The sequence below is a fragment of the Quercus lobata genome, chromosome 4, assembly GCF_001633185.2.
Source record: "Quercus lobata isolate SW786 chromosome 4, ValleyOak3.0 Primary Assembly, whole genome shotgun sequence".
NCBI classification, from domain to species: Eukaryota; Viridiplantae; Streptophyta; class Magnoliopsida; order Fagales; family Fagaceae; genus Quercus; species Quercus lobata.
In genome coordinates this window covers 83,647,335-83,708,282 of record NC_044907.1, presented here as the reverse complement: position 1 = coordinate 83,708,282, position 60,948 = coordinate 83,647,335, and the positions used below count along the sequence as shown (strand labels likewise).

At 35.9% G+C, this 60,948-nt stretch overlaps 2 protein-coding genes and 2 long non-coding RNA genes across 9 annotated transcripts; 2 read left to right on the top strand and 2 right to left on the bottom strand.

The window, feature by feature from the left end:
• The first annotated feature begins 3,037 nt into the window (after positions 1–3,037).
• On the top strand, positions 3,038–11,455 carry LOC115983305 (wall-associated receptor kinase-like 10). The gene is made up of 3 exons (XM_031105952.1): positions 3,038–3,925; positions 7,869–8,012; positions 10,178–11,455. Exons 1-3 carry the CDS (start codon positions 3,049–3,051, stop codon positions 11,377–11,379), a joined length of 2,223 nt encoding a protein of 740 aa, XP_030961812.1. The 5' UTR covers positions 3,038–3,048; the 3' UTR covers positions 11,380–11,455.
• On the bottom strand, positions 10,953–15,055 carry LOC115983307. Of its 3 annotated transcripts, none has more exons than XR_004090006.1 (6): positions 14,525–15,055; positions 13,745–14,431; positions 13,414–13,651; positions 13,239–13,313; positions 12,464–12,511; positions 10,953–11,013 (listed from the first exon to the last, which is right to left on the bottom strand). It is a non-coding gene; the product is annotated as an uncharacterized LOC115983307 (long non-coding RNA). The 3 variants fall into 3 exon arrangements; XR_004090007.1 differs by having other exon boundaries at positions 10,962–11,002; XR_004090005.1 differs by lacking the exons at positions 10,953–11,013; positions 12,464–12,511 and having other exon boundaries at positions 12,599–13,313.
• A 2,027-nt stretch (positions 15,056–17,082) lies between these two features.
• LOC115983306 lies at positions 17,083–20,330 on the bottom strand. 4 transcript variants are annotated; one of them, XR_004090001.1, is made up of 3 exons: positions 20,117–20,330; positions 18,944–19,082; positions 17,083–17,496 (listed from the first exon to the last, which is right to left on the bottom strand). It is a non-coding gene; the product is annotated as an uncharacterized LOC115983306 (long non-coding RNA). The 4 variants fall into 4 exon arrangements; XR_004090002.1 differs by having other exon boundaries at positions 18,944–19,044; XR_004090004.1 differs by having other exon boundaries at positions 18,944–19,035.
• Positions 20,331–41,188: 20,858 nt separating this feature from the next.
• On the top strand, positions 41,189–44,784 carry LOC115985966 (putative disease resistance protein At3g14460). Its single transcript, XM_031108847.1, has 2 exons — positions 41,189–42,187; positions 42,469–44,784. Exons 1-2 carry the CDS (start codon positions 41,189–41,191, stop codon positions 44,782–44,784), a joined length of 3,315 nt encoding a protein of 1,104 aa, XP_030964707.1.
• The last annotated feature ends 16,164 nt before the right edge of the window (positions 44,785–60,948 follow it).

The window sequence follows — 60,948 nt, the reverse complement described above, 5'->3', positions numbered from 1 at the left end:
TATGGACTGGTGCATGTCTAGCTGTGCACTTCAAAAAATTCCTCCACCGGGGTTCTAGCTCTTCTTCTGATTCCAGCAATGGCAATGTGGCAAGGACGGACCCAAGTGGGGGCCCAAGGGGGCCCGAGCCCCCTCGAGTTAAAAAAAAAAATTTAGCAAGTTAATTTTCAAAAAATAAGATAAATTTTTTGACTTGGGCCCCCCTTACTTTGTATCTTGGGCCCCTTACTTTGTTGAGCCCTTGTAAACCATAACCCAGCGGATATCCCATGTGAATCTTTTTAAAAAAAAAGAAAAAAAGAAAAAAAAGGGAGAGTGCGAGACAGAGAAAGTGAGAGGCGAGAGACACTTAGAGAGTAGAGAGTAGTTGAGACTCGAGATAGAGAGAAATTGAGAGGCGAGAGAGACCCATCTTGCCGCTGCCCACACGAGACCATCTCACTACCCATGCCGCCACCATGAGACCCATCTCACAGACGCAGACCCAAACAGTCACTGGCCACAACGCAACAAGACCCATCTGCATTTTGCTGCCAGTTGCTTGATTTGCCCAACCCAGTTTCGTTGCTCCAACCTTCACAGTTCACAGTTCACACTCAAGTATCTAATCTATCTTTCAAAACCTAATATAGTGTTTGTGAGTCTCAGAATCTGTTCTTGTGGTGTTTGTGTTTTTAGTTTTTACTGATGAGTGATGATGATGATTGTGGATTGAATATATGAATTTGTGCTTGTGGTGTTTTTTTTTGGCTTTTTGGCTTTGTGACTCTCTGTTTTTGTGAGTTGTGAGTCTTATGACTCTCTGTGTTTGTGGTTCTCTCTCTTATATTATATAGAAAAGATCATAAGAGAGAGTAGAGTCTATAGAAATTAGAAAATATATTAGTGTTTGACTGTTTGTTGCCTGGTAGTTGGGCAATAAAATTGGGACAAGTGACAGAAATAGGAATAGACTGAACAGTGATTCATCTTTCAAGGAATAAAAATGGTAAAGTTAGAAAAAGTGTTTGTTGGTAGTGCATAATAAATTCATAGCGTCCGTAGTGGGACTGAGTGAGTAACAGAAAAAAGAGATAAAGACAAAGCCAAATCATATAATATACTAAATTGTCACACAAATTCAAGAAGATAACAGTAATTCACTTGTGCCTATTGTTAACTCATAATACTATAACTAGTAATTTGAAATTAGATAAATTTATAAAAGAGCATTGAGTTCCATTTTTATAGACAATGTATTATGAAACAATAGTATTTTGTGTCTTTTGTTTTTCTTAGTAGGTGATTGTATCCTAAAATATTAAAAAACAATGATTTTTGTGTATTTGTCTTGGTTGATAGTTTGTTAATATTATATGGATGCGTATTTGAATTTTTTTGAAAATTTTTTTTCACTGCTTATCTCCGACTCCCCTAGCTTGAAATCCTGGGTTTGTCGGCACGTGGTCTGATGCTCCCTTAATCGATTTCGCCTTTGCCATAAACTTCAAGCAATGGTTGAGAACCATGCGATATGGAAAACAGACCTCTACGTCAGCACACCTTCAAACAGGTCCATGAAGGTTCGGTGTTACTTCTGATACAAACCCGCGAAACTTCTCTCTGATTTCCACACGACTTGGGCCTGCTCGCAATACCAAAGGCTATAATTTGTAGAGGTAAAGTGTCATTTCCTCTAACTTATAACTATAGTTAAATGTTAATGTATAAAATTGGAAATAACACACATATTTCTTTTTTTTTTTTTTTTTTTTTTTTTTGTTTAAGAAATAACTCACATATTGAAAACATGTAAAGAGATATTATTATTGTAGGGACACGATTTTTAACGGCCCAAGGATGACGTTGGGCTCGTATGTAAAGGGCCCGAACAATATGATTTGAAGAGAATGGGGTAGAAAGGCTGGACCTTGGTTGTTGGGCAACGGTTTAGTCAGGATTTTCATGGAAGCCTATACGAAGGTGGATTTGGCCTGTATTGCTAAGCCTTACACAGATGTGGTTTGAAAGGTCTGACTCCTCGGAATTAATCCGAGGAGCATTATCTTCTCACCATTCTTCCTCCTTTTTCTCCTCCTTTTTCTGGGGCCTCCCCCCCTTTCCTTTTAGCTCTCTTTTCCCTTTTATACTAGTATTCACTTCCCCTTCTTCATCTACGTGTCAGTTTCTCCTTATTTGGGGTAATTACTCGTCCTATCAATCCATACGTCAGAGTGGTTGGGGAAAGCTGGATAGCATGGTATGGAGTATGGGCTTGTCAGGCGCTGGGCTCCACATTATGGTGTTGGCAGCCTTCTCGTTTGTACTGCTCTTGTACTGAGTTTGTCCTTTTCTTCAGGCGTTTTGTGAGGTGTTGAATGTGAGGTCGTCCTCGGCCACATTCTTGGGCCGTTGAGGGGCTTTCGTCATACGTCCTCGGCAGTAGGCTCCTCAGCTTGGGCTTTGGGTCCTTAATGTGAAGTGGGCTGAGATTTCAAATCTCGGGCCTCACAATTATTATTTATTTAAACTCCAATTTTAGCAAAGAAACTGATTTTGCCATCAAAGATAAAAATAACAAAAAATCCTATTTCATCAATTTTTTTTTTGAGAAGATATTTCATCAATTCACTTAAGTAGACATTTAAACAATATTTAAAATAAATTATCACACTTTACAAAAATACTCCAACAGTAATTGGGGCACGGGTATGTTAAAAGACACGAAGAATGTTAAAAAAGACACGAAGAGGAGAGACTATTTCAAAGGGAGCCTCAGTTTAACAAAATCTTAGAATATATTGTCCCTGCTTTACATTTTTTTGTTTTTACTTTTTTGGCTAATCTTGTCTCTGCTATTATTCATCCCATTGTCTGTGTCAACGGAATAAATTTCCAACTAATTGTCATAGCCTCGGTCAATAATGGCTGCTAGACTTTTTCAGACATCGATATTGACTTTGTCCTCTATGAAATTTCTATAGAAGTAGATATTTTTTCCTTTATCATAACTAGTGAGGGCTTCTGGGCTTAGCCTTACTACATTGGTAATCAGAGAGAGAGAGAGATATGGCGGAGGCGATGCTGGTGTTTCAAATAATTGTTTTATTGGGGTCAATGAATGCATTTGTAAAAGCAGTGGGTTTGGTAAACAGTTCATGTAGTCAATCATGTGGGAACGTTAGCATTCCATTCCCTTTTGGGATTGAACCTGATTGCTACATTTCCGATTCGTATAAGATAAATTGCAATCACAGTTTCAGTCCTCCCAAACCTACGTTTTCTACCTTGACCGAGATGGAAGTGCTGGACATTTCATTAGACGGCACACTTCGCGTCAACTATCCAAGGTTTTTAAGTTGTTCTAATGGTACAAAGACCAAACCATTTGACAGTTTAGCAGCAAGAAGTCTTGTCTTCTCCCAATCCAGAAACAGATTCATTGCCATTGGTTGCGACAATTTTGCGTCATTGAACGATGCAGAAGATGTCGTTATTTGTGGGTGCATGTCCGTTTGTGATAACAAAGCCATAAATAGCAGCAATGGTTGCAATGGCATCAACTGCTGCCAAACCACCATCCCTTCAGGTCTCCAGGACTTTTCTTTATCTCTAAAGCCAATAGACCCTAATCACCCAACTTCATCTTGCAAGTATGCATTCATAGTAGAGCAGAAGTGGTTCGAGACCAATTTAACAAACGCCTTTGAAATCGTTAATATGTCCCACGCTCCTGTGGTATTGGAATGGTTCGTCGATCCAACATTATCTTCTCTTGTAACGGGAAATAACCTCTCATATAAATATGATGATAACTCAACCTATCTTTGTGCTAATCGTTCTTCATCAGTGAGTTATCTGAACTCAACTTTAACATGTTCTTGCAAACCAGGCTTTGAAGGAAATCCCTATTTTCCTGATCCTCAAGTACCTGAACGATGTACAGGTAAACTACCTCTCTCACTCGCCTCATCTGTCGTCTATTGATTTTATTATTTAAAACAAAATTAAATATGCATCACATGCTTTCTTAGACAATTTTCATGTGCCCAACAACAGTGTGGCCGTGTGGGTAACAGGGGAGAAAAATACAATTAAATTTGTTTTTGTTTTTGTTTTGTTTTTTTTTTTTGGAGAAGATTGTAATTTATTAAGAAGATAAATACAGTACATCATGAGTAATAACCGACTCAATTAACAATGGATTTTCCTCTATCCAGGTTGAAAAACTATTAGAATTGTCTACTTCTTTGACATATTTTGATCTCTCATAAAAATTAATCTAGGGGTTGTTGGCTTTCCCACTTATAGTATTCTTTTGAGTCCTAAATTTCTTCTTGAATTTTCAACTTGATTAATTTTCTCCCTAAAACTTTATCAAACTTTGTCTATTCTTTATAGTATTCCGTCTGTCAATTACTCCTTTTGAGAATCAGTCAATAATTACTTCTTAAAATCTAAGTGAAGGGATGTATATGTAATACTTAGGAGAGATACGGAATGGTGCACTTTGACTACTACAAGAAAATTAAATTGTTAAATACTACCAAATCAATATATGAATTTTATTCTTTCTCAAAAAAAAAAAAATATATATATATATATATATGAATTTTATTCTTGACACTAAAATGTTAAAACTTTTATGAATTTTATTCTTGACACTAAAATGTTAAAACTTTCAAAGGATTGTCAAGATTGGAAGTGTGAAAGCTCCGATGGTAATGAACTTTCAATCATCAATTAGATATTTTAAAATTATTCATCTTAATAATTTGGAAAATGACCTCTCTCATAAGGGTACGTTCAATCTAAGGGGTCTTTTCATTCATGTTATCATATTTTTGGAATCTTTATCTATAGAATTATATTTTAAGTTTTTAACAATATAAGATTACATTGTTTGAGTCATTAGTCACATTCTCATCATATTTCAAGGATTTAACATTCCTATATTTGGTTCATAACATTTTCATGAATAATTTCAATTTTTAAGAGTAGTTTAGTCATTTAGAAATTTTGTGATTTTTTTTTTTTGTTTGTCATTCTAGCACTTTAGGGATATTTTTGTTATATTGGACGTTCTATTGCAAGTATTTTGAACATTTGGAGTGTAGTTTGGTCATTTGGGTAGCTTCAATGGTAGTTTGATTATTTTAGAGGTTTTTGGTTATTTTGGTCATTCCATGAGTAACAAGTATAACATATTCATCATCTAGTAAAACTATTTATTACAATGATATATATAATTCATATTACTATAATATTGTTGTAATGTTTGTCACATTATAGTGTATCAAACACCCCCTAATGTTATCATGAGCTTGGGGCTGGACTACCATATATATATATATATATATATAGGCAAAGCTTATAAAAAAATTCAATTAGATTCTACAATTGAAGTCTAATTTTGCATCGTGTGTCTGAAATTTTTTTTTTAAAAATAGACAATTTACATTTTCTACTTAATAATATTTTTACAAGACTTTTTAAAGAATTAAACAAAATATAAGAATGACTATCAATAATATTTAAATTATATACGTAAGAATATACAATGCATCTTAATGTATATACTCCCTCCGTCCCACTTTTTTTTTCCTGTTTGAAAAGTCAAACTTTTTAAGGGAACGTCGTTTATTGTCTTGTCTACCTTTTAAAAATGTATAAGTTTCCAAAACTACCTTTAAAAAAATTTATCAAAAAATTGAATTAGTAAATTAATAGGGGTATAATAGGAACATTAGTAAATTAATGACTTTTATTTTTAGAAACAGGAAAATATTTTAGGATATCTCAAAATGGAATAGAGGACAAAAAAAGTGGGACGGAGGGAGTATCTTTTAAGTATATCCATACATATGCATGAAGTTATAAGCTAGTCTATATATCTATATATATAATAATAGGCAAAACTTAGAGAAAGTTCAATTAGAATTTCAAATTAGAGTCCAATTTTGGGCCATATGTCCTAAATTGCTCCCTCCGTCCCAATTTATTTTATCCTGTTTGAAAAGTTAAACGTTTTAAAGGAATACTATTTATTGTCTTGTCTACCTCATTAAAATGTATAAATTAACAAAACTACCCATAAATAAATTTATCAACTTTTTTTAAAAGAGTCATTCTTATTGAGGCAACTAAAAAGGTGCTCCAATTAGATTGATTTTTAAAATATTTGTTAGTTTTCTTTTAAAATAGTTTTGAAAATAAAATAGGGGTATAATAGGAACATTAGTAAATTAATGATTTTTATTTTTAGAAACAAGACAATATTTTGGGACATCCAAAAATGGAATAGAGGACAAACAAACTGGGACGGAGGAATATTTATTTTTAGAGAGAGTTTTATTTGTTAATTTTAAAATCAGATGTGGGATCACATTATAAATATTTATTCAAGTGAGTTATTAAGTACAAAAACCTAAAAGTTTAGAATAAATGAATCGTAAAAAAAAAAATGCTTCACAATAACAAAAATTAAGAAGTACTAAAAAAAAAATATATATATATATATATGGACAATTTATATTTTATACATAATAATATTCTTACATGACTAAAGTTTTTAATCTCTGTACCAAATGTAAGAAAATAAATATTCTTACATTTGAGCCATGTGTGTGTCCACTTTAGTTTTTTTAATCTTTGTGCCAAGTAAGTTAATAAGTGTAAAATACTAAAAATCTAATATTAATGAATTATAAATTTTTTTTTTTAAATCCAATTACATATACTCAATAAAAATCATCACATAACAAAAATCACCACACATTCTATCTTATTAAAAATGGAAAAAAAAAAAATGACCATATGTAGTATTAAATTTAGATAAGAATTTTATTATGTGATTAATTACGTTCACTCTTAAAAAAATAATTTGATTAATTATTTTTATTTTTATGATAAAAATTGTGTTAAATTTTAAATGTATATATACACATGCGTTAATGCATATATTACATGCTTTTTTTTTATTATTTATAATTTAACTAATTATTTATATTTTTATAATAAAAATTATGTTTAATTTTAAATATATTTATGCATTTGTTACATACTAATTATATAATTAGCCGATTCTTGTTTCACATTCCTAAATATAAATGTTTACACAATATCCTTACTTAATTTCATACCAAGTATCCACGTTTTACATATAATGTGAAAGAGTCCAATACTATTATTTCTTTGATAGAGGAGTGCCGATGCTATTAGTTTCTCTGCACAACGTTGAAAGAGACAGAGACAGAGAGAGAGATAAATCTGTTGTTGATCCGTTCTCAATGTCGTATGTTCTTCAATCTTCACGCAACAAAAAGAGAGATGTAGAGCATCTGTTTAGATCTGATCTATGTAGGGAAAAGAGAAGATAATGAGAGAAGGAGTAGAGGACCAAATGAAAGGGGAAAGAGACTGGAGGCTGGTGGGGGTTGTTGAGAATTAAATGAAGATCAGCATAAAGGGTGGAGGAGACCGTGTCACGTGTTTTTTCTCTAGTAAATAAAGCCTTACGTTTCAACTTTCTATTTGATGGTCAAAAATCCAAATAGTAGTTTTCATTAGAGTTATTTCCACTAGCAGGCTAATAAAAAACTACATATACTTATATAATATGGATTTTTTTTTTAATGAAATATACCGTATAGATTAAAAAAAAAGAAAAGAAAAGGGATTTGGCTATTGTTTTTTTTTTTTTTTTAAAGACTTTACCCTTTTATTAAATATATTAATCTAAATATATAATATATAATGCGGTAACTTCGAAACGGTACATTGATATTAACCGATATTGAAATATTTCGTTCCATAAATGTAGCTTTGAGTTTTGTTCCTCAATGTTCTAAATTCTAATGCTATGTTTCATGTTTGTCATTACATGCCAGATATTGACGAATGCATACATAGACCATGTTTGGATTCGAGCTTCCGCTGCGTAAATACCATAGGTTCATACTATTGTTTACCAGTTAATGATGTTAATCCAATCATCGAGCCTTCGACGACAAAGACCTATGCAATCACAATAGGTATGTCTTTTTACGCTCAGAAATCTACAATATTGGTACAAGTTTTTTTCCTTTCTCTCTTTTTTTTCCTTTTTTTTTTTTTTTTTTTTTTTTTTTTTTTTTACCTTTCTAAAATAATTTAAACGTGACTCACTGCTTCATTTTTACCATTCTGGACTACTTCTTAATGGATTTTTTTTTTTCTTGAGAGGATTCATGTCTTTAATTAGGGGAACTTTATCAAGTTTCACTTGATAAACAAATAAGCACAATTCTAAAAATTAAAAAAATTAAAAAAAAAGATAATGAAATAATTACTATTTTCCAATCAGTGCAATGGGAATCCATGACTGTCCTCAATTGTACTACCAACGAATAATAAAGAGACAACTACTGAATAACTCTAATGTCACGTTATGCCCACTCTAAATCCTATCATTTATTTCATGTTTGGGAGATTATAAAAGAATGAAATGAAAAGTAATAGAGAGAATGAGAGATCATAAAATAAAATTTTAGTGTATTTGAGAGTTTATAAAAGAAGAAATAAAATAGAAAATTTTTTTTTTTAATTTTATTAGTATATTATTTACGATATATTTGCCATTTCTTTTAAATAGGTATAAAATTAGTAGTTCATCTCTGTTCATTAAAAGAATGAGTATTATTTACACTTTTGGGAGGAATAGCCTCCCTTCTAACCATTTCAAGTAAGGGAATATATATATATATATACACACACACACACACACACATGAAGTTTCTTTCAATTAGATTCATTTCCATTCCTTTTGATCCTTCCAAAAGAAACATTAAAAGATCAACTAAGTTTTTCTATAATCTTTTGGAAAAATTGCACTTTATTTCCTTAAACTATACCTCATTTTACACTTACCCTCTTAAACTATGAAACTATATACTCACCCCCTAAACTAGTATATGTGTAATACTTTGCACCCTATTACATGGGTAATAATTTAAGAGGTTTAAGTGTAAAAGGGGTATATTTTATGGGGTAAAAGTATGTGCATTCTTATATTTTATTGAGGTAAAATGCAAAAGGAGTATAGTTTAGGAAGGTAAAGAATAATTTCTCCTATTTTTTTCCCATCATCAACTATTCTTAGAGCCTTCAAATCAGTGAATGTAAAATAGAAAAATTGTCAAAATTTTGCACATTAAACCCCAAAATTCTCCCAAATCAATTTGGCTAAAATTGTATAAATTTACACAATTAATTGCTATAGTAACCATGTAAAAATACATGATAACAGTACTTTTGTATTTAATATTTTATTAATTTCTCTGACTTCTACTATCAGACTCTCTCTCTTCCTCTTATTCTCTCAAGGTTTTACATAACTTGCAAGAGCATCACCTAAATCCAAAAGCAAATCCCACCATCTACCCAGCACCATCCAACCACCACCACCAAAACTCGTTACAACAATGGAAAATCAAACCTAATCAACCTAATATTGACAAAAAATCAACCCAAACTTAAACCATCAACTAAAAACCCATTACCTAAACTTAAAATCAAAATCAATTCCAATCCAGTGGTGGCGAAACACTTTAAACCGGATGAGAGAGATCAAATAATGATAAGCTTCAACAAACAAAGAGAAAGTGATTTTTTTTTTCAAGTGACCGAAGCTTCCACGAGTATGATTCCATTTGCCACAAAGAAAGTTAAGATAAGAGAAATCTGAGAGGAGAAAGAGAGCTGAGGGTTGAGAGGATGTGAAAAAGACTGATGGCTAAGAGGAGAACGTGAGAGAAAGAGAGATCTTAGAGAAGAAAGAGAGTTGAGCGTTGAGAGAAGAGAGAAGAGAAACCTGATGGCTAAGAGGAGAACATGTGAGAGAGAGATTTGATATAAAGTATTTTTTTTAAAGAAAAAAAATGAGTATTAATTAAAATGGAAGATAGAATAAATAATCTGATGTGGATATTTTGTAAATGTGATCTTGTAAAATAGAAAAAAGTAAGTTCTTATGCTAAAATAGACAAAAAGAATTAAGACAAACATGATGTGAATGCTCTTAATGTTTCCGTCTCTCCTATAGTTTGCCTAGTTTTTTTTTTTTTTTTAGCATTAAGAGAAGATGTCTCTACTTTACTCGAAATTGTTATAACCTTTACTACAAGGAGTAACCTTTTTTCCATTTCATTGCATTTTGCAGGTATTAGCACATGTCTTGGGCTACTATTTTTGCTAATCAGTGGATGGTGGTCCTACAAAGTAGTAATGAAAAGGAAGAACATTAAACGTAAGGAGAAGTTCTTCAAACGAAATGGAGGGTTATTGTTACAACAACAGTTATCTTCAGGAGAAGCCAATGTTGAGAAAACCAAGTTGTTTAATTCAAAGGATCTGGAAAAGGCCACTGACCATTTTAATGTGAATAGAATACTTGGTCAAGGAGGACAAGGCACTGTTTATAAAGGAATGTTATTGGATGGGAAAATTGTTGCAGTAAAGAAGTCCAAGGTAATTGATGAAGAAAAACAACTCGAAGAGTTCATAAATGAAGTTGTCATTCTTTCACAAATTAACCATAGGAATGTGGTTAAACTTCTTGGTTGTTGTTTGGAGATAGAAGTTCCTTTGCTAGTCTATGAATTCATTCCTAATGGAACTCTATCACAATATATTCATATCCAAAATGAGGAGTTTCCATTAACATGGGATATGCGTTTACGAATTGCCACAGAAGTTGCAGGAGCTCTTTTCTACTTACACTCAGCAGCTTCCTTGCCCATTTACCACCGAGACATTAAGAGTACAAACATACTCTTAGATGATAAGTACAGAGCAAAAATAGCAGACTTTGGGACTTCAAGATCCATTGCCGTTGATCAAACTCATTTAACCACAGTAGTACAGGGCACTTTTGGATACTTGGACCCCGAGTATTTCCAGTCAAGTCAGTTTACAGAAAAGAGTGATGTTTATAGTTTTGGTGTTGTCCTTGTTGAGCTTTTAACTGGAGAAAAAGCAATCTCTTCTACAAGAACACTAGAAAGTAAAAGTTTAGCCACATATTTCATTCGTGCAATGGAGGAGAACAATTTGCTTGATATTATTGATGCTCAAGTTATGAAGGATTCTAAAAAAGAAGAGATCATAGCAATTGCAAACATTGCAAAAATGTGCTTAAACTTGAGTGGAAAGAAACGACCTACAATGAAAGAAGTTGCAATGCAATTGGAGGCAATTCAAACGTTGCGAAAAGCTCCTATTGTTCAACAAAATTATGAGGAGGTTGAATATGTTAGAAGTGAAATGTATGAGCAATGGGATGTCATTTCTACATCAACAATGTCAGGTGCAGACAGTGGTGTAGCATCATCTTCAGATGCTCACCCACTATTATTTTTTTAACTAGTTGATGTTTAGCGTGATACGTGTGTATGTTATAAGTTTATTTAAATATTTGATTAAAAAGTGTTTATGACCAATTTATAATACTCATTAATTATTATAATATTTGAGAAATAAGCTTCAATTATTTACATGATGTTAGGAAAAGGAAAAATGTAAAATTTTAAGATTAATATAATTTTTAATATGAACTTATTGTAATGTTGTTCACGTAAATTGACAAATATTTAATTACTTTTCTAACTTAAGAACATGATTATTCTTTTTATAATTTTGATTTGCGTGTTAATTTGATTTTTTTGAATTTTGTTTAAATGTGTTTTATTTTTTAAGATTAAGTCACATGATATACAATGACATAATAGACTTTTGAGCTTCCAACATGTACTTCTCGCATGACCTTAACGGGTGTTGCAGTCCTAAACCAATATTGAGCTAGTCGCAAATTCCACTATCTTGAACAATCTTCACCACTTAAGACTAAATTTATTACAATTAAATCCCACAAAATGCAAGGAAATAAATTAATGAAACATAAATGTCAACATAAATTCATGGAATAATGTCAACATAAATGTCATGTAGGAAACATAACTTAATAGTTTTAAAGATGCAGGTTTTGTTAAGAATTTAAAATGTGGATATGTTTGTAAATCCTTTTGTTTTTTTGTTTTTCAATCAACCATGAGATTTATGTATCGATGAGGATTTTTATACTTCTTTTCATTTTTTTTAGCTTAATAGATCTTGAGTTCAAACCTTGTCTTCACTTTGCCTCCCATTTAAAATGTTTAATTCTTTATGTGTTGGGCCCCCACTTATTAAGAAGAAGTTTAGGCCAACATGTGAATAGGAGTGTTAAAATTATGATTAAGTGATTAAATTCATCATTTCCTAATAGCTTAAAGCTTTTGGAAGAATTGGGACACAAGGTCTGGTTTTATGTTGTACTTGTCACACCCATACATTGTGCCCAGCCTTCCAAACACACAAATTACCTAAGATAAACAAATATGAAGAGAGCAAGCTTTATATATTAGAATACAAATAATGAATACCATGCTCAAGGAAAGACAGAAAGTACCTCATCTGCTATAAAAAGAATGTCATATTTCTTAACAACAGCTTCAATCTACATCAAATAGGAAAATGTTCTATTATTAAATGTCTTTCTTCTTCCCCCAACCCAAAAGGGGGGGGGGGGGGAGAGAGAGAGAGAGAGAGAGAGAGGCAGAGGTTTACCAAACATAGGTGGCATGTAACGTCAACATGAAACTGGAATATCAAGATTTAAGTAGACTATAGTAGCATAAAATATATTAACTGACACTATACAGAAACACTCATGTTTTTAATGGACCTGCGCCATACTTGAATTCATTCATGTAGCCATATCACTGGTCACTAGTTCAACCAAGAGGATTAATTTTATGAGTTCATCTAGAAAGAGAAGAATTATAAGACAAGATAAAGTTTCCACAAAGGGACCCTTCCTGGCTGGTGGTAAAGACAGCTAACAGAATGACTTATCAACATTTGAGATTACGAGTTTCCAGAACAAAATGCATACCAAATGACAGAATTGAAGAAACTCAGTGAATCAATTTGAATTGATTTCATAAACAGTTCAACTGATGGGGCTGGATCAGGTCCAATAACCAAACATTGCACCAACTAAGTACATCAGTCACAAACTATGTGCTGGTCATTTATATATACCGGTAGAATTCTCTTGCAAATGCATTGATATTATTAGGTGCAAAGCATTCAATTTCAAGACTTTATTTCAGATGCTTGACAACCAATTTGAAAGGTGGAGACTGACATTTGTCAAGCATCTCACGATACAAATAACTTACCTTGTCAAAATATGTTGCAGGGGGAGGTATCACACCTCTTGCCCCCATGACAGGCTCAGCTATGAATGCAGCAATCTGAAATGAGCACCCATATAAGGTCAGCAACCCAAAAAAAATCCTCTTATGGAAGCAGAATCATTTCCTAAACAAGTTGGAAGATGTTAGAATGAATTACCTTCTCTGGTCCTTTGAGGATAAGATTCTCCAAATTATTGGCTAATCTGGTTGAGTACTCTCCCTCTCTTTCACCTGGAATATGAAAGTTCAATAATAACCGAAAAAGCTAACAAAAGATCTCGGGCATCAGACCAGTAAGGTGATAACCTAGAAGATGAAAGCGCCAGTAATAAGGGCAGTCAGTATGCAATACAAATGGAGCTGGCAGATCAAATTTTTTATGCAAAGCTGGAAGGCTGCAATAAAACCAGTTAAAGGACGATAGGATTCACGTCAAAAAAGAAAATAAATAAATAAAGCTTATAGATTAAGGTTTTAGGATTTTGTACCCTTTTTTTTTTCTCGTATTTTCCTTCCCAGTTATCTGTCAAGTGTAGCAAGTTTGAGCTCTTTCAGGTATTGGATCTCTAAATTACAGTCTGATTCTCAAATGAATTTGCTTCAAAGTTGAAATTGTTTTTCATGGGTTTGGTCTCTTCTAGCTCTTGGAATTGTACCTGCTCAATCTCTCTGTAATGAAAACCCTGAATTCAATCTGATTTTTGGGTTCTAGACCTCCAACTGCTATTGATTTCATTCATTTCACTAATGTCTGAATTGAATTCAATCTAAAATTTCAGACAAAGACCTCCAATTCTTAGTGATTTTCTTCAATTCCTGTCTTCCAATCTGAAATTTGGGGTCCACAAATGTGTCTTTGTGTTTAACCGGAGGGGGTGGAAGAACCTATGCACTGGACCTAGAAATCGTGAAATCCCCATCGACAACATCAACATGGACATCTCACACTCACACCCATACTCATACATCTTCTTCTACTTCTTCAAATCTCTCCAAGTCCAGCAATTCCCACTTGCAATCTCAACCCGAAAGCCCCAAACCCCACGAAAGCGGCCTAACTAGACATACAACAAAGCTGCAACACTCCTCTCCACAGCCTATCCCAACATCTTCTCCATTAAAAACCTCACAGAGCTAGAGAAACAAGCTGTGTTTCTAACATTTCCTACCTTGTCCTATACAAATTCCTCAAATTTTAGTTTGTAATCTATCATCAATTACTGCAATTTCAAAAAAAAAAAAAAAAAAATCTAGGTTAGAGAACGTACCTAGAATTTAACTCCAGAGGGAAATTCCTCAAAATCTATCACAGGGGTTTTGATTGAAATGGTAATCAAAATTGATGATGGATATTTCACACGGTGATCTTGATGGAGTGGCTCAATCAAAGAGAGGGTGAAGGGGTGGCCTCAGGTTTGTTTCTCTAGGATTCATTGCGTTTGATTCAGTTTGTAATCTGTTTTTCAGTTAGAAGGTGTTAGAGTAATGGCAAGTGGATAGGTGAGCAACTGACTATTAACGGATATGACCACAAGTGGGTAAAATGAGCAACCGACTGTTAACGGATATGACCACAAGTGGGTAAAGTGCCAATTTTTAAACCAAAGAGTAGATAAAGTGTTTCCAGGTAAACCACAAGTGGGCAAAGTGAAATTTGACCTTGAATAATTGAATATCATTAAATCCTGTATAAGTCACGTAGCAGAAATGTCTAATTCGTAAGCACAAAGTAATATGTTCTAGATAAATATACATGATATTACAGAAATTTAACAGCAGATAGAAATTTAAGACGATATGCGTATACCAGGGAAGGTTTTGTAGTACGATTCCAAAAGGAGTGGTAAAACAGCAACTTTTTCAACTGTTCAGTTGCAGCAGCAACAAGTCCAGGTTCATTACCCCTGCAAAACTTCAATTTTAGATAACTGCATACAAAAATTTGAATCAAAGTAATTTCTCGTATAAACACTTGAATGGAATTAGGTACGAATGAGGGATGACTGCATGTCTTGATGTAAGAAGCAAAATGGTTATAGGCATGGGATATTTATCACATATATCCAACTTCCAGTGTGGAACCCGGGCTTTTTATCTTTTTCAAGAGGACGTTGGGGAGTGATATCATGAAATAAGAGCAAAATGAGTAAAATCCATGTTACTATTTACAAAAATAAAAAATTAAAAAAATACAATAATATTGCACAGCCCTAAACAAGTAAAAGCAATTTTAGAATTAGTATTTGTTGGATGAACTTTATGTTTACTCAATTGTATACTAAAATAACTACTTAAAATTTATTCTTAGTAAAAATATTTTCTTTTCTTTCATTGTCCTTTTTTTTACTCAAAACTTTGAAGAAAAATAATTTTCAGGCCATGATATGGTCAGAAATGTCTTTATTTTTCAAAGAAAACGTGAGGTCAGAAAAGTTATTACTTATTAGCAACGTGGGGATTCTGATGGAAATAACAGGAGGGTGATGGTGAAGGTGTCTAAATGGTATGAAACTAGCATAAGTTAATTCCTAACTATAAGCAGGGTGAGCAAAGAAGAGAGAAACGTGGAGAAAGGGCACTCAACCACTATGCTTCCTATCGTATCCGTCTTGGGATTCTCACTCATACATCTAAATACTCAATTTGACAAAGTTCATTTTCTAAATATTTTGCTTCTTAAAGCCCAGAATTCCATCCCATCAACTTAATTGGTATTTTATGATCATATAAATACCCCCAATGCACTCACCACTTCATGCACCTTACTACTACTTTGTTACGTCACTGCAATGACCTTGTTCAACATGCTTTGTTACAAAAAAATTTCACCTCTACTAATGTAGAACTAAACATTGCAATTTACCTATCTTTCCTTAACTTCATCATGAAATGGTAATATATGAAGGAACTGTCCAAGCAGCACTGTTAAACACATATTTGGTTCTTATTATGACCCTTTTATCACCTTTTTAATATTAAAATTATTGCAACGTCTTAAAAGCATATGAAAATACCTTCAACACATGACTGGGGGGAGGGAGAAACAATGACTTCAAATATTTTATGTTTACCTAATGTAATGCACCACAGACCAGCAAGAGAATCAAGATATTTTTTTTCCCATTGATGTCATAAACATAGCAACCCTGAAACCGCCAATCAAGTTGATCATATAGATGAAAAATAACATGTGTGTATATGAATATTTTTATGTACATGACCAGAATTAGGTGTCTCAGCTCTTTTTACACATCAGACCTTTCTTCATAGTTAAACAGCAAAAATGATATTAGAAAGTGCCAGAAATGGGGGCACAACCCATGTACACAGGAAGTATACAGAAGGGAACAAACTCAACAAGGAAGAAAGAAAAATGAAGTGGAATACAAATCATTCCCTGAAGTTTTAAACATCGATACAAATTTTTAGAGAAGGATGAACAAAAAACCTGTTTATACAAATTTTTAAGAGATTCAGTTTAATCTTGCCAATACATCTCTTTCCCTACCAAAGCCCTATTGATTCTCTCCAACCAAAATCCCCATGTAATATGAGACAAAGAATGCTTTCCACCCCCATCTCCACCCCCCTCCCTAATTTTTCCCCTTCTTTCTTTAACAAATTTTGACCCCGAGAAAGTAACAATTTAATAACTGAAATGGACATGACCAACTCACTTCAAACAGTGAAAAGACTAACCGCCAAAATGCAGGAGCAACAGATTAACTGAGAAGCAAATGTTTCACTGATTACTTGGTCTGTTTTCCTTAATCATGAAGCACAAACTAAGAACATAGTACTTATTAATAGCTTAGGCAAATATTTGACAATACCTCAGACCTTTCTATAACCAAAGGATTCAAATCAGTACACCACCACCCAGCTGTGAAAGGTGCAAGCATATCATGACCCTTATGGCTGAGATAGTTAAGATATCTTAGTACCTAAGTACATTGTATGCATGCACATATAAACAATGACTACTCTACAAACACATTAAAGAAGTAAATGTAGATATTCATGTACAAATTGCACATTGAGAGAGAGAGAGAGAGAGATTTATGAATACAAGTTATTAACATAGAAACACCATATAACCCTGATTATTTTTCAAATCACCAGTTGAATCTTCCTTTTGCAAAGATGCCCCCGTACTACTTAATCTGGCCAGTATGGGAACCCAAAGTAGAGGCTCCTCCAAACTTGTCGAAGCAGCGACATGTTTTACGTATGAACCAAGCTGTAAATAAAGAAGAAATAAATATCATTATAGTAGAGAAACAATGGATATAGTGTTAGGAACTAGGCATAAGAACTACACAAGACATTCAGGTGACATCTCATTGATGAAGCTTTTGTCCTTAAGTAGAGATGGTAGACAACATCACATAAAATAGTGCAACACAAATCAGAAAAATAAATGTTCTGTTAGTGTAACGGACAATGCACCACAAGTGAGATAATGGTACACAGTGTTCTCAATGACCTTTTCTAACTCAATAGTATTCACCTTCAAAATTTATCTAATAACTAAAGATGGCAGACAATATCGCATGGGATAATGCAAGCAAACTCAGAAAATACTTCATTGTGGCAAATTGTTACTACACCACCCGGTGAGATATGCGTACAAATTATCTTCAAGGGTCCCATTCAAACTGGTAATATTCACCTACTGTGAGCACTGGCGCCCGTGTGACTTGTATTGTTTGGTTACATATGTATCCTTATATGAATTTATTTACAAATATCCTTAATGTTCATGAACATTATTCTGAAAGAGTAGTCTGGCTGGGTATTGTTTTGTTTAAAATTGAAATGAAAGGATCAATTTTACGGTCGCATTTTCTACAATCATGGTTGTTCCTTTGGGTTTCTCCTTGTTTCTCATGCAACCATATATAATTGCTCTTGCCTAGTTACCTCAAATTCTGAAAATGAGGAATAACTACTTCATGGAAACTTTTAGACTCTCTGAAGAGCAAGTGAGAATCAATTCCTCTGCATCTGTATTTTATATACTGTTTCTGAAGATAGAAAAAAAGCAAATGCAATAGTATTACCTCTTTTTCTAGATGCAGAACGTATACTTAGTATATGTGCTACTGTGAAACTTATACAGTGTTACTATTGAAGCTCTGTTTTTGTTTTTTTTTTTTTAGATTGTATTGCCATTTGAAGCTTGTGGTTTTGATCTCTGAATATAACTAAAGTGCAACCGGAAGAACCATCCTTCAATTTCTCTACCCATTATTAAGACATAATATGCAAATCACAACCAAATCATGAAGAGATAACTAGAAAAACATATTCTTAAAATGAATATCAAGATATAATCCCCTCAAACCATGAGAAAAGAATGTGATGCATTAATACTGATCCTAGCCAGTTGATTGATGAAGAATAATAATGTAATACCATGGTAAAGCACAATCAAATTCAAACCTAAAGATTTTCTTTAAAAATATTAACTGTCCATCTAGAAGGAGAGAGAGAGAGAGAGAGAGGGAGAAATATTTCAACCTTTGAAACAGAATTAAAAAGAAAAAGAAAAATCAAAGGACTGAGACATTTCACATAGGGATAGCGTCGCATTGTTTTTACTGGTGTGCCCATTAACATACATTAAAGTGATTACACTAGCATCATTCATTCATTTTCAAAGAACTGAGTTTCACAATGCTCACCAATCCATGTAGTATCCTTCACCTCTTGATTTTTAACTGCTGAAACACATCAGACTGACTGGAGAGAATGGAAATGTCTCCAAAATCGTTGCCTAGGACCACTAACCAAAGAGGGTGGTTTTAATCTCCAAAATTAAACCTATTGGAGATCATATGAAATGTGTAGATATTCTTATCCATAATATTCACAAAAATGGGTTATCTAGTATCTGAGAAAACAAATAGCTGATAAACACACACATACACACAATTCTAGATCATGATTTTCCGAGACTTACATTTATCTTAAACAATAAAATTTGAAAATTCAAAATTCTTTATCTCTTCTCTTTGTGGCATGTATAGCAACCAAAAGATGCCTTGAGGACTGTACATACATATTGAAAGCAAACAAGTAAACAGGTAATTGAAGATGATGCAAATTTATGTAAATTCAGGAGAACAAGAAATAAATATTAATAATGAGTAACTTCATAAACGATCCAAAATCCTAGGATAAAAAAACAGGAGATTTTGTAACAATTGTATGCCAATAGTCTATGGACCAAATGGAATCTCCTTGTCCCACAAACTAGGAATGAAGGGGTAAGTCATGGGTTCAAATACAATACAGATGAGGTGACTTCTATTTTCCTAAACAAGGAGTTACAACAACCAAGCCTCAGTTCCAAACTTTTAATAGTAAGGAATTAGACCAACATACTTCAAAGCAACCAAACAGAGTCTATATATAATATACAGAAACATACAAATTGCAATTTGTAAGTGAACTGAAAGTTATGAAAACAAAAGTAGATTCAAGAGAACCAAAAATAAATTTTAAAAAAAGAAAATGAAAACACAAGAAGAAATAAGAAAAGTTGAAAACAGTAATCCACAAAGCATGAAAATGACATATAACATGAGACTAATTGAATTCTTTATCTCTTTCAACATTTTCTCTATGAAAAAAAAAAAAAAAAAAAACCCAACAAAGTGATTGAAGCATCAAAAAAAAAAAAAAAAATGAAATGATGATTTTTTTCTTTTTTTGGTCACAAAATCTTAAGAACCAAACATGACTGAACAAAATTATCAAACAGCACCAACTGATCCACAAAGCAAAGAAAAAGCACAAGAAGAAGAAGATAGAATTTGATGGAAAAACGAAATGGGTAGCAGTAATGAACGTACCTGTCACAATCCTAGCAAGAATTGAAGAAATATGTCAAAGGTCTTAGTTTGTATGCTCGAAGCTATTCAATGAACTCCTGCTATTGCTATGAATAATTTTACTGCTGTGCTTGGACTAGAGTGTAACACAAAGCTATCTATTTGGAATACCATTGTTCCAATGTCCTTCTTAAGCCTCAGCCCCCAAAACTGAAGAGAAGCTATCCTCTTCATGTTTTTTTTTTTTCTTCAAAAGTTCTAATTTACCATTTTCAATAGATTTTTTTTTTTTTGAGGAAAAAAAAAAAAAAAAGTTGCCATTTGTCTCTTTTTGAGATGTGGGCTACACATCTATTGTGGGTGGAGTTGCCATTTGTCCATCTCAAGTTGCATTTACTGAGGGTGCGTTTGGTAGAGTTGTTAAACAATTCATTTTCAATTTTTAAATAACATTACATATATTTTCATACATTTTTTTATCCACACGTATTTCAAAAAACTACAAACAATATTACTTAAACTTCCCTACTAAACGGGCCCTAAACATCTAAACCAATGCATTTATGATTTACCCTTATTTTGGGAGAACAATAAGTTGATAAAAGGATAATGTCTTCCATTTTGTCTTCATATAAATAATTTAGGTTTGTTACTATTATTTTCAAAACCAAATTTAGTTATTTTATTTCAACTTTTTTTTTTTGGGTTTTTCCTAAAAATAAAAATAAAAATGAAAATGTTTCTCAAAGAAAAAAAAAATTTATTTGGGTAATTTAGTCTTTCAGGCTTTTATGATATCTTATGATATTTAAGGATATTTTTTATAATTTTTTTAGGGTAAATCGCAAATTATACTCTTAAAGTTTGGAAGTGTTTGGATTTTACACTTAAAAGTTTCAGAATTTGGATTTTACCTCCTGAAGTTTGGTGATGTTTAATTTTTACATCCTAACGTTTCAGAATTTGGATTTTATCCCCTTAATTTTAGGAGTGTTTGGATTTACTCCCTAAAGTTTAGGGGTGTTCGGATTTTACATCCTAAAATTTCAAAATTTGAGTGTGTAAAATCCAAATATTCCCAAATTTTAGGAGGTTAAATCCAAATTCTAAAATGTTAGGGTGTAAAATTCAAACACTACCAGACTTTAGAGGTGTAATTTATAAGTTCCCCTAATTTTTATTTCAAGAGGAAACTGTTTGAAACCCTAAAGGGTTGTATCTTATATGTATTTTTCTAAATTAGTTTTCAATAAACCAAAATAAAATATTTCTTTGAGAATTTTTCAAAGGTATTCTTTTCCTTGATTCATTAACTTTAACGCTTCGTTTAGTTACAACAATATTTAGCTTATTGCGTTTTCATTTTGCATGTGTTAGATAATATCGAAGTAGCATCCTCAGTTTGATAGACAGATAAAGCTATGATTAAAAATATAAGGAATTTAATTCGTAGTATTTGCTAGGATAAGCCAAAGCAATGGGATATTGCATTTGCACAAGTTGAATTTGCCTACAACAATGTTGTCCAAAGTTCTATTGGATGGGTGAGGTTTGGATCCAGTGTCCAATTGCACTAAAGCTGTTAAGATTATAATACGTGTCCACTTTTGAACACATGTTACCATCTTAACAGATTCAGTGCACTACATGCACTGGATCTAAGCCTCACCCTATTAGACGATATGATGTCCATTTTCAATTGTCTATTGAAAGGTTTCAAAAGATGCATTGGACTTTAGTCAAATTGCCTAAAGTTCTAGGTTTGAGCATTAGTCTATACTATCTATAACAAGATTCCTCTCTTTGAACTAGATTTTGATGTGGTTCAAAAATACACTTATTAATAAAAAGTGGCTTCTCTCATAAATAGGGTCATAAATTTCAAATACCAAATTTAATATAAATGTTTTTAGGACACCTAATCTACTATTGTTGTGAATTAAAAAAAAGAGAAATCTTAGAATTTAGGCTTTAAAAAAAAGAAAAAAAAATTTATCCTTCATGTTCATCCCCCTCCCCCCTTTAAAATTTAGCTTTTTCCCCTTTTTCATCTAACTAAAACATCACTGGTAATTTTTTGTTTTTTAAACACCTCTTACCTTGCTTATCTCAAACGTCCTAAAATTTAGACTTTTTTTTTCATCTGAATAAAACACCTCTCACTAACCCTGTTTATCCTTCTTTTTTTTTCCTCTAAATACCCACATTTATTACACATTCTCTGCTTCTATTTTATTCATATTTCTAATTTTTTTTTTTGTTATTATTTATCCAACTATATTATCTATAATAGGATTCTCTTCTTTGAACTGGACTTTTATGTGGTTTAAAAATACCCTCATTAATCAAAAGTGACTTCTCTCAGATTTAGGGTCATAAATGTTGAATACCAAATTTAAAACAAACGCTTCTAGGACACTTACAGCTACTATTGTTTTGAATTCAAAAGAGAACTCCTAGGATTTAGACATTTCTTTTATCCTTCATGTTCATTTTTTTTTTCACTAATTTTTTTCCCTTTTTCATCCTACTAAAACACCTCTGCTAATTAAGAAAAAAACTCTTACCCTACTTATCCCAAACATCCTAATATTTAGACTAATTATGTGTGATTAAAATGCAAAACTGACTCTTTAAGTTTCACCTTTTACAATTTCAGTCCTCTAAATTTCAGTTTTGTCATTTTAGTCCTCTCTGTTTCCAATAGAGTCAATTCAGTCCTCCATTAAGCTTCTGTTAACTGCTACCATCTAATAACCAAAACGATGCAGTTTTGGACTTTTTTTTTAATTTCTTAATTTTAAAAAACTGAAAAACGTTAATTGCAAAATAATAATAAAGAAAAGAAAAGAAACTAAGTGGAACGACGTCGTTCCCCTGCCAACTAAAAAACAAAACAAAAAAACCCCACCCCATCGATACGATACCCTACCTAGCCCAAATATCGGTTTCATTTGAAATTAGAGGGGCTGAGGGACTGAAGGAGAAAGAAAGATGGGGAAAGAGGGAGAGTGAGAGATCAATAGGAGAGAGAGAGAGAGAGAGAGAGAGAGATCGGGAGAGAAAGAGACCGAGAGTTCGTGAGAGGGAGAAAGGGTTGTCGACTCCACTCAACTTTGCCACTTTAGGAGGCAACTTCTGCCAAGTACAACTTTACGCTATGTTGCACGGACACGGACACGGACACGGACACGGACACGACACGGACACGGATACGGGGATACGGCAATTTTTGAAAAATAAGGACACGACACGGCGGGGACACGGCGGTTAAATAATTAATTATATTTTATATTTAGGCATATTTTTAAATATTTTTAGACATAAAATATGTTTATGTCTAAAATTTAAATTATGTAAGAATTACAAATAAGTAAACTAACACCCAAAGTAGTACAATAATACACAATATTTAACTTTAATAAATAAAACTATAGCAGGACACATTAAAACAAAAATTACTAAATTTATAATAAATATTATAATTTATAAGACAAAACAAAAGACTGACTAAAAAAATACATTAACTGTGATAACTGTGAGGGTGGGATTAATTAAAAAAAAAAAAATAAATAACTTATAACTAAGTGAGTACAGTACTGCGTACACCAAAATTGATATCTGAAAGAGAGAACCAACAAAAAAGAAAAAAAAAAAAACAGAGAGAGGAGGTCGATGTCGTCGACCTGTTGTCCACGCCGAGAGAGAGAGAGATCGCTGGAAGGGACAGGGCACGGCGTCACTCGACGTCTATGGAGCTCGCCGATCGGCCTGATCTAGCTCCGGCGAGGGACAGTGGGCAGCGGCAGAGGTCAGAGGGAGGGTGGGTTGAGAACTTGAGAGGTGGGTTTCTTAAAATGACTTCTCAGACTCAAAATCTGTGATTTTTTTTTTTCCTTCACTGCTGGCGTGTCGGATGCGTCGGAGCCGCGTCGGTGCCGCGTCGGAGAAACGAAAAAAAAAAAAAAAAAAGAGGACACTCGCCGGACACCGGAATCCGGCGAGTCGTACCCGTTTCGGTGTCCGACACCGACACGACACCGACACGACGCCAAAAATGGCGTGTCCGTGCAACCTAGACTTTACGTAAGTTCTTTTTCACTTTTCAGTTTGAGTTGTGTTATTTTGGGTATAGTTAGTTTTGGGTTTTGTCTTTGATTTTGTTGTGTATTATTTAAAGCTGATGACTTTTTCTCTTTAAAGTTGGTAACTTTGTTTCATTTTGTTTGTTTACGTTGGAGTCATGACTACGTTGACTGATAGGTGAGATTAAATGCTTTAAGATGATATATATATATATATATATATATATATATTTAATATTTTGTGTGTGGATAATCTACTTTATTTGTCTGTACGTAGAACATCTTCGCATGCAAATTTATTATTTTGAAATAACTTGGTCCCCACTTGGATGTGTTTACTGTGTGGGGTAGTTAGCAGCTTGCACTTTAGGTTTCTACTAATATTTTGGTGTGTGTGGGGTCTTAAAAGTTAAAACTGTATTTGTCAGCTAAAATATTTGTGTTGTGTGTTGCCTTTTTAATATAACCAACCGCTTGAAAAAATATATCACCGATATAAGGCTCAAAATGGGAACCATGATGCAGGGTGTTAACAAATGTAAAAATTTTCTCAAAGCAAGTTGATAAAATCCGGAGACAGCTTCCCTATTAAAATTCCTACAGTTGATTGACTTTCTTAATTACAAATTACAATTTGATGAAGTTAGTGCAAAGAGGCATTGTACAAGCTCAATCACTAGTTCTTTTTTATGTACTGGACTATTTAACTTGAAGTGATGAAAAACAGCAATTCTATTTCAAAGCTTAGAAGGTTGTTCAAGGAAATTCTAAACTTTGCAAATAAAAGGTAATCTAAAAATCTATTACATTCTAAAGCGTAATCTAGACCTGCAGACATTTTGGGGGGGGGGGGGGGGGGGGGGGGGGGGTGGGGGTGGTTGTGGCGGCGTGGTGTGTGGTGGGAATTAGAGAAAAGGAGTGACTTGAATTTGAGCCTTGTAATCTGACTGTGAAACAAGCCCAGCAGTGCCGCGCACTCAAAAATCAATGCCAAAGGCCATTTCATCAAATATATTAGGCCATCTAATTGCATTTATCACACTTAGAAATAGCATAGTCAGATCTCATGATTCAAAATCAAACATTAAAAAAATTTCAGCATTGTGAGGCACAAACTAACTACACCCAAAATAATGTGACAATTATTTGTTGCAAGACATTTGAATAATATTGAATATAACCACCAACCCCCAACAAATATGGCATCAACAAGATCCTAGTGAAGGCACAAGAACAAACTGTACTAATTTATCTCTCTATAACTAGTGTCAGAAGTAAGAAATTAAAATATGCTATTCAGAAGAGAACCTTAACAAAGACAAATATGAAGGGTTTTTTTATGCAATTTAACACTATTCTGCAACTGCTATATTCTCTCTCTCTCTCTCTCTCTCAGGTTGTAAATGAGCCGAGCATAGTCAATTTAAATTAGAATTGTTCATCTAATTTTATTTAGAATATGAATTATTTTAAATTCATCAACAAATTAATTTTATGTTCAACCTCATTTTTTTTTTGTTGAACAAATGCGAGGTTGGTCACATCCTTAAAGCTGATCTCATCACAAGTCAATGCTAATAATTAATAATTAAATTTGGCTTGGCTTGTTTAATATATAATTGAGCTTAAACTTAGCTTTGAGTTTGGCTCATTTATCAAATAAATTAAAAAGAACATAAAAATGCCAAGAAATAGTATGGTTTATAACAATATCCTCTCCATTGCATTAAAATGGAGAGAGAGTCCATTTGGTAATTCAGATTACTTTTTAGATCTAGCAATCTATAGTGTCATGTCATGAGGATCATTACTTAAACTATTGTCCCTAATAATAAGAAGAGGTTTAAATTCTCCCCCTAATAAAGATTTTCACATGATGATAGTATCTTAAGAATTAGAGATGAATGGCTTATTGATCATGGACATCATGACTGGGATCCTACAAAGAATTGTCGTGGAAGGGTCTCGTGGATTGGAATGACAATTGATAAAAATGAATAAATAATAACGATATACGTTATAGATGGATTAAAATTTTATATATATATATATATATATATAAAGAATAAATTTGATATAATGTAACTTTCATACTCTCCGAATCTACTAACTATATAATATTATATATTTTTTAACATAGAATTATTCGAACGTCAAGTTCAAAGTCCACTTCTAGAAAGATATATGATGAGATACGACCGGGCAATGGTCATGTTGCAATCACTCCAACCAACACACCCATATCTGATGCACACAATGAGATAAAAGATAGATATATTTATTGGATTTTGATACCTCGAACATGGTATCATTTGATACCAGATTCCTTCTCCCAACCAACACACCCATACATGCACGCAATGACAGTTACTACTTTCTTCTCTCTATCTGTTTCGCTGTTTCTTTCTCCTTTCCAGTCTCTATAGTCTATCCCGGCCAGTGCTTGTCTTACAGAGTTGCTCTCACTCTCTCAATTCCACGATTCTCCTCAAAGCTTCAAACAATCAGACTTGAAAAAGGTATATCTATCCTTTTTTATTTTGGTTCCATTAATCAAAATAATCAGAGCTTAGTTTGTGATTTAAGAATTAGATGGATGAAACAAATTAACAACGCCAGAAAGAAGTAAAGAAAATCCCCCCCACCCCCCTCCTGCCCCCCTTTTTTTTTACTCTCACACACACTAATTATTTTTCTCAAATATGGCAACACTTTGCTCTCTTTTGTTTATTTCAACATACAAAACTCTTTTGGCTATCTTCTTTTTAACTATGCGGTAAACCTTGTATTATTGTATTTAGTGAAACAAGAAAACAAGAAGATTTTTTTTAGCCGTGAAACATATACTAGAGAATTTATTATTGTATTTAGTGAATCTCAAGTTAGGCATAAACTTGAGAATTATTGTAATTGATTTGATAATAATAAATTGATTTAGAGTTTGTCTTGTGATTTTTCTCTTCAAGGAAAAATAGTTTTCTACATAAATATTTGTGTGATTGTTATTTGAATCGGTAATATTAGTGATAATATTATTTGGGACCCATCACTTTATAGTTTATATACTTTGTTTGTAATTTAATAATTAGATATATGTAACTTTGTTTGAGTAAGGTTGTAGCCTTAAGCTACAACCGATTTTGTAGCTAAATTTTGTCCAATATTTTTTTTTTTTCTTAACATTACTGTAATCTAAAATTACAAATTATATTACATCACCTTAATCACATGACATTCTTAAATGGTGGTGATATTAAATCATTTATTGGTGGAGTTGTAATAATTTATTGAATTGACAAAATTGGCCATACTAAAAAAATTTGTTTTACTAATGAGAATTAACAATATATCAAAAAGAGTCCTGTACGGCATCGTGGTACCCAGATCTATTTGGGCCTTGAATTCAGGCCCAGCAGCTTGGCCCATGTCCCCAATCTCTTTCTACCTAAAACCCCATCCTGAACCCACACAAATTGCAAGCCCAAGTTTTGTCACCTGGTACGTGCTCGGCAAACCATTCCCGAACAACAAAGAAAGAATAACGTTCAAACACCATCCTTCGTATACCCGGCAGTACCTTAGGAAACATCGTTGTTGAGCATGTCTATTGGAGTGGGAACCAAGTTCCAAGGCCACTCTCACCACACTCTACTCTCACCTAACCATCCACTTACGACTAAGGATATTGGACCCCTTATTGCACTAACCATGATAGTAATAATGATCTCTCCACTAATTTAGAGCTATAAATATGAGAAGATGGAGGAGAAAGAAGGCTGTTGAAAGGTTCTCAAGGAAATAGAGAGTAGAGGAAAAAGAGTGATTTAGAGAGAGAGAGAGAGAGAGAGAGAGGCAGCTTCACTGAGTCTCTATGCCGAAACAACCCAAAGTAAGAAATCCTAAACCCACTTTACAAATATGTTATGAGCCCAAGTGAGGTCAGGCCTAAAAGCCTCATTTTAGGCTTGCACAATTGGCGCCCACCATGGGGCTTTTCTATGAAGCTGTGGTTCGATTGAGACTCACGCACGGGAAAATGTCTGAAGGACGTTCAGGAGGCCACGCTAAAAGGGGATCTGTGGGGTCTTCTCGTGAATCCACATGGCGGGAGAGAAGACAAAAAAGACGTGAGGATAGGGAGCGAGAGCGAGAAGAGGAAGAGTCTGGCCTTGGGAAGGGGTCATATCAAACTCACCGGACAATGTCAGGTGCCTTAGGGCACATGCAATTTGATGAGAGAGATCAGGAGCTAGAGCGATTGTGCTGACTGGTGAGAGATTTGGAGTTGGAGGCAAGAGGTAGGTGCCAGAGAAGGGAACGAGATAACCGGGAAAGGGGGGACGGTAGTGTGGGAAATCGAGGTGGGGAGGGATCCAGCCAGTTTAGTTCCCATCAACACTGAGACCGTTCACTTTCTTGAGAATCACGTCGACGTAGGAACCGCTCCCATTCTCGAGAGTCGCGTCAACGCCAGGATCGTTCACATTCACGTGGATATGCTGACCGAGAATCAGATTCCCCGGAGGAGCGACGACCCTACAACGTTGCTATGGATGCTATGAGCCGCGCCTTATGAAGAGCCGCTCAATTGTCATTCTCAAATGACATTGAATGGGCCCCGATGCCGAGCAGATTTACATGACTACTATTTAACTCCTACGATGGGAAAACGGACTCGGTAGAACACGTCAATCATTATATCCATATGATGTCTTTGCACATACATAACGATACGTTGATGTGTAAGGTGTTTCCCTCAAGTCTCAGGCCCACAACATTAAGATGGTATAATGGGTTGCGAAAAGGTTCCATTCACAGTTTTGCCAAATTGATCCAAGAATTCAGTGCTCGGTTTGTGACATGTAGTCGGGTGCCATAACTGGTGGACGCGTTACTATCCATAAAGATGAGGGCTAACGAAACCCTTCGGAGTTATGCCAGTCGGTATTGGGAGCTTTACAATAAAATTGGTGGGGGTAACGAGAAGATTGCAGCAAGCACTTTCAGGATGGGGTGCCCGAGGATTCTGAACTACGGGAGTCGTTGACAAAAAGGCCTTCCGAGGATATGAGGCAACTCATGAGATGTATTGAGGAGTATAAATGCCTCAAAGACGATCGGCTGCAGAATAAGGGCAAGGCCCCATTGCTAAATCGTTCTCGACAGGACGTTTTTCCCCCGAAACCACGAAAGGATTTCAGGATGTAGGAATTGGAAGCACAAATGGGAGGGGTGAACGTGGGGTTCAAGGAGCCGGTACACAAGATCGTAGACCGGATTAAGAATGAACCATTCTTCAGGTGGCCGAACAAGATAGGGGGCGACCCGTCTCAGAGGAATCAAAATTTGTATTGTACATACCGCAGGATAAGGGGCACACCACCAAGCAATGCTGAGTATTAAAAGATCACCTAGGGCAACTAGTGAAGGCAGGATACCTGAAAGAGTTCGTAGTGGACTCCGAAAATCGGGATGCTGGTTATGGCACTCAGTAAAAAGGGAACCCTCTCCCACCGCCATTACAGGTGATTAAGGTCATCCATGCTACCCCGAAGGGTGCGACTATAACCAGAAGAAGGATGTTGATAGTGGCACCCAAGAAGAATTGCTTGGGAGAAAAACCCCTCGAAAAGAAAATAAAAGTTGGTCGGGTGCCCATCTCTTTTGACGAGGAGGATCTAGAAGGAAAGATTCAACCGCAAGATGATGCGTTGGTAGTGACGGCGCGGATAAGCAGCTTCCTAGTGAAAAGGGTAATGATAGACCAGGGAAGCGGGGCTGACGTAATGTACCCGGACCTATTCAAAGGGCTCAGATTAAAAAATCAGGACTTGACAAAGTATGATATGCCGTTGGTCTCGTTCGATGGAAGGGTGGTAATTCCCGAGGGTCAAATTTCCATTCCTGTAAACTTCGAAGGTAAAGAAGTGTTGGTGACCTTCACAGTAGTCAGTTCATTCTCCCTATACACAGCGATCTTGGGAAGGCCATGGATTCACGCAATGGGGGCTATTCCGTCAACCTTGCACGTGAAGGTTAAATTTCCTATTGAGCAGGGTGTTATCGTAGTACGAGGAAGCCAGCAAGTGGTTAGGCAATGCCTAGTTGCCACAATTAATTGAAAGGGCAAGCAGATTGAACAGAAGGAAACCACTAAAGAGACATCATTATAGCAATTACAGAAGCCTCGAGAAGAAGTGAGAGCTAGTTGTGTCGAGAAGCTAATGAAGGTTAAAATTTTACCGGATACTGACAAGTATTTTCAAACAGGAATGAGCATGAAGAACCAGGATAAGGTAGAAATGTTGTTATTCCTTATGCAAAACATGGATGTGTTTGCATGGAGTTCATATGAAGTGCCCGGGGTGGACCTCGAGTTCATTGTTCACAAGTTTAACGTGGACCCATCATTCCCCCCAAAGAAGCAGAAGCCAAGGAGAGCGGCCAAGGAGCATGTTGACGTGGTAAAATCGGAAGTCCAAAGGCTAAAGGAAGCTGGGGTAATAAGGGAGATCTTCTTCCCGAAGTGGCTAGCAAATACCGTGGTAGTGAAGAAGAAGAATGGAAAATGAAGGGTTTATGTAGATTTCATGGATTTAAACTGGGCATGCCCAAAAGACCCATTCCCTTTGCCGAAGATCGACCAGTTGGTAGATGCCACATACGGACACCCAAGGATGAGCGTCTTGGACGCCTTTCAGGGGTATCATCAGATTGCCCTAGCACTTGAGGACCGAGAAAAAACTGCATTCATCTCCCCGGATGCCAACTGTCATTATAATATGATGCCATTTGGATTGAAAAATGTTGGGGCCACGTACCAACGCTGAGGTACTCTAGCTACATAAGTTGCGCCTAAATGCTGAGAAGTGCACTTTTGGTGTGGAGGCTAGTAAGTTCTTAGGGTATCTGATCACCAATCAGGGAATAGATGCCAACCCCGATCAAATCGAAGCCGTGCATCGTCTCAAGCCACCAAGCAATCCAAAAGAGGTGCAAGTATTGATTGGGATGTTAGCTGCACTTAATCGGTTCATCTCTAAATTCGTTGATTGCTGCCGACCATTCTATCAACTTCTGAAGAAGTGGAAATGATTTCAGTGGAGTAAGGAGTGTGATAGAGCCTTTTGAGATTTGAAGGATTATCTGATGCAAGCGCCTATGTTAACGGCCCCAGAGTCCAGGGAGGACTTATTCATGTATCTCTCAGTGTCCGATAATGCCGTGAGTGCCGTACTGTTAAAGGACCGAGGACTACAGCAACCAGTGTATTACATCAGCAAAACTCTGGTGGATGCCGAGACAAGATACCTACCTTTGGAGAAGCTGGTGTTAGCTCTAGTGCACGCTATGAGGAAGTTGCCGCATTATTTTCAGGCTCATACTGTATTTGTCTTGACTAAGTATCCTTTGCAGTCATTGTTGAAGAGATCAAACTTCACTAGTCGAATAGCTAAATGGGGGACCCAGCTAGGTTCCTTTAACATACGGTACAGGCCGCGAAGCTCGGTGAAAGACCAGGTCCTTGTTGATTTCGTTGCGGAGTTTTCTCCAAAATACGGCGAGAAGATAGTCTGTCATGTAGAGAATCGCCCATGGAGAGTGTTTGTAGACGGTGCTTCGAGTGCCATGGGGGCTGGTGTAAGAATTGTCATAATTACTTCGGAAGGAATACGATTGGAGCATTCTTTCAGATTGGGGTTTAAAGCCTCTAATAACGAGGCTGAGTACGAGGCCTCTCTTGCTGGATTAAGGACCATATTAGGCATGGGCGCCCGGGACGTAGAGATTAACTTAGATTCTCGGCTGGTTGTTAACCAAGTCCAGGCAGCTTTGAGGCCCGGGATTCTCGGATGAAAGCATACTTGTAGGCAGTAAAGCAAATCATGAACAAGTTTTGTACGACGAAGGTGGCCCAAGTGGGCCAGGCGCAGAACAGACACGCTGACTCCCTAGCTACGTTAGCGTCGTCAATGACCAAGGAGGTTCCTCGGCTAATCAAAGTAGAGCTTATAAGAGAGCCAAGTATTAGTGTGGCAGATAATGCTAGTACAACTAGGGCTGACATTGCCATGATTTCAGCAACCAAGCCATGTTGGATGGACCCGATCATTGACCTTTTGGCTGAAGATCGAGTTTTGATAATGAAAAAAAGGCTAACAAGATCCGTCGAGTGGCTTTTCGATATTGGTTGTCAGCAGATCGCAAGTTATACCAGAGGTCTTTTGGAGGACCGTACCTCTCATGCTTGCACCCCGAGAAAGTAAATGAAACTTCTGTCCAAGTTGTATGACAGGGTGTGTGGCAGTCATGTATGAGGACGCTCACTAGCACACCGTGTGATGACTCAGGGATTTTGGTGGCCGCAGATGCAGAAAGATGCCGCCGAATATGTTCGTAAATGTGAACGGTGCCAAAAGCATACTCCCTTGATCCACCAGCCAACAGGTCATCTAAATCCCATCAACAGCCTATGGTCGGTCGCATAATGGGGGCTAGATATTCTCAGCCCATTTCTCCAGGCAACAGGCAATTGTAGGTTCGTGTTTGTGGCAGTTGATTACTTCACGAAATGGGCGGAAGCGGAGGCTTTAGCTAATATCCGAGATGTAGACATCAAAAAGTTTGTGTCGAAAAACATATTTACGAGATTTAGGGTGCCGGACTCGCTAATATCAGATAACAGACTACAGTTTGACAGTAAAGCTTTTCACGCTTTTTTGTAGTGATCTCGGCATCAAAAACAAGTATTCCACTCCAGCATATCCGCAGGGTAATGGCCAAGTTGAAGCTACCAATAAGGCAATTGTGAACGGGTTGAAGAAAAGATTGGACGGTGGAAAAGGGAAGGTGGGCAGAAGAGCTACCTAACGTTTTGTGGGCTTACTGAATAACCCCTAGGAGGTCCAATGGGGAGACTCCGTTCTCCTTAACGTATGGTGCTGAAGTCGTGATACCGACCGAGGTGAACTTATGCAGTGCACAAGTTGTAAGATTTGATCCCACCCAAAACAATGAGCTAATGGTAGAACGTTTGGATCAGTTGGAAGAATGCCGAGAAGCGGCTATTATACGACTAGCGGAGTATTATTAGAAACTTGCCCAACGTTACAACCGAAATGTAAAGACTTGGGAGTTTAGTGCTGGAGACTTGGTGCTGAGGAAAGTCGTGGGGTATATGCGAGATATAAATACTGGGAAGTTAGCCCAAGCTTGGGAGGGACCGTACAGAGTTACTATCATCACGGGCACGGGACCGTACTATTTAGAAGACTTTGATGAGAGGTCACTTCCCCGGCCATGGAATGTCCATAATCTTAAGAAGTTTTATCACTGACTATCTGTGCATGGAAATGTAAATCCGAATATGTACATTTCATTAGCTAATATGATGATGAGACTTCTTGTTGCAATTGTATTCAATTTTATTATTACTTATTTACTATTGCCAGCTAACAAGTATAGAGGAAACTAAAAAGACTAGGGCAGTTTATCCTAAGGACAAAAACCTGATTCCCGGTTCGATTATTATCACCAAGCAATGGAAACCTTATACAGAAAATATCCTAAGGACAGAAACCTAATTCTCGGTTCGATTGTTATCACCGAATAGGTGGAAACCTTATACTGAAAATATCCTAAGGGAAAAAACTTGATTCCCGGTTCGATTGTTATCACCGAGCAGGTGGAAACCTTATACTGAAAATATCCTAAAGGCAGAAACCTAATATCCAGTTCGATTGTTATCACCGAGCAGGTGGAAACCTTATACTAAAAAATATCCTAAAGACAGAAACCTAATTATCGGTTCGATTGTTATCACTGAGCAGGTGGAAACCTTATACTGAAAATATCCTAAGGGCAGAAACCTGATTCCCAGTTTGATTGTTATCATCGAGCAGGTGGAAACCATATACTAAAAAATATCTTAAGGGCAAAAACTTGTTGTACATCTTCTTTAGAGAGCAAATATGATGAGCAAGATTTCCAATGGTTGAGGGCTTAACCTATTTTACCCTACAAAGTAGCCTCGGCCATCAAGCCTTCCCAAAAGCGATCTTCGAAACCCAATCATTAAAAAAGCATACATGCATGGAAAATAGAAAAGAATACATGCATGGAAAATAGAAAAGCATGACGAAGAAAATAACGTGGTAACTAAGCATTCATGAGTATGATTAAAGCAAATGTGCGGCAAATAAACCACTACTCCAACAAAGTCAACACAAAAATAAAACCAATGTTTCGTCACCAAACCCAGTGACCATATATAAGTTATGCCCGTCAAAGAAAGTAATTGTTCAATCACCACAACTTGGTGACGTAGGTGAATTAACTGAATGGGATAAAATATGTAAAGATAAGAAAAATAAATATAAGCGACAAGGGTTCGGTCCGGCTGTTAAGTCGTTGGGTTTGCAGGTTCTATCCAGGCGGCTGTCTCGGCCTGCTGCTGGTTGACTATGGGATGAAGAATATCCCTACTGGGCTGATCACTAGCACGGGGGATACTAGTGGCTTCCATATCATCTAACTCTACATGAGCGTCTATCTACTCCATCAGCTCCCTTATGCTTACCATCTTTTCTTCGTCAATGGGCACCGAATCTTTAAGGACCCCCAAGGCTTGCAAGGCAACAAACCAACCAACTTCGAAACCCAGCCTCCGAGCCTGATTCATAACCGGCTCCACAGAATTCTCGGCGTTTGCAAATCCTTCATTATACCATTTCTCTTCACAAGCCTCCAAAGTCGCTCTCAAGTAGACAAGTTCCTCGGCTTGAGCAGTATTTAGACTCACTGCTTCGGCTAATTTTAGATTTGCTTCATTTTGCTTCGCCAAGAGTTCCGTGGACCTTTTCTCCGCCAGCGCCCTAGCCTTCTCCATAGCAACAGCTTTCTTCTTAGCAGTATCAGTAGCCTTTATCTTCTCCTTTGTTGTCTTGACAATCGTTTCCTTAGCAGCTTTCTCCCGATCAACATTCTCAGAAAGTTCCTTTAAACGCCCATCAAGGGTGTGAGCCAGTTGAGCAGCCTAATGAAACAGCAGGAGTTAGTACGGCAATAAAAAAAGAATTAAATAAAATAATAAATACATATAAGGGTTAGTAAGAAATTAGTAAATGAAAGATTACAGCAATAGTATGCCATTGCAGCCTTCTTCCCATAGACTTCTCCGTTCCTTCCTTAAAAGCGTGCACGTCCTTAGGCAGAAGAAGGCCGTGCACCAAACTTGGGGCAACACAACCCCCTTCACCTTTCTCCTACACCCGTACACTAGCGCTCACAGGGAGTAGCTTGCCATCCAACTGAAACTTGGGCTGCCATGCCTGAGCTGCTTGGGAAGAGGACGCCACGCTCGCCCCAACCTGAGTCTGTGGCTCCTGAATGACAATACCCCTAGATGGCTGGGGGGGAGTCTAGGTTACAAATTCTCTCGGACCGGTAGAAGTTTGCTCGGCAACACGTTGCCCTTTTTAGGTTCGTCAGATTTAGGGAGGAGGTGGGGGTGGGAGGCGTCTGACCTCGGCCTTGAGGTGGTTGATGCTGCATGGTCTACCTTGCACCGGGCACAAAACGATCAATGGTCATGGTCTTCCGGGTCACCATGTCTCCATTATGGTTAGATTTAGTGTCAGAAAGGTTAGTAAGATCAACGGCTGCTTGCTCGGTTACCTACACGAGAGCCTCGGGTTCAGCGAGTTCTTCAGGTTGGGTGGGTTCTTCTTGGACAAGAGCCTCGTTCTCAACAGGCGCCTGAGCAAGTTCTCGGAGATGTCGGGACACACGCTTTGCCAATTCATCCCACAATGGCACAAGCTCGTTCGAACAAGTATATCGCTGACCAAGGTCCCAAGCTTCTCCCACTATGAATTTTAGCGGAAGGAAATTTGCATGCCGAACATCAATGTAGGATAGGAGGGGATTGTCTACCAAAAGCGCTTGCTTGAAAGGTTACCAGGTAGAGTACACGGGTTTGACTTCGAGGATTAGATGGGACACTCGGAGTTGCCCGTCCCATTGAACGAATATCTCAGACCTGAGTACAAAGTTTAGATCCCTAACGTGGACTACTCTGATGTTCGGGACAAACGCTTTGCCATCTACAAAAAAAATAAAAATAAATAAAACAACCATAAGTGGAAAGACAGTGTCAGTATTCAAATAAATAAAACAACCATAAGTGGAAAGAGAGTTAAGTTAGAGATCAATATGAACCCACTTCACGTCGTGAGAGGGGGTAGGGGATTTCTCCGGCAAACCAATTGCCGCGCACCCGGACGAACTCCTCAATTGAATTCCTATTAGAGTCAGGTAGGCATGATATCAGTCGTACCCGCGTATCTCTAACTTTTAAGTAATAGTTGGTACTCTTATTCCCACACAAACTGTATATGTGGTTTATATCATGGTCGTTTAATTGCAAATCGAATGTATGGTTCAACCTACTGACACAACTAACTACTCGGTAAAAATTGGGAGGAAGTTGGTCGGGGCACAGCCTGTAGTACCTAAATGTATTGAGTAAGAAAGGGTTCACGGGAAACCTAACCCCACCCTTTAAAATCGCCATTAAGGGAAAGAAAGCAGTATGTTCCCCTCTGTGGAGAGCAATTTCGCTCTCGTAGCGATCCACATCATCAAGAATGTCAAATTTCTGCCTAAATGTGGCTAAAGACGCTGCAGTGTTCAGAAGAAAAGCATAACCCATCTTAAGTCTAAAATTGAAGGAAGAAACTCGTAGAAAGAAGCTGAAGTAAAAGGAAGAGGTAGAAAACTTACTTTGTGTTCTAGGGAAGAAAGGGACTCTGGACTGATGAATAAGCGCATAGATGAATGCTCGGCAGAGAGAAAACTCAGAAAGTGGGGAGTGAAAAAGTAAAAAAATGATTTGTGATGAGCTATTTATAGAGGCCAAAGAGGAGTGAGCAACGTCTAATCAACAACAATGGGGCTCAGTTAGCGAAAAAACTTTACGAATGCCAATGACAACTGACACGCATGTCGCCTCAGTTCACGAACCATTAGGTAATGATGACGGTTAAACCAAACGGCCCAGAATAGCGTGCCTTTTGAGAGCGCATTAATGGGTTTCTATAACCGCCCAAGTTTCCACCTGTTAACCTTCTCAAACGCAAGTGCCTTTTGGATTCCTTGATTCTTCCTAGTAGCCGGTCATGAATCAAGGGGGGGCTAATGTACGGCATCATGGTACCCAGATCCATTTGGGCCTTGAATTCAGACCCAGCAGCGTGGCCCATGTCCCCAATCTCTTTCTACCCAAAACCCTAGCCCGAACCCATACAAACTGTAAGCCCAAGTTTTGTCACCTAGTACGTGCTCGGCAAACCATTCCTGAACAACAAAGAAAGAATAACGTTCAAACACCATCCTTCATATTCTTGGCAGTGCCTTAGGAAGCATCGCTGGCGAGCATGTCTGCTGGAGTGGGAACCAAGTTCTAAGGCCACTCTCACCACACTCCACTCCCACCTAACCATCCACTTACGACTAATGATATTGGACCCTTCATTGCACTAACCATGGCAATAATCATGATCTCTCCACTAATTTAGAGCTATAAATATGAGAAGATGGAGGAGAAAGAAGGTTGTTGAAAAGTTCTCAAGGAAACAGAGAGTAGAGGAAAAGAGTGATTCAGAGAGAGAGAGAGAGAGACAGCTTCACTGAGTGTCTGTGCCAAGAACAACCCAAAGTAGAAAATCCTAAACCCACTTTACAAATAAGTTATGAGCCCAAGTGAGGTCAAGCCCAATAGCCTCATTTTAGATGCACACAAGTCCAATTTGGTAAGGATGAGGGGTAAAACTCATGTTTTACACAATCTAATAAGAGATTGTCATATCAGCATTTTACTTAAAATTCAATACATGGGTATTAGAATTGATTGGGTGTGGTTGTATTTATTCCTAAATATATGATTGTTGATGTGGCATGTTGAGATTGGAATGGTAAAATATGAGTTTTACACTACGTCCTAACAAAATTTAATCTCTATAAAAAATAAAAAAATAAAAAAAAATCTCTAATACCCCAAAACCTCACAAATGGCCAAAATACCTTTAGAACTACCAAAATGACTAAAATGTACCACTAATGTCCAAAATATCCCAAAAACCTAATAAAATAACCAAAATTCCCTCAAGACCTCCAAAAGGAACACAATACCCCCAAAACTTTTGAAAATGACCAAAATACCATTGAAACCTCAAAAATTACCAAAACACCCTCGAAATCTCTTAAAATGACCGAAATACTCCTAAACCTCAAAAATGACCAAAATACGTTCAAAACCTCAAAAATGACCAAAATATCCCCAAAACCCCTAAAATGACCTAAATACCCCAAAACCTAAAAAATTACTAAAATAACCTGAAAACCTTTCAAATGATCAAAATGCCCTAAAACCTCTAAAATGACGAAAATAGCCCCAAAACCTCTAAAATAACCAAAAAAACCTTGAAACCTCTAAAATGACCACAAAAAAAAAAAAAAAAAAAACCCTAAAAGCTCAAAAATGACAAAAAAATACCTTGAAAACTCTAAAATAATCAAAATACCCAAAAATTCTAAAATGACAAAAACAAATGCATTCAAACCACAAGAGTGACCAAAATACATTCATAAATGAGCAAAATACCTCTAAAACCTCTAAAATGACAAAAATAATCCCGAAACCACTATAATAACAAAAATACCCTCAAATTTACTAAAATGACCAAAATACCTCCCCTCCCCCCCTCCTCGGGGGAACTATTAAAATGACCAAAATACCCCCAAATTTTCAAAACAACGAAAAATACACCGAAATCTCTTGAATGGCCAAAATAACCTCGAAACCTTTAAAACGACCAAAATATCCTAAAACTTGTAAAATGATTCAAAAAAACCCCAAATCACAAAAATGCCCTTAAATCCTCTAGAATGAGCCCAAAAAAAAAAAAAAAAAAACCCTAAATCCACTAAAATGATCAAAATATCTCAAAACGTATAAAATGATTAAAATGCCCCAAAATCGCAAAAATGACCAAAATATCCTCAAATCCTCTAGAATGAGTAAAAAAAAAAAAAAAAAAAAAAATTTGAAACCTCCAAAATGATCAAAATACCCCAAAACTATCTAAATAACTAACTACCTTGAAACTTTTAAACTGGCCTAAAATACCCGAAACCTTCAAAATAACCAAATGTTTCGAGTTATGTTGTGTCATTTAGTGGCTTCAGAGGTATTTTGGTCATTTTTATGGTTTTAGGATATTGTTTTTACTATTTTAGATGTTAAAGAGTATTTTAGGCATTTTAGAGGTTTTTGGGTATTTTGGCCAGTTTAGAGGTTTCATGGGCATTTTTTTTTTTCATTATTTTGAGATTACATGAGTATTTTGGTCATTTAGATGTTTCAAGATTTTTTGCTCATTTTAGAGGATTTGAGGGAATTTTGGTCATTTTTATGATTTTGGGGCGTATTTTAATCATCTTATACGTTTGGGGTATTTTTTATTTTCAAGGTATCAGGTTTTTTTTTTTTGGCTCATTCTATTGGTTTCAAAGGTATTTTGGTCACTTTAAATGTTTTGGGGTATTTTGGTCATTTTACAGGTTTTAGGATATTTTGGTTTTTTATAGGTTTCGAGGTTATTTTGGTCATCTTAGATATTTTTGGGCTATTTTAGTTATTAAAGTGGTTTCAGAGTATTTTTGGTCATTTTGAGGTTTTAAAATTATTTTGGTAATTTTTGCAATTTCGGAGGTATTTTGGTCATTCTAGTGATTTTAGGGGTATTTTCATCATTTCAGAGATTTTAGGACTATTTTGCTCATTTTTGAGGTTTTAGGGGGGGGGGTGTTTTGATTATTTTCATAAGATTTAAGGTATTTTTGGTAATTTTAGAGGTTACATGGGTAGTTTAGTCATTTTCTAGATTTCAAAATTTTTTTTTGGAGGTTTTAGGGGTAATTTTGGGTCTTTCAAGGTTATTTTTTGGTTCAAGGGTATTTTTGGCATTTTCTGGAGTTAAGGCTATTTTCAATCAATTTGTTATTATAATAATTTTAATTATTTCTAAGAATGTTTATTTATCAATTATATGAATGCTACTTTCTTGGATTATGATTGAAATATAATTTTATGAACCAAATACTTTAATGTCACATTAAGCTAATGTGATTACATGAATCTAAGGTTATAATAATATAACATTACACCTTGATGTAACATCAAGTGAGCCAAATGACCCCCTTAGGATGAAGTTGAATCATATGCAGTCATATGAAAAAAAAAATGACGTTCAAAGAACAAAGAAAACGTCTTCACTCCTAACTCTAATTTCAGAAGAGTGTCTGCCTACGTCACTTCTCATAATTTATTCTTTCCCAGGGTCCAATCATGTCAGTAATCAGAGAGGCTGCTTTATCCTCTTTGTTTGGGGTGCTGTTTGACAAGTTAACCTCCTATTACTTGTTAAAGATCTTTCAACAAGAGCAAGTTCATGCTGACCTCAACAAGTGGAAGATAATGTTACTGAAAATCCATGCAGTTTTAGATGATGCAGAAGAGAAGTGGGAGACAAGCAGGTTGGTTAAAATTTGGCTGGACGACCTGGAAGACTTGGCTTATGACGCGGACGACATCTTGGACGAGTTTGCTACTGAAGCTTTGCGACGTGAGTTGAACCCAGAACCTAAAAAAAGTAAGGTACGGAAGATCATAGATGCTTGTGTTGGTTCGAATCGAAGTTTTATTACGTTGATGCGGTCCAAGATTGCAAATATTGACTCAAGACTACAAAGAATTATGAAAGATAAGAATGATTTGGAATTGAGAGAAAACACTGGGGGAAAGACTACAACAACAAGATCAAGGGTGCCCACAACTTCTCTGGTGAATGAACGTCATACTTACGGTAGGGAGGAGGATAAAAAGGCTATTATCAAATTGTTGCTGAGTAGTGAAGATGCTCAACTCTCTGTGATTCCCATAGTTGGTATGGGAGGATTGGGTAAAACAACTCTTGCCCAACTAGTCTACAATGCTGAAGATGTGACCCGTTATTTTGATTTGAAAGCATGGGCTTTTGTTTCAGAAGTTTTTGACATTGTAAGGGTGACAAAAGTAATTCTACAATCTGTCACTTCTGAGCATTGTGATGCTAGTGATTTAAACTTAATACAAGTCAAATTGAAGGAGAAATTATACAACAAGAAGTTTCTACAAATTCTGGATGATGTATGGAACGAAGACTACGATGATTGGACTAAACTATGTTGTCCATTTGAATTTGGGGCTCCAGGAAGTACGATTATTGTCACAACTCGAAATTATGGTGTTTCATCAACAATGGGAACTGCTCCAGCTTACGAGTTGAAAGAGCTATCAAGTGATGCTTGTTGGCACCTATTTATCCAACATGCATTGGGGGTAAAAAAGCTTACAGCTCATCCAAAACTTGAAGAAATTCGTTGGGAAATTTTATTAAGGTGCAAGGGGTCACCTTTGACAACAAAAGTACTCGGAGGTGTTTTACGCACTAAACACAATCGCGATGAGTGGAAAAATGTCTTGCATAGTAAGATCCAGGATATTCCAAGAGAGACAAATGGTACTATTCCAGTTCTTAAATTGAGCTACCAATACCTCCCTTCACATTTAAAGTGGTGCTTTGCCTACTGTTCATTATTCCCGACGGATTATGAATTTGAGGAGAATGAGCTTGTCTTGTTATGGATGGCAAAAGGTTTGGTTCAAGAAACAGAAAGAAACAAGTCGATGGAAGATCTTGGTAGTGAGTATTTTCATGATTTACTAAGGAGATCATTCTTTCAACAATCAAGCAATAATGGATCACTCTTTATCATGCATGATCTCATCAGTGATCTAGTTGAATGGGCAGCAAGAGGCTTTTGTGCATTAGAATGGAAGATACATTGGGCAATAATAAGCAACCTGAGATTTCTACAAAGGTACGACATTTCTCTTACATTCAATGTGATTATGATGGCATCAAAAAGTTTGAAGACTTCCCCAAAAATATGCATCTACGAACATTCCTACCCATTCCAAGAAATTCCTCGAGCTACATAACAAATTATGTTCCTAATTGTTGGCTACCACAATTAAGATGCTTAAGAGTATTATCTTTATGTGGGTATGAAATCATTGAGCTACCAAGTTCAATCGGTGATCTGAAACATCTTAGATACCTCAACCTTTCTAATACTCCAATTAGAAGTTTACCAGAATCAATAAGTTCTTTATACAATTTGCAGATATTGATATTGAAGGATTGTTGCAATTTCACAAAGTTACTAGAGAAAATTAGGAATCTAGTCAATCTTCAACATCTCAACATTACAAATGCAAATTCAATTAGGGAGATGCCAATGGGAATTGAAGAATTAAAGAATCTAGAAACACTATCTAATTTTGTTGTGGGGAAAGGTACTAGATCAAAGATAGGAGACTTGATGAACTTAGAGTTTCTTCGGGGAAGAATTTGCATTTCAAGTTTGGAGAATGTGCTTGATGTTGAGGATGCAAGAAGGGCCAATTTAAATGGTAAGAAGAATTTAGATGCACTAGTGATCAAATGGGGTTCTCCACATGATCATTTACAAGATGCAAGAGTTGCAGTAGATATTCTTGACATGCTACAGCCTTGGACAACTGTTAAAGAACTTTCAATTGATGGCTATGTTGGTGAGAAATTCCCAACATGGTTAGGAGATCCCTCCTTTTCTAATATTGTGGACCTAAGGATTGTAACATGTGAAAAATGCATGTCCTTGCCTGCTATTGGACATCTATTTTCCCTCAAATTTCTTGTCATTATGAGCATGGCTAAGGTGCGGAGCATTGGCCCAGAGTTTTATGGGGAAGGTCACTTTAAACCTTTTCAATTCTTAGAAAAACTTCACTTTGTGAATATGCAAGAATGGCAAGATTGGATTCCTTATGAAGTTGAGTATGAAGAATTCCCTTACTTGCGTGAGCTTATTATCTCTCAATGCCCTAAATTGCAAGGAAAATTGCCATGCCATCTCCCATTTTTGGAAAAATTTTCTATTAGTAATTGTAAGCAGTTGGTTGTTTCAATTCCAAGCTGTCCAATGCTCCATGAATTAGAAATTGTAGGGTGCAAAGAGGTGGTGACCAAAAATATGGATGACTTGTTCTTGCTAAAGTCAATTATTTTTTCTATTCCTGGTCTCAAAAGCTTAACAAAAGAGTTCATGAAAGGGTTAGCAAAGGTTGAAAACCTAAAGATAAATGATTGTAATGAGCTGACATCTTTGTGGCAAGATAGTCTCACTTCTCTTGATAGGCTGGAAATCTGGTTGTGCCCTAGTCTCATTAACATAAGCTTGACATCTACCTTAAAGGTATTGTATATTAAAGGTTGCGGTGCTTTAAAATCCTTGCCAATGTCCAATTGTACATGCTTGGAATGTGTAACTATTGAGGAATGTAATTCTTTGACGTTCATTTCTAGACGCCAACTACCTCCAACTTTGAAAAGGCTAAAGATACGAAGTTGTGAGAATTTGCAGTTTTTGATAGATGAGGGAGAGGCAGCTACTTTATTAAGGAAATTGGAGAGTATTGACAGTAATGCATCTCTTCTTGAGCACTTGTTTATTAGTGACTGCCCATCTCTAAAATGTGTATCATTAAGAGGTGACCTATTTGCATCGCTTAAACACCTTGAGATTTGGACATGCTCTAAGCTGACATCCTTATTATCAAGAGACCAGCTACCTATGGCCCTTAAATACCTAAAAGTATATAATTGCCCAAAATTAGAGTTACTAGCAGACAAGTTACACAATAATGCGTCTCTTGAATATCTTAAAATCAGTAATTGTGAAGAGATTAAATTCTTACCGGAGGGCCTACACAAACTTTGCCACCTCAATGAGATCCACATAGAAAACTGTTGTAGTCTTGTTTCATTCCCGGATGGAGGGTTTATCCCCACTCACCTGAGAAATCTTTGGATCATTCACTGTGAGAAACTAGAGGCGTTGCCCCGCATGCATAACCTCACTTGTCTTCAAACATTATTTATACATGATTGTCCAAGCATCGTATCCTTTCCAGATGAAGGCTTCCCCACCAATCTAAAGGAACTTTCATTGAGAAGGGTGACTAACTGTAAGCAAGTATTTGAGTGGGGATTGCACAAACTCACGTCTCTTAGATGTCTCTCCATTCATGCTAATGAATTTCAAGATTGGCAGTCGTTTCCTAAGGAGGAAGATGGGAAGATGATGATGCTGCTTCCTACCTCTCTCACCTCGTTGCGGATCCTGAATTTTCCAAATATAGTGTTACTATCCTCCAAGGCCTTTCAAAACCTCTCTGCTCTTGAAGATTTGTGGATCTCCAACTGCCCCAAACTTGCATCCCTCCCAGAGAAGGGCCTACCTCCTTCACTTCTACAACTTTATATTTACGATTGTCCAGTGCTGAAACAACGTTGCAAGAAAGACAAAGAGGGAGAGTGGTTCAAGATCAATAACATCCCTTGCGTTGAGATTGATTACCGGTCCATCTATGAGATGGAGGAAGAGGAGCAGAAATAATTGTGTAAAATAGAGGGCAAAACATACAAAAATATACATATTTACTCCTTCAAGGTACAACATTTAGAAATTCCAAGGTATATTTATGCAATATGATTTTTAGAAATCTGAACCCTAATCCAAGCTAATTCTTGTAGTGTTGCAGCAAAGGCTATTTTCTGAACCTGAACATTCTTCACTTGTGTGGCTCCTTCCTCAGCATGGCTCTAGATATTTATGTATGTGTTCAATTTTTTTTATTTTTTTATTTTTTTTTTTGTCTTCTTACAATTGTGCTTCTAGCATTTTGAAGTTTTAGCTCATCAAAATTTCTTACAGTTTTCAATTTGTTTCAATTATATGAATCTTTACATATAATTGAAACGATTGAATGAGGAACCAAATTGCAACGTTGAATGGGGAACCAAATTGCAATAGGCTGTTATGGTTCGATGGCTTTGTTGAAATCCATGGTCCTTTATCGGACAATTTGTGAAGTCATGTCCTTTATATTATTAAAGGCAAAGTGGCTACACTACCAAGTTGGGAGATACAAGCTGTTAAGAAAGACAAGGCTTTTGCCAACGGACGACGACGGCCTTTTTGCCGTTAGCAATACTAATCTACAACGGCTTTTTGTGTTGTTGCGACGAAATCTAGCCGTCATTAATAGCAATCTTTTTTGTAGTGAATCAAGCCCAAAATTCTAAATGTATCACGAACAAATGGCTAATAGTGCTTTAACAAGAGAGAATTGAAATACTAATAACAAAAGTGCAGAAAAAACATAAAATCATAACAGGTCTGAAATTTTGACTCACAATCACCTAGAAGAGGAAATTGAGAGGGGTTGTAAGGAAGAGAGGGAAGGTTCCCCTGTACCCATATTTCTACCCCTAAACTTCGAAATTAAGAGATTGTTAACTGGCTGAATGGGCTTTTGCTCTGAAATTTCAGGTATGTGGGTAGAATATGGTTGGTCCTTTTTGAATCTGATTGAGACATTTTGTATTGAACTTGGGGTGCTCTAAGTGATTGTTTTTGGTCAATAGAAGAGGTTTTGAAACCCAAGGTATCAATCAAAGAAGCTATGGCCAAATTTGATTTAATTAGGTAAGAGGGATGCCTTGCTTTTTGCATAATTTGGGAAATAAAGTAGCCTAAATTCATGGGCTGATGTTTCCTAGACATGGCAGGTTCTTGGAGATTGCATTTGGTTGTTGCAGCAGACAAAGCCAGCCACTTAGGGTCAGCTTTGTGTTTTAGGCAAAAAAATGGTAGAGCAGAAAAGTTGGGCTATAATCACCCAGAGCATAAAAGCTGTTTTGGGGTGAAAATTTTTGATACAAGACCTCTTCCATGAGCTTGAGGTGCTACCAGTGTCCCTTACCCACTTAGTAGCATGTATGGGCTAGGCTCATGCAAAAGGTCCGAAAGGAATCGACCTATACTCTTCAAACCACACTTCCTCAATTTCCCCCAATAAGTTGCATGGGCTTGGGCCATGATTAAAAGAATAAAATATAATATAATATATGAATTGAGGTCACAAGGAAGTCGGGCTTGGTTTAATCGGGCTTGTATAAAATGTGTCGCGAAAATGGGTATCAACATTAGCCCCCCGAGCACGAGTGGCGCATTACGGCATGCGTGTGAGTAGTTGATGTTTTCCATTGTTTGTAGATGTTGCAAGTTTGGGAATTAATTTACCAAAACACTTCACTTTTTTTTTTTTTTTTTTTTTTTGGTTAAGATGACATGGGTATAAAATTCATGGTTCATGATGCCAACTTGTAGAAAAGTCGCCGGTTGAAGAAACCCAAAAGGACTTGTGTAGTAACTAACTGAAGTTTTGTGCTAGCTTCAATCATGCTGTCCGCATATCAATTCGACCAATAGGCTTTCACATATAAGAATTATATTATTCTTATATTACTTTCCTTTAGATAGCCTATAGCCTCCACGCCATTTTCCCTTTTTTTTTTTTTTTTTTTTTTTTTTTTTTTTTCTCTTTAGTTTTGCATTTGTAATTTTGTATAACTTTTTTCTTTGTTGAACACCAATGCAGCTTCTTAACAACCGGGCTGGCCCATTTGTTAGAGCCTCGAAGTATATAATGTGGGCCTAATACTCCTTGGACGTGTAGAAGACTGAATACCAAAACAACTGGGCCAAAATGGCCCATTAGCATTAATTTTTGAAATATTTAGCAACAGAGCACTGTTTCGGAAATAATTAGGGAAATACCACTTTTTCTGGTACTCGAGCTTGGTGAGCTCGAGTACCATGTTTTTTTAATCCACCATCGCCCATATTCAAGGAGCCCTATAGTGGCGTTTTTAAGCCCTATAGTGACGTTTTTCGGGCCCTATAGCGCGTTTTCCTGCAAAATTTTTTTATAAGTCCCATAACAGGTTCAAGGGGCCCTATAGTGGCGTTTTTAAGCCCTATAGTGACGTTTTTGGGCCCTATAGCGGCGTTTTCCTGCAAAAATTTTTTTATAAGTCCCATAACAGGTTCAAGGGCCCTATAGTGGCGTTTTTAAGCCCTATAGTGATGTTTTTGGGCCCTATAGCGGCGTTTTCCTTCAAAAATTTTTATAAGTCCCATAACAGGTTCAAGGGGCCCTATAGTGGCGTTTTTTAAGCCCTATAGTGACGTTTTCGGGCACTATAGCGGCGTTTTTTTTTTTGAGAACATGTTTGACCAATGAAAAGATGGTACTCGAGCTCACCATGCTCGAGTACCGAAAAAAGTGGTATTTCCCTAATTATTTCCGAAACAGTGCTCTGTTACTAAATATTTCAAAAATTAATGCTAATGGGCCATTTTGGCCAAAACAACTGTGTGGCTCATTTGTTAACACAAGTGAGTGGTGGGTCCACTCAAGTTCCTCCACATTATAGCTTTGGCAAAGGAGGTAGTGCTGGGCATTTGGATCACCTTCTCTCAGCAGTCCCAACAAGCAAAAATGGTATCTAGTGGCTGACGCCTTCAGGGGTGGAGCTACATGTTAGGGTGGGGGGAAATTTTTGAATTTTTTTTTTATACTATATAGAAATATTTAATATTTTAATAATTAGCCCTCAAAAATGGGACTTGGCCCCCTCAACTTTTGAGTTGGTCCAATAATGTTCTTAAAAAAAATTGTCCAATTTGTCTAGTAGTTATAGAGATCGTATTGTTTCTCAAATTCATTTTTTATGGTAAAATGTGTTCACGTATTTTTTTAAGTTTTGGATTATTTATGTCTTTGAACACTTCATTAATTCAATTGAAAGTTTTTTACTCACAACGGTAGACAATTTGGTAACTTATATTGAAAATGAAAATTGTAAAGATTTCATTATGGAAGATGGTGAAAGATTAATTTAATTCTATGAAACATTTAATTTTAAGGATTCATTATGAAAGATACTAATTTTTTTGTGTATGTGTATAGATACATGTGTTTGTGTATATGTATAAAAGTTTGTATAGACTAATAAATTAGCAACACAAATCGGCCCCCCCAAACAAAAATTTCTGGCTCCGCCCCTGGACGCCTATGAGGTTTTAACAATTTCAATTAGCTTCTCATGAATTCCATTTATAGAGGCTCCATGATCAATTACTAATCCAAGAGGAAATTGCGAACCAAGCTTTGCATCCTTAGCTGTGAGAATGCAGCCTATGGTGGTTGTAGAGAGACAATGTCTGATAATGGTGACACCGATTTTGTGAAGGAGCAACTGGGTTCTTGGATGCAGATCCGTGGCGATGGCGCTACAATAGTTGCGAAACGAAGGCCCCAAGAATATTTTTGTTAAGGGTGTGCCCCTAGCATGGCCATGTCTTGATCATGAAGACCACGATCACCTTTCTCTCTCTCTCTTTTTTTTTTTTTTTTTTTTTTTTTTTTTTTTTTTTTTGAGATGGACACGCTACTTAGGGCACTTGCAGCAATAGAGCTAAATAGCTATATTGTTATTTTAGCTCCACCAAAAAGAGCATGCAACAGTGGAGCTATACTTATAATTTTTAGCTCAACCGGTACAATGCATATCTATCTATAGAAGTGCAATGTAGCTAAGAGCTAAACAAAAAAAACAATTTTTTACTCCTCAGCCGGATTAAAATATTATTTTTTCTTTCTTTTAATCTTCTCCGAATTGCAAATGAGTTCGGCTTCCCTTCTTTCTTCCTCCACTTTCCTCATCTCACAGCCCAGCCGCTAGCTCTGACCCATCCCTGGCGTCGACCCATCTCACCGATCTCCCCACCCATTCCGCCAACAAACCCATCTCGCCGATCAGACCCACTTTTCTTCCGCTAATCAGACCAAGCCGACCCAGGCCCCAAGCCGCCGATCCACGCTTTTGACTCACGCCTCCACCCAGTCCTCCATCTCAACACTCACCCAACGCCGACAAGCCTAGGTTTCTCTGGATTTCGTGGGTTTCATTCGTCGAACCAAACTCTGGGTTTCATCATTGAAGCCGCCGTTGCCTTCCTCCGCCCATTGCTTTGGTTTTCCATCGATCCAAGCTTTGGGGTTTTTTTTTTTTTTTTTTTTTTTTTTTTTTTTTTGCATGAATTTGATTGCCGTGGTGTGGGTGTTGCTTGGTGGGTCGGGTGGGTGTGGGCTTGGTTGATTTTTTTTTTCTTTATTATGGGCTGTGGTGGTGGTGGTGTTGGTTGTGGTTGTGGTTGTGTGTGATTGTGATTGATGTTTATTGTAGAGTATATATTATTTTATTGTAGTGGATATATTATTTTATTGTAATGTTTATATTATTTTATTGTGTTGAAAGCTAAAATAGATCCACTGCTGTAGCATGTGTGTAGGTAAAATAGATAAAGTAACTTTTTGTAGAGCTAAATTGCTAAATTTTTAGCTCCACTGCTGTGGATGCTCTTATGGTGATGCAGGTTGTGGGAGCAGATCTAGTGGAAAATACCAAATAACACGCCTCTTTGCTTTGCTCCCTCCCAGTAGCTTTTTATTTCTCTCTTTCTTCACTTGCTTTGCCCTTCAAACTTCATTGTTCCTGTGGCCTTCCCTTAAGTGTGACCCCACCAAATCTTCATCTGCTTTTCTAGATCCGCCAAGGCTCTAATTTTTTTTTTCTTTTAATTGCAAGCTTCATCAGATCTTCTCATTCTTTCCCCAAAATTTCACATTTAATCCTTCACCACCCATGTTGCTAAATTTCAAGAAGGGTAGTGTTGGTGAGATGGTGATGTCGGCAAAAGAGAAGAGTTTTTCGTTGGTGGGGAATAGAGGGGTTCCGTTGGCAAAGGGTTGAAGATGCTTGGAATTTTCTGTCATCCATGGGGTTGAGATTTAGGTAGGACAAAGTCTCATAACTGAAGAAGAGAAAAAACCAATCGGTCACGAGTAGGGTGGTCTAACAAGAAATGTCATAGTAGGTTTGTGGTAGCCTGCTGCTTATGGCCGTGGGACTTGTCGGTATTGATGTTGGTGGAGCAATGTTCATGACGAAGAGAAGCAATGCCTTGTTGAAGCAGATTGATGTTGAATGCGATGATAAGGTGTTCTTTGCACAAGCTCGATAGAGTTAGATGCGACGCTCACCTTGGTAAGTTTATATATATATATATATTTATTTATTTATTTATTTGCCGATCTCTTAGATGTATTTGGCGACATGTTGAATGAATAGCGTCATTGATTGTGTAGGTTGGCTCTTCCTTAGGAGATCACAGAAATACCGCAATGTATTGACCCATAAGGTTGAGTCATTGTACTTGAATCTGAATTTCATATTGAAGTAGACTCCTTATTGATTCCGATAGTCGCAAGACATGGAAATCAGTTCGTAGTGTGACCATGCCTGATATTGAGTTAGCATTGGTGTTGGAAGTAGAAGTAGCATACTTGACTGTAAATTTAACTTAGGTCCATAGGAGAAGATGATGATGAATGAAAGGCTATCTTGAACCTCTATGCAAATTGTACCATGCAAAGTTGTAATTTACAACTATATGTTTTGTTGGCTTTAATTCCGTGTCAAATTTGATTATAATTTTATTCAATCTTTTGTACCCTGTATTTATTGTGGGATTTAATTATAAGGGTTGTGTGATAGAGAGAGAGAAAGTGTGAAGACTCAAGCAATTGAAGACATAAGAGTTTTCGCGGGTAGCTCACGACTCAGCATCTCGCGAAATGATGCATGAGCCCTGCACATGACTGGAATGCGAAGAGTTAGGATAGATGGAGACAGCTGTGTTTCGCGAGTAGCTTGCGGGTAAGACCTTCCCGTTAGACACTCGCGAAATATTCTGTTTGCCAGACTGTGCTATCTGATACACACTTTTTGCACCCACACTATATATGCCCACATTACCCACAAATGTTGAGGAGTTCTTTAGAGAGAAAATCCTAGCCACAAACTTTGAGAGTTAGAAATTGTTATACCCACAATCCTCTACACAATTGCTTGTGGGTTTTCCTTAACTCTTACCTCTCCATTTCCATACTATTGAGAGGTTGATAGCCTAAACACTTACCACACCTTTTTAGAGTGTTCAATGAGGTTTTGGTGTTACTGGGAAGTATTGGAAGAATCCAAAGATGGCAGATGCAACATGGAGCTTGTTGCTAGATCCGGAGAACTAGACAAGACACGGTTCCGAGAAGTCTTGTTGGAGTAGGAGCTTGGAGAGTTTAGGTATATCGGGTAGATTAGGTTTGGAGGGTCTCTTGCTAACCCATGTATCCCAACTGATTGTCTAGTGAATCGATTACCGCTTAGAGGGCAACGAAGAGGTTTTCACCGAATTTTTTGGTTTCCTCTTCGATAACACATCGGCGTGTTATCTTGTGTTTGCATTCTTCTTCCCTACTCTTTTACCTTTTATTTTACTATTGTTTTATGATGATTATGGGTTAGAGTAGCTTGTTTGTTTATCTGCTCACATTTACTCTATTAAGTTAGAGTAAAATCAATCGAGTCATAACTTTAATTTGGGTGTCTAAATAACTCTTGTGTTTTCACACATTTTCGAGCATTCATACCACATTAAGGATGCTTTAATTTTCTTGAGTTGCTTGATTGTTGGTTAATTTAGTGAGATTACATTTGCCAAGATTTGTTTCAATGAAGCGGTAACCATGAGTGATAAGTGATATTGTTGGCCGTATAGCGCATTTTAGATGGAATGGAGTGAAAATATCACTTGGCGATGTAGTATAAGGGTGTGACATAGTTGCTATATGTGCTGGACTAACAGCCCCCAGTATTGTGTTATCGTGGCGAATGTGAATAAAAATGCGGAGTCACAAGTTGTTATTGCTTCATGCTTGTTGTGATGATGAGGAGAGTGTTGGCGAAACCATTATTGATGATTCCATAGAGCGTCTATTATTTGATCATGGTATTACCCATCCATAACAGCCCTCACGTCTTGGGCCTTGATAGAACCAGATTGACCATGATAGCATGAAAGGTTGCCTTGTAAAATAGCTGTTGTGTATGCTAAAATAATGAATGGCGTAACTTGTAAGCAAGTAGGAGATTCCTCTTTGTTGTGTGGCTATAAAAAATGTTCAATGAAGCGTCGTTGTGTTGAGATGCTTTCACTTGTGGTGATGGTCGTAGCTCCATTCATTTGAGAATGAAGCCGCAAATTTTTTTTTTTTTTTGGCATGTTAAAATCTACTATGGCAAACCAAAGCTTGTTGCCACTCTTTCTTGTCATGCCATTAGGAGTTCTTGAGTGTGACGCTTCTCCATTCTACATAGAATAAGTGTACTTTGGTAGACTACACCATTGTTGAGTAGAGAGTTGTAACTCACTTGGTAAGTCACATATCTTCTTCGTTTTCTTTTCTTGATTGCATATAATAGTATATTAAGAGCATTTTAATATGGTTTCTTGTAGGCTGACTTTGGCTTAGGTAATTATGGTGCCTTCTGTGGGACTTTCATCCATAAGGCCAATCTCATTACCAATGCATCATTTTCTGTGGTTGAAGTTGCTGTGGACAACAACATAGAGCTACAATAGATGGAACCATAGTCGCTGTTAGTAACTTTGAACCCTTTTTGATCCATTTCTCACTTGCGGATTTGAAGTAAATGATAGGCCAAAAACGAATTGACCCCCTTGCGATTAATTAATTGATTAATTAGTCAAATTTATTAATTAATCAAATTAACATGCAAACGCATGGTAGTATAAACAAATTATCAATAAACTAATTATGCAGCGGAAAATAAATTTGACAATGTGATTTGTTTACGAATGGAGAAAATCTAATGGCAAAAACCTCATCGAGTGATTTTCAAATCACCACTCTCGAAATTCCACTATTATCAAAACAAGCGGTTACAAGTAAAGAAATCATAGTACCTTATACCAACCTACAGTTAAACCCTTACCCCAATATCCAATTAGATTTGTTCTATAGTGACAATTTCCCCTTTTGATGCACGACTCATAAGTATGTGACTAACCAATGTGCGGATCCCAGTACACGATTTCAATCAACAACTAGAGAAGGTTATTGGCTGTAAAATTCTTTAGTTCATCCCAATGATGAAGATTAAGAAGATGCTTGGTCACAAAACCTTACGGTGTACATACACAACAACTTCTTCATAAGAATGATGAACTAGGGTAAAACTTTGTCTCCGGTTACAAATTGCTTGAACAAACTTTGCTTAACACTTGTGCAATTTATGTACACTTTGACGGCCCTTAAAATAATCCTTTTATATGTCTAGGGTTAGAAAAAAAGAAAACTCAAACACATAATCATGGATTAGAGTCAAAACAGAACTGGAATTTTTTTTTTCATAAAATTCAACAGATACCTGTCTGTCGAGATGCTACTGAGCAACTGTCGAGCCACGGGGCTGGAACAGCTTCTTAAGCTCAATGGATAGCTAGTTGTCGAATTTTAATGAACAACACTTCTTCAGTTTGAATCTTGGACAGACTTGCATGTCTTCAACACTTGATCTTGAAACACAGTTTCTAGAAGTATTAAACACATCCTAGATCTACCCAAATACAAGTAAAGTGCGTTTTATCAAAAGATTAGCAAATTACATAAAATAGTGACATATGTTCCTAACAAGTGAATCACATATGTTCTAACAATTTCCCCCTTTGGCAATCTGTGACAAAATCACAACAAACAAATGAATATATGAGAAAAGTCATAAATCACTCAACTCATATTCACTTGTTGAATACAATAAAATCTATCCTAACACAAACTCTTGAAAAATTTTGTAAGAAGAGAGTTTATGACAAGTAAATTTTGACAACCTGTATTTCTAAAACACTTTAAACAAAACTCATCAAGGCATCTTTGTGTGAAACAGAAATAATAGATTACAGACACGTAATAAGAAGCATGTGCATAAAGAGAGAAAAGAAATAGCACATGTAAGGGTAGGTGAAAGAGTGTCAAGTAGACATCTCATCGGTAAAGCTAGCATCTCCATCATCATCATCTGAAGCATCATCGTCATCACCATCATTATCATCCTTATCCTCAGAATCAGAAGCCACTAGAAGAGGTGGTGGAGGAAAAGCCTTAAGAGCAAAACCACTTGTGGTTGCCTGTCGCTGTGCAATATGACCGACATGAATGTTCTTCTAATACAACTCTGTAGAGAGTGTATCAAGGCAAGCATCCATGCGCTGCAGCTGCGCCATGATGTCTCCTATAGTCACATAACCCGAAGAAGAGGAGGCAGTGGATGTGGATGGAACAGAACAAGATGGAGTTGAATGGGAGGGAGGAGCTACTGAATCCAACTGCCGAGACCTAAATTGCGCCTCGCTATGTTTAACGGTAGCATAGTCTATGGCACATATGACCAAAAAATGGTCGGAAGAGGGAAAGGAAATAGAAAAATGGCATAGAATCCACATGATAGCCGAAGGGAAAATGAGCTTATCACGGGTAGCAGTATCCCTATACACATCTAAGATAGAAAGAATAAAATGTGAAGGAAAATCTATAGTGAGGTGCTCTAACAAAGAAAGCAAAAAATCGAGCACGAGGCTCTGTGATAGAGTTAGAGTGAGAGAGTGGGTGCAAAACAAAAGTCATCACCGTGTTCATGAATCTAGGACCTTTAGCAAAGGCCTTAAATGGTGTAAACTGACGATCACCCCAATCTGCGGGATGCTCATAGAAAGCAAAAATCATCTCGTCTTTGGACACAGTCCTCAGACGCTCACAATCGGTGTAGTTAGGATGCTCTACCCTTGGAACATGAAGCACATCCGCAACAAGCTGCGATGTGACTACAATATGAGTACCTCGAACACGAGTAGAAAAGAGAGGTACTGAAAAATCGAATCCATGCATGTTGGAGTAAAACTCCTGGATCAGCACGGATGGATAAGTGACCAGGACGTCACACAGTGACTCCCATCCCTGACTGTGAATGATAGTGGGAAGGTCAGTGTCGGCGAAATCTGCCAAAATGACTCGGCGTTTCGAATGAACACCTCATCGAGAAAATTTCTCTGAGAAGTCCTTTCAGGCATCCTCATCACGGAACCGAATATAAGAAAGAGTAGGATCAGAAGAAGATGATGCCCTAGAACGCAAAAGGTTCTGGGATGGAGTTGACTTACGCTTAGGTGTCATAGACACGACTAACGTAAACAGAAAGAGAGGGGGAGAAATAGAGACAATCAGAAAAGTTCCAAAGCAATTCAAATATAACAAGTATATTGAAAAGAGAGTACGTATGCATGGGGAATGCATGAACATGTGATATGTAAAAGAATTTGCATCTTGGGCTTAGCCCAATCCAATCCTACCAACACACAATCAATTTGCACACATCTAAATGTATGATAATATAGTTATAATGCACATGGAATGCAATGCACGAAGTTTTTAAGATTGAATCTTCAAAACCCACTCCAAAAATTACACAAAAACCTCTTTGATTTTGAAAAACCCCAAATTTTGCAAAAATCCCAAAAGCTTAGGTTTCAAAGAATGAAATGCATGAAAATGAGAGAATCAAAGCTTACCAAGTGAAGAAAAGCTTGATTAATCTCGAAAAAATTCTTGAGGAAGAGGTTAGAAGTGAAGGAGAGAGTGTTTGGGAGATGAACAGGTGCGGACAGATCAAGAAAGATCAAAGAAATGAGAACCGGATCGCGAAGAATGAATATATTGTTCCTCAATAATTCTCGACAGATAGAGGTGTCAAGTCATCTGTCGAGGATGGTGTTGAGAATAGCAATGTCGATAGATACAACTGTCGAGAAGGTGTCGAGAAACAAAGCAAAGACACAAGAAGAGAAGCTCGATCGATCCACCAGTTATCGAGGATCTGTCGAGATTGCGATAAGAAAAGACCTTAAGAGCTCGACAGATAGCCAGGTGTTGAGGAGGTATCAAGGAGGTGTCGAGATTGCTTAAAAACCATTTTTCAAGAAGGGAAAAACACAAATATGAATGCAATCAAGCATGCAACTCAACCAAAGATCCAATCAACATTTTAAGCTCTCAAAATCATCTCTCAACAAAAATTTTAAGTACAATGATCCCAAAAACACACACACACACACACAACAAGTCTAACCAATTTTATATTTCAAAAACAAGTTAAGACAGTTTAATGAGCATACTTTAACGGCAAAATTTGCTAAACAGTATATTTTCGGGGAAAAATTAGGCAGATGGCATGCGTTCAAACTTAATTAGTAAGTTGGACTCTTTTTGGAAGTCAATTTTAACAAACTTGACTTCCTACAAAAAATCAATTCTGCAAGTGTAGAACACCTAAAAGTCGAGTTTAACAAACTCGACTTCCACTGAAAGTCGAGTATGTTGAACTCGACTTCCAGGTGCAATACAAATCAGACTTATTTACTTGTTGGATGAGGGGTTGAATTCGCTTGGAAGTTGAGTTTACTAAAATCGACTTCCAAAAAGAGTCCAACTTACTAAATAAGTTTGAACGCGTGCTATCCAGCTGAAATATTTCGAAAATTGTATTGTTTGGCAAATTTTGCCTACATTAACACATGTAAAACCTTGTGATGGCCAAATCACATTGTATCTACACATATATCAAAAGTAGCAAAGAATATTGCGTGTTGTGTATGAAAAATATCGCAAGATTGCATAAGTATATACATGTTATGACGATTTGAGATATGAGAAAATCACTTTAACTCACACATAATCATAACTATTTGATGGGGACTATCACCTTCGAAGTACATCCTATAACTCCCACATTTCCTAAAATACACGTTTGCAATCATATTTAAAGCATTTTTGATCATTTTGCTTTTCATTTTCTTTTCATATTTTTATTTAAGCAAATCATGGGGTTTAAGTGAGCTGTACTGTTTAGTGGGTTAAGTGAGTTGCGATCTGTGTGGCAATGGTGGAGGTTCAACGTGAAGGAAGCAGAGGAAGCAGAGGTGAAGGCATGAGCTTTTCTTTCTTCGTTCTGCTCCAGTGATCAGGCTTTGGTGATCAGGCTGTGGTGGTGGTGGAGGTTCAGCATGAAGGAAGCAGAGGAAGCAGAGCTTTTGTTTGAGGGGGTTTTTTGTTTTATCTTTTGCCTGAGATGAATGGCATGAGCTTTTGTCTGTTTGGAGAAGGTTTTAATAGAATGTCCACGTGGCGATTTTTTATTGACTGGCATAAAACACTAGTTTTACGCTAGCTCCAGACCTAATGTTTTCTCTTCTTCAATTTATGTAGATTCTTGCCAGGATTGTGACAGGTAAGTGCTGTACTGGTAATTAAGGCTCTAAATTTATTTAATGCATGTTTGGGATTGCTATAAAATATAGAGTTTTAGCTGTTGAATTTTTGTGATCAAGAGTTCTAATTGAAAAGGTTTTAGTCTTTCAAACATATATATAGCAAATTATGGTTATAAAGTGTTTTATAATTATAATTTTATTTTATACATTCTATCCAAATATTTGAACTTTGGCCCTTCCTCTCCCTACTTGACAAGTAACAACACCACTATGGTATGCGGTGATGGTTATAAAGTGTTCTAAAGCTATTACACTTGTAATTTGTTTAGTAACTAAATTGATAATAAATAAAAAATAAAATAAAAAATTTACACGTTAGAATTAACAAAAAAATGGCATAATAACAGTGATTTGTATTTTAAAACTATTTAGCATAAAACTATGTTGAAGATCTTAGTTTGTTGCTCGTAGCTATTAATGGAACTCTGCTATGATTAATTTTTACTGCTGCGTTTGGACTAGGAATCAACACAAAGCTATTTATTTGGAATACCATAGTTCCGAAGTCCTTAACCCGTAGCCCCAAAAGGGCCAAAACTGAAGAGAAGCTCTCTTCTTCCTGGGTTATTATTATTATTTCAAAAATTATAATCTACCATTTCAACAGGTAAACACCTAAAACAATACTTTTACCCTTATTTTGGGCGAATAATAAGTTGCCACTTTTTTTTTTTCAGAACAATAATGTGTTGCTAATTGATTTTTGCAATAATGGGTAATGTCTCCCTCATATATATTTTTTTTTTCCTGTAAATAATTTTAGTTTGTTATCATTTTCAAACCTAAGTTTAGTTATTTTATTTAAGGTATTTTTATAATTTTTATTTGCAGCCTATCTGATATTACAAAAGACTATATCTTCTTCAATACATTACTTAATCTCAATACATTTGTAAATATATACTGAATCAAAACATACCTATATGAAGATGTTTTGTAAACAAACAAAATGCCATATCAATTGTTGCTTAACAATGATTAATTATATCAATTAGGAAAACAATTCGTTGTTGATAATTTATATAGATTATTTTCTCCACAAAAACTGCATATTCATTCACCCAAAAAGATTATCAAATAAAAAATTATTAGTAAAATCTCATAATTAAGTTTCAATAATAATAATAATAATAATAATAATAATAATAATTATTATTATTATTATTATTATTATTATTATTATTATAAAGATACAATTGCAAAAACTAAAATATGTTACTCATTCAATTATTTTCGTTTGACTAACCTTTGTTTTTGTTTGGATAAGTGGCACTATAGAGTACTTCCAGTACAACTATTAAGAGTATTTCACTACAAAATCTACAAATCTGTCCACCCAAAATGATTAAAAATAAACACAACTTAATAAGGTCTCGTAGTTTAAAATCTAAACGGATCACTAAAAAAATCAAATTCTAACTTACAAAAAAACTAATTATTAACTCAAATCAAATCAAACTAATGGGATAAAGAAAAAGAACTTATGACCAGGAATTGGAATACCAAAATACCTAAATATGCATAAAAATTTATACAAATTTTTCAAAAAGAGGAACAAATGTGATGTGAGTCATGTGACAAATAAATCAACAATAACAAAAAGAACCATTATTGAAAAGAAATTAAAGTGGTTGAAACAATAAGAAAATCCACCAAAAGAAAAACAAAATTTGAAAAGAGAGTATTAACCTTTTTTTTGTTGTAGACAACTTGGAAGGAGAAAGGTGGAAATGAAGTAATAAGAAATTTCTATGAAAATTAAGATGAAAGAGGAGTGGTAGGAGTAGATGAAAGGTTAAACAAAGTGAAACGGTAGAATGTAAGAAGATATAAATGAGAAAATTTTAAAAAGTCTATGAAGGGAATAAAATGGAAATTTTTAAAAGATAGTGATTGGAGGAGATGATAGAAAAAACTAAGAAGACAATGGTTGAACAAAGTGAAATTTGAAAAAAATAAGAAAGGATTCTAATGATATGGCGCAAAAAGAATTTTGTAAAATTTATTTCTAAGCTTTCATTATTATATATAACTAGTACGTAATCCATGCTTATGCATAGGAATGATGAATTGTAATTGTGTTGTTGATGTTAGCTTGGCTTATTAAAGATATAAGACATAGTTTGACCATGACATTTGAAGATACTAAAATAGTTTTTCCTTACAATATTTATGATATTTATTACGTCAAGTTTCTTGTTACATTGCTATTACGTATATGATTTTGAAAATCATTATTGGATACTATATATACAATATCAATTCATAATTATTGTCTGCAAAATTCTACTAAATACAACACAAACTAAAATAATAAACTAGGCAAATAGTATCTCCTAAATTGAAAGAGGATAGGTGTAGAGGATCGTTCAGCACAATTACAATTTTTTACGTTCAATATGTTCACATACAAAATATCTGAATAAAAACTATATAAAATATATGCTCATTAGTTCCAAAAAAAAAAAAATTAAAGTCTAAACAATTTAATTTGTATGGAAAGCTAACAAAGGCAAAATCCAATTTTGATTCTAATTGAATTTTCTCTAAACTTTGGTTAAAATGTATATATTACATAGTCATGGTATATTACATAAATGATTTATAAATTTGAATTGTTTTTAACTATTTGATTAGGTTTTTTATGGTTTATTTATATTGGACTCTTTGTTTTCTACACTAAATTAGCTCATTTAGCACAAAAATTAAAAAAAAAAACTTAGATTAGATGGGACACATGGCGCAAAATTAAACTCAAATTGAAATCCAATTTTTACACTGAATTAACTTATTTGACACAAAAATTTAAAATTTAAATTAAATGAAACACGTGGTGCAAAATTAGACTCTAATTGAATTCCAATTTGAAATTTAATTTGGATTTTCTCTCAATTTTACCTATTATTATATATATAGATATAGATATGTATAGACATTATTTTTGGTTTTTTATTCTTCATTGATTTTATTTTTTAGTTATAAACATCTGCCAAAATTTTTATAACTTAATTGGTACCTCTATGTACAAAATAGGAAATATGGTTTGATTTGTAGGATTAACAATATATTTTAACTATTGCCAAAAAAAAGGAAAAAAAAAGAAGAAGAGGTGGATCCATTTTAAATCTTTTAGGTGTCGGGTTGAAAAAGCATCCCTGATTTTAAATACTAAAAATGTGGAAGGTTTTATTTTCCCAGTTAAAAAAAAATAATAATAACGTCTTTCAAAGAAACATGTATTTGCGAAGTATATATACTGTAGCCATTGAATTAAAATAACAAAGGATTAGAGGGGAAAAAGAACTTAAAATATAATTGTAAGGACACGATTCTCTGGCGGCCCAATAAGGATGTTGGGCTCGAACATGAAAGATCCCTCACAATATGATTTGTAGAGAGTGGGCTTAA

What these genes read in the sequence shown, in the direction of transcription:
- LOC115985966 (XM_031108847.1), top strand. Translation starts at nt 41,189, where the DNA reads ATGGGAGGATTGGGTAAAACAACTCTTGCCCAACTAGTCTACAATGCT. An exon ending in ACATTTCTCTTACATTCAAT is followed by an intron (nt 42,188 to 42,468) that starts GTGATTATGATG and finishes TACAATTTGCAG; the next exon opens with ATATTGATATTGAAGGATTG.
- LOC115983305 (XM_031105952.1), top strand. Translation starts at nt 3,049, where the DNA reads ATGGCGGAGGCGATGCTGGTGTTTCAAATAATTGTTTTATTGGGGTCA. An exon ending in AGTACCTGAACGATGTACAG is followed by an intron (nt 3,926 to 7,868) that starts GTAAACTACCTC and finishes ATTACATGCCAG; the next exon opens with ATATTGACGAATGCATACAT. An exon ending in GACCTATGCAATCACAATAG is followed by an intron (nt 8,013 to 10,177) that starts GTATGTCTTTTT and finishes TGCATTTTGCAG; the next exon opens with GTATTAGCACATGTCTTGGG.